At 44.9% G+C, this 72,089-nt stretch overlaps 1 protein-coding gene, 2 long non-coding RNA genes and 1 pseudogene across 10 annotated transcripts; 1 reads left to right on the forward strand and 3 right to left on the reverse strand.

Annotated features, from left to right (window-relative positions):
* Positions 1-18,914: 18,914 nt before the first annotated feature.
* On the reverse strand, positions 18,915-20,714 carry LOC147966306 (uncharacterized). The gene is made up of 2 exons (XR_015608834.1): positions 19,924-20,714; positions 18,915-19,146 (listed from the first exon to the last, which is right to left on the reverse strand). It is a non-coding gene; the product is annotated as an uncharacterized LOC147966306 (long non-coding RNA).
* Positions 20,715-49,503: 28,789 nt separating this feature from the next.
* LOC147966307 (uncharacterized) lies at positions 49,504-50,319 on the reverse strand (annotated as a pseudogene).
* A 2,426-nt stretch (positions 50,320-52,745) lies between these two features.
* On the reverse strand, positions 52,746-55,689 carry LOC125514988 (uncharacterized). Of its 5 annotated transcripts, none has more exons than XM_087528800.1 (4): positions 55,450-55,688; positions 53,955-55,378; positions 53,670-53,836; positions 52,746-53,291 (listed from the first exon to the last, which is right to left on the reverse strand). In XM_087528800.1, the coding sequence occupies exons 2-3, from the start codon at positions 55,232-55,234 to the stop codon at positions 53,713-53,715; spliced, it is 1,404 nt and encodes a 467-aa protein (XP_087384926.1). In that variant the 5' UTR covers positions 55,235-55,378; positions 55,450-55,688; the 3' UTR covers positions 52,746-53,291; positions 53,670-53,712. The 5 variants fall into 5 exon arrangements, with proteins under 5 accessions (XP_087384926.1, XP_048536346.2, XP_048536345.2 ...); XM_048680389.2 differs by having other exon boundaries at positions 55,445-55,688; XM_048680388.2 differs by having other exon boundaries at positions 53,955-55,382; positions 55,445-55,688.
* A 7,456-nt stretch (positions 55,690-63,145) lies between these two features.
* LOC125513153 (uncharacterized) lies at positions 63,146-66,044 on the forward strand. 4 transcript variants are annotated; one of them, XR_015608836.1, is made up of 4 exons: positions 63,146-63,420; positions 63,863-64,128; positions 64,380-65,642; positions 65,740-66,044. It is a non-coding gene; the product is annotated as an uncharacterized LOC125513153 (long non-coding RNA). The 4 variants fall into 4 exon arrangements; XR_015608835.1 differs by having other exon boundaries at positions 64,380-64,652; positions 64,926-66,044; XR_007285707.2 differs by having other exon boundaries at positions 64,380-66,044.
* Positions 66,045-72,089: the final 6,045 nt, after the last annotated feature.

The raw sequence follows: 72,089 nt of genomic DNA on the forward strand, positions 1-72,089 counted from the left end.
GAAACGCGACAGACGTTGAATGTCAATCCAACGGTCAAGGTTGGCACAGTCGTTTGTTGACTAAGCGGACACCAAGTAGCATATTTTTTTATATATATGAAGAAAACTGCGAGGAAAATGCGTTCATCTGCCGTCCTCCTCACAGGGAACGTTCGCCACATAAGTGACTAGCACCCTTGGTTTTCAACTGAGAGATCTTGGGTTCGAGTCCCAGGAACTCTCAATTTTGTCCTCCTTCCTTCCTCGCAAAAAAGGGAAAGAAAATCAAAGACTTGGGAAGGCGTACAGAACAAGCTAGTGTACCAGTAAAGAGACGTTGCCGAGTTTTAGAAGAAAGAAAGACGTGCTCCTGTAGCTGGTTCGAATCCAAACCTAGACTATGACTATATATGGTGCTATGCTACTCTGCAAGTAATGAAACTGACATATCCAACGTTCGCTTCTCCTCTTCTCTACTTACTCTGCCTAGCATTAGAAGCTCTGGCCACAGCAACCATGTCCGCTGGCTGCTCGTCCACCTGCTCTTCAGCAGGCAATAACCAGATATGCACCAAGTCGCCACCCGTACCATCGCCTGTGGGTCTCATCACACCCCCGCCGGCATGTGCACCGCAGCCGATTACTCATCGCAACCCGCTGCCGTTGGTGTGATGCCACTGCTGCAAATCACGGAGAGTCATCCGTCGCGTCTCAACCACAATCCGCAACCCTGGCCGAGTCTTCTACAAATGCCCGAATCATGGGGTAATAATATGTTCAAGTGTTATTCTGCTGCTTCCAGTTGCTGATTTTTTTAATAGTTTGGTTGATGATCTTCCAATTTGATTCGTGCAGAAAAGGGAAGATTCGTGTGATTTGTATTTCTGGGAAGTTGCTGATGTGGGGGAATGCTACTACACTGATTATTTGGTTAGCCGAGGAATCCCAATACCAGCAGGTTGGGGTGTTGGACAAGTAACTGAAGGAACGACAGAAGAGGAAGATGCAGAGCAGAAGGTTAAAGATGCAGTTCCTCTGATCATGGCCAAGCAACAGCTGCTAAACGGCCTTGACAGCAATGAGGATATGAAAGAGCTTGTGAAGATAATGGGCAAAATCGATGTGCTCTGCAGGATGATTGTCTCTTTATTTGCAGTGTATGTAGCACTCGTGATGTATCCAGTGGCTACGACATGAGCACTTTGCTGAAACTAGTAATGAATGAAACCTGTGTAGCAGGCTGGGCGTAGTGTTTTGAACACCTAATGATTTCTATTAACGGAAATCAGGGGGTATCCCCTTTTGCTCATATAAATAAATAAATAGCAGAGGCCCTGTCGGGTTAGCTTTGTTCTCATTCGAAGACGTCGAGCAAATTGCAGTCCAACAACAAACTATGTCATCAAATTCAAGTTTCACAGCCAAATATGAGTAGAACTAAACAACAATGTCATCATGTTTTAGTTGTCATACAATCACCAAACACAAATCAGCATACATAACAAGTGATGTTCTCACAGCAAAATACTAAACAACATGTTCATCAGGTTTCAGTTGTCATAGCAAACACAATTTCACATAGTAGATAAAAAAACGTCTTCTGACAGGCAAATACGACAAAAGCAATGTAATCATCATCCGCAGCAGCAACGTCAACATCTTCGCCATGTGTATCAGTCTGAATCGTAATTCCCCACGGTGTCATCTTCTTCTTCGTCCTCAACGTCCTCGAACATTGGCTTCTTCTTGATCAACTCTTGTATGTCCACAGCACGGCAGGCAATCTTTTCGCCGGCGTCATTGACGTGATGGTTCTCAAAGATATTAGGAACATCTGTGTTATCTTGTACATCAGGAGCAGTGTAAGCATCATCTTGTTGTGCAACTTCATTAAACGAATTCCTCTACTCAAACATTTGCAATACTCTCCAGTCATCGCTACGTGCGAATGTGTCTTCCAAGAAAAATATCTATGTTGCTTGATTTGCCAAAATAAAAGGCTCGTTGGTCTAGTATGCCGCCTTGACATTGATGGATTTGAAAGAATCATCAGCTCTAGGTTTTGCGATCCTGGAAAACAGGTTATACCAACGACAGCACAAAAGAACCACACACCAATGATCCTCGAAACTGGAGATATACTGCAACTGAACAATGTCTGTTATGTTAGCATACATTTAAGTTGTCTCTTTGTCATACGTATCCTGCTCATGATGGCACTGTTTTGTGTCTTCCTGCCTTCGTCTCATGCAAGGGTGTTGTAGCACACATCTCCAACAACGCAAGATTCATAATGTCTTACCCGAGTATCAGGACCCATTGCTAGTGAGTAAAGGGCATCATCAACTGTCTACCCATCCTCTCGCATCTTCTTAACCTATGGTTAGAAAATAGACAAGCTGATCATCTTATGTACTCAATATATTAAAAAAACTAATAGTGCACTTCAAAAGATTACATGGTTCTTGAACCATTTCGTAAATCCTACCATAACCAGTTTGTCAATATTTCTTGGATTTTGCGGCAGCAACTCCTCTTTGTAGATGCTGCACAACATAGTGATTGCGTCAAACATCTAAATATATAAGAATGTGCTGCAAGTTTAGTAGATTACGATGTATAAGCTGCAGTACTGCACTTACTTGATATAAGGTACTATCTCAGGACAGTTATTCAACACATACCAAACCATTTTGTCCAAATCTTTAGGTTTGTCCTCTTGTCGACTCTTCCTTGTAACTCGAACAGAATAATCGAAAACATTGAGCTCGGGATTGTCTTCACCCACCTCTTTGCTAAGCTGATCAGCTGTTTCAATGTATTTTGAGCAGAATGTCAACGCTTCTGTAGCAATGTAGGCCTCTGCAATGGAACCTCCGGGTCTAGCTCTGTTCCTAACATATCCCTTGAAAGTGCCTAGCCGCCTTTCAATAGGGTACATCCAGCCATACTGTACTGGACCTCTAAGTAGTGCCTCATCAGGTAGATGAACAGCCAAATGCACCATCACAGCAAATAAGGCTGGAGGATATATCTTCTCAAGGTCGCATAGGATAGTTGGTATCTTGTCTCTAAGACGCTCCAAAGCATCTATCCTGATATTCCTACTACAGAGTTCCCTGAAGAATTGTCGCAACTCTGCAACTACTCTATATAAGTCAGGGCGGCCCAATCCTCTAAGGATAACAGGTAAAACCCTTTGAAGTAGGACGTGGCAGTCATGAGTTTTCAACCCTTGTACCTTGTTTCCATCTGCACTGACTCTCCTTTCAGGGTTGGAAGCAAATCCATGTGGGGATCTCACACGTGACAGGACCTCGCAGATTTCTTTTCTTTTTACCTTGTCCAAGACGTACACAGCTGGTGCCATATCCCGTGGTTTACCTTCATCTTGCACCTGCAAATCCTTTCTGATACCCACGTGTGTCAAATCAATCCTAGATTTTAAGGTATCTTTCATCTTGCCTTCAATATTAAGAAGTGTGCCGATAATGCTGTCACATATATTTTTCTCGATGTGCATCACATCAAGATTATGCCACAGATCCAAATCTTTCCAATACTCCAAGTCCCACAAAGTGGACCTGCGGGTAAACAATAATCTCTCTTCTAACCTGCCACGCTTCCTTTTCCCGCTACCATTACCAGGATGGTTTCCTGGTGTAATATGCCTGACCTTCTCTAATTCCACTCGCAACTCATTGGCGGTGAGCCTCTTTGGCGCATCACGGTTTTCATGCTTTGCATTGAACACATGTCTTCGGTATTTTCTAGGATGCGGCTTGTCCTTGGCAAGGAAACGATGGTGTCCAATGTAACAGATCTTGCTAAGTATTGCATATGACAGCGGATTCCTGTCACAACGAACACATGCATTGTAACCATGTGTCGTTCGCCCTGACATAGTGCCCAAAGCAGGATAATCATGGATGCACCAAATTATAACAGCACGCAGAAGGAAATCAGCTGGTGGGCTGCTATATAGGTCTCGAGTGAGAATACCCTTCCATAGCTATTGAAGTTCCTCCATAAGAGGCTCCATGAACAAATCAAAATCCTTTCCAAGACTTTTTGGACCTGGGATGAGCAAGGCCATCATGTAGTTTGATTCTTTGGTGCAGACATTTGGAGGCATGTTGTAAGGGATAACAAGCACTGGCCACATGCTATATGTGGCGCTCTGGTGGCCAAATGGGTTAAATCCATCTGAAGCTAAGCCAAGTCTAATATTTCTCGGGTCAGCAGCAAACTCTTTGTGTTTATCATTGAAGCTTTTCCACTCAGTACCATGAGATGGATGGCTCATTACATTCTGATCTCTTACTCCTGGTTCCTAGAATGCCACAGTACATCCTCTCTTGTTTTAGCATCAAGAAACAACCTCTGCAATCTTGGTGTAATTGGAAAATGTGTCAGAACATTATGAGTAATCCTCTTCATAGCATCGCCATCTTTCCATCTTGATGATTTGCATTTCGGGCATTCACTTAAGTTGGTATAATCCTTCCGGAACAGAACACAATTATTCTTACAAACATGGATCATATCATATCCAATTCCAATTGCACGAAGGAAATTCTTCATTTTACTGTAGGTTGTGTCAGCTCAGACGCATCTGGGAAAGATATGTGGAAAGCAGCCAACATCGCATCGAATGATTTGTTGGTCATCCGCTCAGATGTCTTCACCTGAATAAAGGTGACCATAGCTGAGAATACTGACAGCTTATTTCCTGAGGTGACAGCAACGTTGCATTGTTCCAACATGCGGGCCCACCGTTTTTCTTCTCCAGGTGAAAGTTCACGGAATGCACGAGCATTTCGTAGCATTGTTTCAATGTTTGTCAAACTCACTGGCTCCGCCACCACCACCTCCTCCTCCTCTTCCACCTGAGCATCAGGCAGATCAAGATGGTGATCTGCTGCTTCCACGTAGTCAATAACATTAATGTTCACAGCTTCACCATGATGAACCCACCTAGTATATGTGATCGACATCCCATACAAGTGTAGATGATTTTGCACAGTTGACTGGGGTCTTGTAACTGAATTCATACAACTGCTACACGGGCAGAGCACATCTGATTTTAGACCACCGTACTCAGCTCTGATAAAGTTCATGAAGTTTTCAACCCCCTTGACATATGCAGCGGAGAATCTTCGAGCAGAAGTTATCCAAGTCCTGTCCATCTGTTAGACATACAAATTAGTTCTTCTACTAGATATTACAGGAAAAACATATACGCTTTTTTATGAAGTCCAGAAAAAAAATACCTAGGCCGATGTCTAAAGCTATGGCAAGATATTTGGACGAGCAGATCTAAGTAACGAAATGTATGTAAAGCTAATTTAGCAAACAGATTTGAGTGCCAAATTATGGCAGGCTGTTTCAGCAGTCAATGAGGCCGAGCAAATAGGATATTTAATGTAAAGCTAACTTTCGAAGGCCATCATAGCAACAAAGATCGAGTATAAAACGGTGTAGAGCTATTTCACCTAACAGATTGGCTACTAGACCATGGCAATCTACGTCACAATAAATATATGGCAGGATATTCTAGTAACTAATCGGCCTTGGCATGCCATCTCAGCTAAGCAGATTGAGTGCAGAACAGGGCAAGGAAGCTTCTTAAGCAGAGCATATTGACAGTAAACTACTTCGGCAAACAGTGAGATTAACAGCGTCTATCAGCTAACATTTAGCGCTACACCGACATGAACGGGGCCTCAGTCTAGAATGCGCGTACCATGGGAGAAGCTGACCGCCGTGCGTCTCCACACGAACGTCGCCAGCGGTGGCGGCGCTGACCGCCGTGCGCCTCCACAAGAACGTAGCCATAGGTGGCAGCGCGGCTAGAGGACGGCAATCTACGAGAGCGTACTGTGGGAGCGAGAGGATCGCCGAACCGCGGCGCCGATGTAGCGGCGCGGCGGGGAGGGTGGCTTTGGCGGAGCGAATGGAGTGGAGGGGGACAGGGGGGGGGGGGGGTTGGGGAATATTATTGGCTAGTTGGCCGAAGGGCGGTTGAATCGGATTTGGGGGAATTTTTGGTTGTGGGGGGGGGAGGATTTTCGCGCGGTGGGTGGGGGGAGTTTGGCGCATGGTCGGTTTCTCCAAGTGCAGTCCCATGTGTCAGTGAAGAGGCAAGCCGAAGCGCGTTCCGTTTGCGTGAGCCGTGTGCAGGACCGAGCGTGTGTGGGGTGCAATGCGACCGCGACAAGAGTGCTGTGAGTGTACCGCCTTTTTTCCTTTTAAACTAGGTGCTTCGCCCCCTCAAAAATTTGTTGCTTCACGCAATCCATCGATACTACTACTAGTAATCCGGTAATCCCGACTAAAACGGCGCGGCCGGGTCTTTTCCCGCGCGATATGCTGGGAGGTTGGCTTAGTTGGGTTTTTTAGGACGAGTAATGCTACACCTACGTAATCCCAATTACGTAATTAACGTAATGTGAAACGTGTGAGCTGTTGATTGTAGATTGGGGGGAGGGAGGGGCCCACCACCATGAAAATCAGGGGAGGAGAGAGAGAGATGCAATTTACGTTAACCCTTTCGTAGGTTCCCGTAGATGTAGATAGATGTGAAATGCGTGAATGTGTAGTGGACGTACTATTGGAGTGCCTAAGATAATTTGTGTATGTATAGACCCTATGTGTTTATTTTACTTCGCATGTTAGATTTGTCTCGGTTCAATAAAAAGCAGAGTTAGTGATGATGGTGTGCATGTCATCCTGCAATATAGGCCGTCCGATCTATATCTAACGGATAGGAAGGAAACTATGACAATTTACCCGCACTCCTCTCCACATTTGCAGATAAGGCTTTCCCTCGTTCATCCTTTTCTCCCACAAGATCTTGATCTTCCGTGCAACGCACGGGCATCTTGCTAGTACTCCTACAATATGTATATTATTGTGAAAGTTCATATACACCAGCCAAGACTAATGCAAACACGGCAGATTTTCATTACATTTCGAACTTCTATAGGACAAAAAAATAAAAGAAACTCGACCCTAAACCTATTCTACGGCGGCGACCGACGTCCTCCATCTGCGATCTCTATATATGGGGGCGGGGTTCAAGACCCGTGAAGTGAAGATGCGGTCTCCGGCGAGGAAGAGTAGAACACGGGATACAGACCGGCCAGTTGGCACACCATGCCCTGCCGCCTCCCATGCCCTACTCATCCTCGGAGGAGTCCCCGACCTCGGCGATGCCAGACGTTGGACGGCGGCAAGTAGGACGCGTGGCTGACGGTGCTCCCGTCGTCGGCCGCCAGCGTGGCCACCGCTTGTGCGGTCGCGTCCGCGTCCGGCTACGCCGCTATTGCATCGCGAGAGGTGACTTGAGCGAGGGCGGCGACCTCGAGCTTCATCCCCGAAGACAAGCTCTCCCGCAGAGTGTTCACACTTGCGGTCATGGCGGATGTGGTGCCAGGTAGGAGGACGATGCGCTATGGTGTGGAGGTTAGCTGGGCGTTGCCGCTTTAAGTAGCGCATTCCGGTGAGGCCAAGCGTCTGGGTGCGTCATTAAGTAACCGGAGTTGGTTCCTCGAGCACCGAGCCTCTTAACGACGACATACGAATGGACGGCATGAATGCGGGCAGCTGGCGCCGGCTGGGAACGCGCGAGGGACGAGGGTTTTGGTGTGCCAGGGTAGTCAGCTGCGGTCGTGGCAACGTTGGAGATGCCCTTTGCTCACATGCGATCCCCGCATGTCATTGAAAAAGCAAGACGACCCGGCATGGTCTCAGGTCCGGAGGATGCAGTTGGCCGCGCTACACCACTCCGCGGATGCGTCGCGGGGCCCCGTGCATCCTCGACGAGCCGGGTGTTGGGGTGTGTTTGGATTGTGGCCAAAGTGCACCTTACTAAAATTTTGGTCATGACCCAAAGATTGGTCTTTGTTTGGATGGTTGCCATTTTTTTGGCATGCCAATGAACTCTAGCCAACTCTAGTTCATTTTTCTTGTCAATGTAGGCCAAATCATGGGCAACCAATACCTCAACCAAAATTTGGGTCATGACCCAAAGATTGGTCTTTGTTTGGATGGTTGCCATTTCTTTGGCATGCCAATGAACTCTAGCCAACTCTAGTTCATTTTTCTTGCCAATGTCGGCCAAATCATGCGCAACCAATACCTCAACCAAAATTTTGGCTACCCAATGCTTTGATGGGGCAACCTTGGGCACAAACCAAACATACCGTTGGTCGTGCCACAGCACTAACGCCACCCTCAGCACACTGAAACCGACCGTGTCTAGCGACGATATGAGCGTGTCGCTCACCGCGGTCGCCGTGTCCAGAGGCGGTGCTGGAGCTGCGCCCCGTTGTTGGCCCCAACGACCCACATGAACGGTTGTCGGTGGCGAGGAGGTCGTGGGCCAGCTCCTCCATTGGACTAGTCTGCGCTACGTCGTCCCGACGGGTGTGCCCCACATGTCGGTTTCCCTGTTTTCCCGGCCATATTCGAGCGTCAGTGCTCCGCGTTGCACATTAGGCCTTTCACTATGTAGGCCAAGCGAGACAACTTATTGTTTATTTGAGTCGTTCAAGTATAATCATGTGGCGTTTGCTTATTTCTCATTCCTCTCCAACCCTCTTCTCCATCGATCATGTCGCCCTCCAGTTGAGTCCATCCTCCCGCATGCCTCATTTGAACATTCCGCCGAGTATCATTCGCATGTACCCACCCTAGTTCTCTTTCAATAGATCTCTGGACCCCGAGATGAAATCGAGAGGGAACGAGTGGGGGCATGCAATGGCGAAGCCACGTTGTGGCCATGTAGTCAAGCGACTACACAGGAAATCGGTAAGTTAACTACCCCCAGGTAATATATGACTACATAAAGGCCCAGTCGTATTAGCTTTGTGTGACATTTGACTGGGCTAAAAAAATCAATGGGAGCTTTGGACGGCCCGATTGCATTAGTGCCTGTGGTTGCGAACGTGTAAGCCTGGGCTAGATCCCGTGATCTTCTCTTTGACGGTTCGACTTTGATTCCATCTCCTCCTTCGGTCCTCCATAGCCTCCATGACCTTTGTCCGTGCACAGCCGCCGGCCGCTGCAACTTCGCCAATCGTCATGCTCTCCATCAGGCTTCAGCGATCTTAGCCGTGAGGAGCGAGTGACACACCGTTCCCGTCGAAGCCGGCGTTCGTCGGCATCCGGTATTGCTGTACACTATACCTGTACTGATTGTGATTGGCATCACATCCAACACCAGAACGAGAACCCCTCCAGTTTGTAAGTTTTTTCTCTTCTAATTATTATCTTTTATGAGCTGTGTAGGAACTATGATATTCTAGATTGCTCTTCAATCTTCATTAAGAAAAATCGATCTTGTTAAATCCAGAACAGATGAAAGCAAAACTTCCAGAAAAAAAATTGGATCTCATTTTTCATAGCACTATCATTTTTTTTCAGGCCGTCAGGTCAGTAAATGGATAAATTCGTAAAAAAGTGGCGGTCTGAATCAGATGTAGCAAATTCTTCAAGGCAACCACTGGAAAATGAAAAAGAACAAACACCTATTGATGCTAGAGCTGCTTTGGAACGGGTACTAATTAACAGCAATGCAAGACCACGCTCAACTAAATAAGAAGAAGAACATGTTGATATATCCAATCTTCCGCCGGATCCTGCAGACCGTAAGCCAATTTCCCAATACAAAACTACCAAAGTTCGTGATGATGTGCGAAGAGCTTACCTCCTAAGGGGCCCATGCCAACCTGATGGACATGTTTTCCGTCAAACTGGTTTCAGTGGAATTCAACATCGTTTTAACAAAGAATGGTTCAAGACATACAAGCCTTGGTTGGAGTATAGTATAAAGGAAGATGCTGCATTTTGTCTTGTTTGCTACTTGTTTCGAAATGAAAGTATAGGACGAGGTGGTGGAGATGTATTTTCATCTAAGGGCTGGAGAAATTGGAATAACCTAAAGAGATTGGATGTCCACGTTGGCGGTCCTTCGAGTACTCATAATCAGAATATGAAGCGGCGTGATGACCTTATGAACCAGAATCAATCAATTGCAGCTAATGTACGCAAGCAAACAAAAAATTCCAAGATAGAGTACAAAACTCGGTTAATTGCATCAATAGATATTGCAAGGTTGCTTCTTATTCTGGGCTTGCCGTTTCGAGGTCACGATGAAAGTGAGACTTCTTGAAGGAAGGGTAATTTCCTAACTTTTTATGAGTGGTATGTTGCACGTTGTCCAGATGTGGCTGCTGTTGCTTTGAAGAATGCTCCTCAGAATTTAAAGTTGGTTTCTTCTACAATCCAGAAAGATAGTGGAAGCTTGTGCTATAGAAACAGTAAAGGCAATCATAGATGATCTTGGAGATGAATACTTTGCTATACTAGTTGATGAATCTCGTGATGTATCGCACAAGGAACAAATGGCTCTTGCTATAAGATATGTTGATAAAAGGGGGTTTTCAGTGGAGCGTGTTATTGGACTTTCTCATGTTACTCAAACAACTTCTCTTGCTCTTCAGGAAGCTATTTATGCAGTGCTTAAACATCATAACCTTAGCCCTTCTCGGATTCATGGCCAAGGATATGATGGAGCTAGTAATATGCAAGGACACTTGAATGGTTTGAAAACATTAGTAATGGAAGATTCCAGGTCAGCTCACAGCATCCACTGTTTTGCTCATCAACTTCAGTTGACACTAGTTGCAGTTGCAAAAAACCAGATGTGGTATGGCTTTTTGAGTGGATGAGTGTTGTTCTGTCCACGGTGGGAAATTATTTTAAGAATAGGGATATGCTTAGAGAAAAGCAAGCAAAAAGAGTTCATAATGCACTACAAAATGGTGAACTTGAAACTTGGAGAGGTTTGAATCAAGAACTTGGACTTAAAAGAGCCGGTGATACTCGTTGGGGTTCTCATTTCAATTCTCTACTGAATATGATTGTTATGTTCCCCTCCTTAATTGAAGTTGTTGATGATAATGCACAAAATGCCAGCAAAGCTCTAGATAGGCTTAAAGCAAAAGGAGTTCTTGATGCTATTCAAACATTTGACTTTGTTTTCATGATGCACTTGATGAAGGTTATACTCGGGATTACTAATGATTTGAATCTGGCTTTACAAAGGAAGGATCAAGATATTGTGAATGCTGTGTCATATCTTTGTACAACAAAAAGAAGGCTACAAGAAATGAGAAACCAAGGTTGGGAAGGTATGTTTACAAAGATTACTCATTTTTGCCTCGAACATGATATTGAACTTCCAGATATGAATGATATGCATATTCCTCGAGGATCAAAATCAAAGCGTAAAGCTCAGATTGATGGCATATCGAATAAGGATTACTACCAAAGTGTAATGTATGCTGTTATCGATCTATTACGTGTAGAGCTTGATGACCGCTTTAGTGAGAGCAGCACAACATTGCTTCTTGGCATGGCTTGCTTGGATCCTTCTGATTCGTTCTCTAACTTTGATAAGGACAAAGTATTGGCAATGGCTCGTTTGTATCCTGATGATTTTGAAAGTGAAAGCAAGATTGAAGATCTTAGCGTCCAACTTGACAACTTCCTTGAAAATGTTCGTGATGATACAAGACTCTCCAATTTAAAAGGGGTTAGTGATCTTTGCAGAAAACTAGTTGAAACAAACAAGTATACTAGTTTTCCTCTAGTGTTTCTTTTGGTGAAGCTTGCATTGATTTTGCCAGTTGCAACGGCAACAGTTGAGAGAGCATTTTCTGCAATGAAATATATCAAGTCTGATTTGCGTAATAGAACAGGCGATGATTTCTTGTATCATTGTCTCATTACTTATGTTGAAACCGATGTATTCCAGTCTATTAGTACTGATGCTATTATGCATACATATCAAAGTATGCATGATCGCGGAGAGCTGCTGCCATAAATATGTTTTGTACTTTTGTAATAAAGTATGATCTTTTTGGTTCATTTTAAATTGTTTGTAAAAAATTATTAGTAAAGCTTGACATCACAAGGTTTGAATCCTGGCACCGCCACTGGGGGCACGTGATACCTAAGGCGGATTAAAAATTTTGAACCGGTGATCATAGCATCCGCAAATCATATATAAAGGGTATTCAATGTGTGTTTCGTTTTTGAACGTAGAATATACTGCCTCCTATCCTTTCTAGTTTACATATAAGTTTTATGTGTAGTCAAAGTATCCCTACTTTGATCAAAAAGGTATCAACATTCAACAACGCCTAATCATTATTGTTAGATTCGTACGTACTCCTAGATTTGTACTCGAGATGGTTTTCAATTTGACTATTGACAAGATTAATAGTACATGAGATGTATAATGTGAAAATTATATCATTGGAAACTCCTTTCACATACGAATTTGACCGTATGCTTTGTGTAAGTTGCATGTCATATATTATTACTCTAACATTTGGTCAAAGTTAGCCTCGAAAAACGCATTAGACCCTGTATACTTTGTGTAAGTTGCATGTCATATATTATTACTCTAACATTTGTGTAAGTTGCATGTCATATATTATTACTCTAACATTTGGTCAAAGTAGTATAGTGGAAGTGGATCCTCTGACGTAGGTATCCCTGCCTTACCCTCCCTTTCGGTCACTTACTGGCGGACCCCATGCTTGCTAGGCCCCGCATGTTAGTTACTCAATGGGTTCGGCCACGTCAGGAGATCCTCATCTGTAGTATACTCCCTCTGTTTTTATTTACTCCGCATAAAACGGAGGGAGTGGTGGTATAATAAATGACGCGGGCGGGGGAGGGGGAGGGACATCGGTTTGCTCTTAACTGCGGTTCCACAAGAGAGTGAAAACGCAAGACGAAGCGCGTTCCATTCGGTGAGCGACGTTGAGGGTCCAGCGTGCCGGGCTGCAACGCGAACGCGACAAGAGCGATGTACAGTCAAAACCGATTGACCAATCGTCACCGGAACCACTATTCACACCAGAACCTTCGCTGCTCGGCCTATGCCAGCCACTGCCCTAAAACCACACCAAATCTCCACCCCATTCCCCCACCTTTCGATCCCCTAGCCCACATCAAGCGTCCCCTAGTTCGCCAGAAAGCCATGGTGCGCCGCAAGATCACTTACTACAAGATGCTGATGCCGGAGCGCCGCGCAGAAATTGCAGCGGCGATCGGCGCCACAGACCTCCGTTCCCAAGCTCGCTTTGCAGCGGGCCAATCCCCGAGTTCTCTGGGGCCAAGCTACAAGGAGGAGGAAGCCGATCCAATGTTCATGGCGGAGGTCGCGGCGCAGAGGGCCCCCGATGGGTATGAGATGATGGACGTCGACTTCGTGCCGGCGTCCGAGTCCCCTATGGTGCAGGCGGACCAGCGGTTCAACATGGCAATACTAAAGGAGGACCGGGAGGCAGAGGCTCAACTCGACGCGGAGCGCGTGCATGCCGCTGCCATCGAGGCTCTCCTGCAGGGCGGAGCCGGATGTCGTGGATGTGAACTGGGCGGCAGAGGCTCAACTTGAGGCGGAGCGCGCGGATGCCGCTGCCATCGAGGCCCTCCTGCAGGCGGAATCGGACGTCCTAGACTTAAACCGGGCGGCAGAGGCTCGACTCGATGCAGAGCGCGCGGATGCCGCTCTCATCGACGCCCTCCTGCAGGCGGAACCGGACGTCCTGGACTTGAACCGGGCGGCGGAGGCTCGACTCGACGCGGAGCGCGCGGATGCCGCTACCATCAAGGCCCTCCTGCAGGCGGAACCGGACGTCCTCGACTTGAACCGGGCTATGCTCTTGTCCGTGCAGAGCGCCCGCATGCGCCGCTTGAACGAGTAGCTAGAGGCCGAGGACAACCACGGTGCAGATACACACATCGGCATCGACGGCTGGTTCGCGCCGGCAGCCACAGATGACGAGGCCGTCTCTTTCCGCGAGCAGTCATAGTTTTTCTTTATGTTGTTGTTTTTATGGATCTTTTGTTGTGTAAAAACATATATTTGTTATGCAAGTCGCCTGACTTGGGTCAGTCTACCATTTCAGGCGGTTGGATGAATATCCTACGTCTCCTAACCCTTCTTTCCTTCTTCCTCACCTCTTCTTCTTCCCCAACAGACCACCGCACGGACCGTACGGATACTCCCCAACATGCGGTTGGATAAACATACTCTATGAATGAAATTATGTGTCAGTGATAAGATGGCTGAGTTTGGTTTGTTCACATGCGACAACACGTGTCAGTGAGGGTGCGTTCCCTTGGTTGGGTTTGCGGTGTGCAGGAGCGACTGTGTGAGGGTGCGGTGCGACCGCGGCGTGCAGGAGCGACCGTGTGAGGGTGCGGTGCGACCGCGACAGCCGTGTGCAAGTGTACCTCCTTCTCATTTTGAAAATTTTAGGCAAGCTTGGCAAAAATGTGTGGCAAAGTTTGGCAATGCAAGGCCTAGACCCAAACAGGATAAGTACGTACGTACTAGGAGTACTAGTGTTAAAAAAGAAAGGCGGAGTTTTCCTTTGCGGGATTTAATCGATACAAATCCTCGTTTCACGTGTCAATTAATGCGTATTTTTTTCTCCAAATATCAAAGAGCTAACCATCTCACTCCTGATTGCTTGATTAATGCAGCGCCATGCAAACCAACCTTCTCACTTCCGCATGCATGCAGGGGATATTAATGTCCTTGGTTGCTAACCCCATCAATTTTGCCTCGAGGCCCTTTGCAAATTGTAATTTTGATATACTGGCCTTGTGTACAAAAAAATGGAAGTAGTAACTATATTTGACTTCCTTCCCCATTGCGGTGACGTCGACGATATATTTTTTTGGGTGGTTTGGCGAAGTGCGTTCGACGGAGAACACCATTGAGGGAGACCACGGTAAGTCGTTCGCAAGTGCCGCCTGCAAGCCAAGACAACCGCCTTATTTGCATCCAGGAAGTCCTTTAGTAGTACTACTAGGAGTACTAGTGCGGTGAGATGGTTTCTCGAAGAAGACGATAGAGAAGCAGAGTCAGCGAAGAGTGAAATGATGGTTGCTTCGTCCGTGCTTTTGTGATTTGATGCCTCACTGCTTTGTGATTTGTGATAGAAGGGACAGGGGAGTAGACTATGTGCTCTATACTGTACTACATGTGTCCAAGCATGGGAGAAAGAGGAGAGACGTTGCATTTTTCTATTCCTTCAATCAATTAATAAGGGAGCTTCGGTTCCATCTTTTTGGCTTTGGCAACACCGTCAACAATGGTTCCCACGATGCCAAAAGCTATTTTCACATTTGGCTACACATTGTGGATGCCCTTAACCGTACCACTTGGTTTTGCTCCTGTGTGCTATCTAGACAAATCTCAATTATATTGATCTAAAAAATTATAGAATCAAGATTAGTAAAAAGGAGGTGATTTTGCCGCGCGGATGGCGGGGGAGGTTTCTTATTTGAGCAATGCTGCATCCACGTAATGGTTTACGTAAAGTTACAAACTGATGTGATGTGGGACTATTTTATTGGATTAACAGAGAGGATTAGGCCCACCCCACCTGAAAATCAGGGGGGCATATATAGATTAGATGGAAAGTATACGTAGCAGCTACGTAGCCATTTGTAAGTCTAGAATTAGTCTTCTTATTTTCGGAGGACGTTGTCCTGGCGGTTTGCTAACATGCGGTCCCACGTGTCAGTGCTTTACCAAGCCGATCCGCGTCCCACATGAGGCAGAACAACGGCATAAGCAACATGTGGTTAAGTTGAAGAAGATGAGGGAGAAGCGGATTCAGCAACGAGTGAAATGATGGTTTCTTCGTCCCTCCAACTTAACTGCGGGAAAGGTGCAGCTTTGTGATTTGACGCCTCATTGCTCATTACTATGCCGGCGCCATGACTGGGGTGCTTCACCCCGGCTGCTCTGCACTGTATTCCGGTATGGCACGTGGACCCGATAGCTTGATGTCCCACATGTCGGCGAAAGGGACTAGAAGATTTATGAAAGCGAGCACTCCACTCTTACGACGGAGGAGTAGACGACACGACGGCCCAGTGAACTGTCACTTGTACTGTATAGTACTATAGTTTTGCTGTTTCACACGATCCATCGATACAAACCCGATTAAACAGGAAAGGGCGGGATTTTTCCCGCGCGGTAGATGATACTAGCCATACATTTCAAAGGCAATTTTAATGTATGCAAACTGAATAATTATAAGTAACAATATGATATCTAGTAAAACTAAAAACACATATGATTTATTGTGTTAGAGTGTAGTAGTAGTGCTGTATTGCATAGTTGTTAGATGTAACATGCGAGAACGTGTAGAGATGTAGTTTTGGAGGGCCTACAGAGAGAAAAGCGTAATACGGTCACCGAACTTCAGAATAAGCTGATTACGGTCACTATATACGTTTTGCGGTGATTATACGGTCACTTGCTCACAGTTCAACATCGGATTGCACTCTGTTGACCAGCCAAATAGTCTGCATGGCGCCATGTTGACTAGTTAAATTGACCACGTTCCTTGTGGGTCCCACCTGTCAGTTCGCATAGGCAAAAGGTCAGATAAACACAAATTTACACAGGCGCGACAAGGCTCCAACCCGTGCGCGGGAATCACCTGGTTGTGTATGTGTCTGTCAGGGCCTGATGTGTGCGCATGCACGTGTAGGTTGAGCACTTGAGCGTCAGAGTGTGTGTTGGTCGTGTGGTGTACTGGTGTGTGCATGCATGTGTGCGTGTGTGCGTGTGAGTGTTGCGTGTGTGCGTGTCAGTGTTGCATGCGTGCGTGGCTGCGTGTGTACGTGTGAGCTTTGCGTGCGTGCGTGGGTGCATGTGTTTGTGTGAGTGTTGCGTGGATGAATTTTGTGTGCATGCGTGTGTGTGTGTATAATCACCACACCAGCTCCTATGTGTTAAAACGGACGGCCTAGCATACCAATACAAGGCCACCTTGTCCGCTGTGCCCGCGGTCATGACTTCGAACCACCGTCCAAATATTTTTTTGTCGTTTGTTTTCATTCTTACTAGCAAGATGCCCGTGCGTTGCATGTAACATCAAGATGCATTTGTATGACTTGTTTATCTTGTGAGAGAAAAGGATGAACGAGGGAAGGCCTTATTTGCAAATGTGGAGAGGTGTGTGGGTACCTTTTTTGCAAAATTGCCATAGTTTCTTTCCTATCCGTCAGATATAAATCGGACGGCCTATATTGCAGGATGGCAGGCACACCATCATCACCAACTCTGTTTTTTATAAGTGTATTTTATGTATTTTATAAGAGTGTAGATGTAGAGTAGATACAAGTCGACAGGTGGGCATGATGGTAGCGCGATAGTGTGATGCAACACTAGGCGTGCCACGTAGAGCATTTAACTGGTCAACTAGTCATGTCATGAGCAAATACAGAGTTGTACGGTGAGCCCGTGACTATATAATAACCACTAAACGTAAATGGTGACCGTAATGAGTGGATTCTGAAGTCCAATGTACGTATCGTGCTTTCGCTTCAAATACAATGATCGTCAATGCATATATCGCGAGAGAAAGATGAAACATGCGTGAATTTTCTGGGGGCTTACTTTTAGAGAACCTGGAGATAGTTTTGTGTGCATACGTGAAAGGGGCGGACAAGGGGGTATGCGATGGAGAGAGAGATGCTCTTTGTTTCTCTTTATTATGATTAACTTTGTATATAGTATAAAAATATACAAATTCATAGTGCAGAATAAATATCATTGTGGGCACCATGCAATGCAAATTAGCGTTCGTACTCCTCCATATAACTTTGTAATGTTGTATATATGTAGAAACTCTAAAATAATTTTTGGCCACACTTTATTCAAAAGGAATGTTGTATGCGAAATAAACGTGAAGAGAGGGCTTTTTAGATCAATGGGGTACGTGATGTAACATGTGTGAATGTGTAGTTGATGCATTTGGCGGGGCCTAGAGAGGTATGTGTGTGTATTACGTATTCGAGAGAGGCATGGATAGAGGGGCCGACGGGGGGCGTGGGAGAGATAGCACGAGAAATGAGAGTGGTCTAGAGAGAGAGACGAATATGACATCACCATAAGAGATTCCATTCCCTTGAGTGTGTATATGCAAGGGGGGGAATAGAGGCACCAGGAGACATTTTTTGTGTGTGTGGTGTTTGTGTTGGTATGTGTGGGTGTGAAAAGATAATGAGACGTGGGGGCAGAGGGTGTGTCACCGCGTGAGGTCCGGTGGGTCGAGGTGAGGCCCTTCGTTTGGTTCCGTCCTGCACCACATTGGTCGGCCCGTGACGCATTTAGGAAGACCCATGGATGACTAGTCGTACAAGACAAAGATAGCAGAATTGTGAAGGACTCTGTGTCCACTGACAAAGCCGGCTAGGATTTGTAACCCTAGGTTCTCGGACTAAGGTAACCCCTTTATCTCTGATATTACTATTCATCCAACCACTACAAGAAGTATGTCAACTTGTGACCCTCACTATTGGTCTCTGAAAGGTCATAGTTTTTCATTTGCGACCTTTTTGTGACCAAAACCAGAAGGTCAAAAGCTGGCGGTCGTAAACTGAAATTATTGACCTTCTGTAAAAGGTCGTTGGTTCCACGACCAAATTTTTGGTCACTAGCAACCTCCCCAGGCCACGTAGGCATCCAGCATGGCAAGCTGATGTGGCATAAGATTCAGCCCGGTCCAATTCGGTTTTCTACATGGGCCTAGCCCAATAATGCAGTCGGTGCTTTACTTGGGCCGAGCCCAACAATTCAGTCGGTGCTTTACTTGGGCCAAGCCCAACAATTCGGTCTTCCTATAATTATTTTCATACAAATTTTGTTCGGCTATATGAGTCAAGCCCAATAATTCAGCCTTTTGAATTTTTGGACCATGGCCTTCTTGGCTCAATAGTTTCAGTTTTTTTCTCATAAGACGTGTCCTAATTGTCAGTTTCTAGTAATGGGTCCCAAGGTCAGTTCTTCATATTTCAATTTGACGGTAAATAAGTAACCAATATTTAAATCAACACCGACAAAAAACATTGTTTGAAATAATAACTAGAATGGCAATCACAGTATTACAACACGGATACATTTTTATATAGGTAAACACAGATACATCATACAACAGAAATACAATGGCAATCACAGTAATACAGTATTACAAGCTCTACTGCTCCTATCAATCTTCTTCAACATGGACCTCCTTTCAATCTGCTTTTGCATGGAGCTTCTTTTGCATAGAGCTCCTGTCAGAGGAAATCTACATTGTTAGTACTACAAATAATAAAAGCAATTAAGAACAAAATACAGAACAAGTATATAAGCAAGCAGTTAGGTACAGATCACTTTGGAAAGCACAAAATACCATTTGGATGGACATGAAAATCATAATGCTAACCACATTAACAGTCTTTTATTGCAGGGTCAACAATGAAATAGAAGCATAATTAACAGCTCTAAATCTATAAGAATCATAATTAATAACTAATAAAAGGTACATGTAATTGACAGGAAGAGCATAACTCGACACTCGTTATTAACATGTAAATTGTTTAGAGCATTTAAGTTGGCACATGACAAAATAGACATTCGGTGAACATGGAATATCCAGGAGTGAATGATTTAGCATGTAGTGAACATGGCAGCCTTCACAAACACAAACACTCAAGCTGCTAGTGTACACGGGGTGCCTGAGCTCCTGCTGCTAGTGTACACGGGCAAACAAATGGAGCTGATTCAGTGCACTATCGTTTCATTGCAAAACACAATATCAAACAATGTTGACATCGCATAACAAAGTGCTGGAAGAAACAAGCATCTTTAGTGAATAGATAAAAGCAAAGAACAGGACCTCTTAAACAAAGAGATTTAATCTACAGGATAAAAAGAACAGTTTAGTGAAGTAATGTAATATTATCTGCTTTGTTATTATTGATTCCAAATAAGTGGGATACAACCGCTTGACCTGACGAAACTACGCCCGCTAGGTAGGAGGGATGTTGGCAAAAGAGAAGCCCTGGTACCCTTTGTAAGCATAATACGCTATTCTTGTGTAGTAGAACCCAGGGATGAATATCACTACGCCCAGCACTCTAAAGAAAATCCCTGTATCCAGAAAAAATCCCTGTATCCAGAAAAACAGAGACATACATCAGGAACGGCTAGAAATATAGAGTGATCGGTACTCTGGAACAAGTTAACAACCTAATACGCATGCACCCTGAAAGTATCTTCAAATTGCAACAACCGGCCGTAAGTACGTATATGCTATTAGCCCCTCCTTACAGATTGAAGTTGTATGCATCAGGCGCTTACCAACATTGTGCAAAAGGACTTGACATGTCTACGGATTGAAGCAAACAAAAATGCGTCTTCAGAACTTCGTAACACTTTGCTACATATGGGCTTGGCACACTGATGGGATTGAGTGCCAGTAAGCATGACATAAGTTTGTAATAACAATTCCTATTCACACATGATTCTGCATCTATCTTTTAGTCCATTTGGCCAGTTTCTCAAAATTCATTAGCACAAACATGTCTGAATTATCTTTTCTACGATCTGCAGTTCTGCATAACCAGATACCTTATCTGCAGAATGGCTCAAACTAACAGACAGACACAATTAGTTCAGCCACACATGAAAAACTCTAGGATCTTCGATTTTTATTCAGACCAGCATTACAAATGAATACTCTCTGAAATGCAAGTACAAATAACGGGGTGCAGGGGTAGGAGCCCCTCCCTCTCTGAGTTCCCCATTTCATCACCAAACAAAGCAACTGCAAATCCTAATCGAGGGTAGACAGAGAGACGGATATCAGTCTCACCATGGGAGTGGTCGCCGCAGACGCGGTGGGCGGCCATGACGAGGCCGGCGACGACGCCAAGCGCGAGGAGCGCGGCGGCGAAGGCGATCTCCTTGACCGGCGCCGCCCACTAGGTCATCCTCGTCGGTGATGAAGAAGGCGTGGGCCACGTACGCCATCCCACTGCTGGCCGGTCGGGCGCTGCCACCACCACCACAGTCCACGGGGTTCCGGGGCGGAGCGGGTTGCGCTGCCTCACCTGAGCCGCCTCAAGATCTGGACGTGTGGGGGTGGGATTGGGGAGATATGGAGAGGTGGTGGCGTGGGGTGAGAGGGGAGGAGGAGGAAGCTTGCGGGGTGGACAAAGGCGGCGGGGAAGGGGAAGCGGTGGCACGGTCACTTCTGCCGCCATTGCGGGGTCCACGTCATGGGCGCTTCATGGACTTGCCGGAATCCACCGGCGTGGGTGGTGAAGTGACTGGTGGATCTGCGGGATGAAGGCGAGGGGAGAGGGTGCGTGGCGGAGACGAGGTCGACAGTGGTGGGTTGGGGTGGGGTGGCGGCAGTGGGAATCGCGGGAGGGGCAGGTCGAGGTCAGAGAGACAGACCTCACAGCTCTGGATCTGCGAGGAGGGGATGGGGAGGCCCGGCGGCGAGCTATGGTGGGAGGATGTGGTCTGAATCGGGGAGAAGGGGTCGGGGGCGACGGCGGCGGCGGGAATGGATCTCCTCGCCGCGGCGGGATGGGGAAGGAGGGGGCAGCGACGGGGTGGTGGCGGATCTGGAGCGAAAGAATGGAGGCAGGGGAGGGAGGAATGAGAGAAAGAATGGAGGCGGGGGGTGGGGGCGACAGGGATCAGGTGACATGCACCTTTGCATGTCACCGTGTGACTTGCGGACCAAATTTATATTTAAACATTGTAAAAAAATCTGAAAAAAATCATGCATGTTCATAGCACATATTAAGATAATCCCTAAAAAATTCAGATCAAAATTCGATACATACACCAAGAAGCAAAAAAGAGAAACTCATATGTGAATAGTATACAGAGAACCATTCGCAACTATTCATAACAGATTTCTCTTTTTTGCTTCTTGATGTATGTTTCGAATTTTGATCTGAATTTTTTAGGGATTATCTTAATATGTGCTATGAACATGCATGATTTTTTTCAGATTTTTTACAATGTTTAAATATGAATTTGTGCCGCAAGTCACACGGTGACATGCAAAGGTGCATGTCACCTGATCCCTGTCCGGGGGGGTGGGTGGAAAATGTCCATGAGGACAGACTAGGGTTTCGGCTCGGGTGGGTTTGGGCCGTTGGATCCGGAAGCATCCGACGGTCGTTGATGCGTGATCCGCGTGATATGCCCATGATCCAATCAGAACGCAGCAAACCATTTGATGACCTTATGACCATATAAATTGGTCATGATCGATTCAAGATAAAAAATTTCATTCCATTTTTCAGTGCTCAAAATGAGTTTTTTTGTGAAAGTCCTATCAAATATTTGTTCAAATGATCTCATATTGTACACAATGGTGCATCTTGTAATTTCAAACAATGTTGCCTAAGGGAGTTTTCATTTTCTTTGCACGGAAAATTCATTTTCCATTTTTTGAGTGCCCGAAAAGAGGTTTTTTGTGAAGGACCTACCATATATTTGTTGCAAAATTGTACCAAATCAATTTTCTAAAATACTAGGACATATTTAATACACAATTGACCAAATGGTTGGGTGTAAAAAAATTTGATTCACCTCTCGTGAAAAAGATAAATTTCCGCCGATTTAGTTGGAAGCGGGTCAAATTTGAACTGTAGCTACATCATAATTTGCTCTTTATTTTTTCCAAAAATCATTTCTAGGTACATAAATATCTATTTAATCAGAGAAACACCAAAAAAAATCCAAGATTCAACCACTAGCTAGGAACGGTTATTCCTGCCATTTCGACCGCATTTTGAAACGGGCATAAAAAATTAAAAAAAACAAAAAAATTGGAAAACCTTCGCATTGTTTCATTATATGTGGCCAAGTTCCCAGGAAAAATAACAAACTTATAATACGGCAATCATTTTAAAAAAGTGTTCTCAGAAACGAGCTATCATGCGTGAAGATTCATGGCTTTCAAGACAAATGATCAATCTTATGGCCACATTCATGGCATAGTTTGTTTAAATGATCTCATATTGTGCACAAGGGTACATCTTGGAATTCCAAACAATGTTGCCTATGGAAGTTTTCATTTTCTTTGGACGAAAAGACAATTTTCCATTTTTCGAGTGCCCAAAAGGAGGTTTTTTTGTGAAGGACCTCCCAAATAATTGTTGCAAAATTGGACCAAATCAGTTTTATAAAACACTAGGACATATTTAATGCACAATTGACCAAATGGTTGGGTGTAAAAAGTTTTAATCCACCTCTCGTGAAAAAGACAAATTTCCGCCGATTCAGCTGGAAGCGGGTCAAATTTGAACTGTAGCTGCCTTGTAGTTTGCTCTTTATTTTTTCCAAAAATCATTTCTAGGTACATAAGTATCTATTTAATCAGATAAACACCAAAAAATTCCAAGATTCAACCACTAGCTAGGAATGGTCATTCCCGCCATTTTGATCGCATTTTGAAACGGGCATAAAAAATTCAAAAAAATCAAAAAATTGGGAAACCTTCGCGTTGTTTCATTATATGTGGCCAAGTTCCCAGGAAAAATAATAAACTTGTAATAAGGCAATTATTTTAAAAAACTGTTCTCAGAAACGAGCTATCACGTGTGGAGATCAATGGCTTTCAAGCCAAATGATCAATCTTATGGCCACATTCATGGCATAGTTTGTTCAAATGATCTCATATTGTGCACAAGGGTGCATCTTGGAATGGCAAACAATATTGCCTAAGGAAGTTTTCATTTTCTTTGGACGAAAAAATCATTTTCCATTTTTCGAGTGCCCAAAAGGAGGTTTTTTGTGAAGCACCTCCCAAATAATTGTTGCAAAATTGGACCAAATCATTTTTATAAAATACTAGGCCATATTTAATGCACAATTGACCAAATGGTTGGGTGTACAGAGTTTTGATCCACCTCTCGTGAAAAAGACAAATTTCCGCCGATTCAGTTGGAAGCGGGTCAAATTTGAACTGTAGTTGCCTTGTAGTTTTCTCTTTATCTTTTCCAAAAATCATTTCTAGGTACATAAGTATCTATTTAATCATATATACATGGTTTGGTGGCGATACGTCGAGGTTTGGGCGGTGGCCGAGGGCCCCAACTCTAGAGCGCGTAAACTCGCATGCCTGCCGCGTGGTCACCGCGTGACCGTGGCGTTGCCATGTGTTCTGGGAGGCCTAGGCATGTCTAGTGGGTTGGGCACTCCCTAGGTAGGTGCTAGGAAGAAAATTACAACATAAGATTCTCACGAGGAGACCGATCGATGCTCAAACATGAATTAGCAGCCAAGTGTTTGATTAGCGGTACGGGAAATGGACATGGCTAATGGGCGTGAGTTTTGGCTGAGGATGATCAGTTACTAAGAAGACCGTCTTCACAAATTTTCAGCTCAAAAGGAGGAGCCTAGGTGGTACTTGCTTTGCAAAGTACTACACTGGACATAAATACGAATGCTAAAGCTGGGCTCAAAATAATGAATGGATTGAGCTGGCATTTGGTGTAGGTTGGTTATTTGGGCATAGGAAAGCACTGTAGAAAATGGATACTATTTGGACATGCCAAAGTGGTACTTCCTTCACAAAGTGCTACTCTGAACAGAATAGGAAAATGAATATTGTTGAATTATTTTTGAACTAGGCAAGGAAGGTTTTTGACATAATTGATGAAGATATGATCCAAACAATTTATGAGAATTTTTTGGGAATTTTTGGAATAACAGAAATATAGGTTGCTTCACAACCTAGGGCAAAAATTGATACATGGACATGACACATAGGCAAAACTGATGAGATGGCGCCTAGTCATCGCAACCCACCACAATTTACAAGGCTATGACCATCTATATTGGTCGTTAACAACTAGAATTAAGGCAGCGGACTAGCGCTGTTTGCTTTATGACCATTTCGTGTAAGGAAATTACGACCTTTCTGACCAAAATGGTCGCAATGGTTTAGGGTTTGGAGCCCCCCGAACAGCTTTTGACCAATTGGTCTCAAATGGTCATAGATCTATGACCAATTCTTCCAGGTTCACTGACAGAAGATCACTAGTTGACATATTTCTTGTAGTGAACCTAACTTTAACGGTCATCCTACAGAATGCTCTGCTAGAATCATACTCGTCGATTAGGAAGAGAGGTGTGAGACAATGCGTGAGAGACAGGCCTAAAGATAATGTGCGTACATGAGACACGTAGGCAGGTCCATGTATATAGAAAGAGTCGATGAGGATTGTGCGTGTGTATGTTTGCGAGAGGAAGAGTGCTTGTGATAAAGGTTAGTGAAAACAGTTGTAAATGGTTACGAGAGGGAGGGAGGGTTATATCTAGAGCATGTGTGCGAGAAAGACACCCCGGGAGAGAGTGTGTGAGCATGTGTGAGAGACCACCGATGGAGAGTGAAACTACACGTAAAAGACTGCTCTACACATTGATTAAAGATATAAATTGTATCCAAATATTAGGATGGGATCATGATATTTGCAATTCGCGTAAGGAGCGGTCATTGATCCATCAGACATCTAGATTCTATAGAATTTGAGCATGTCTATGTTATTATTCGACACAATTGATCCACATAGTTAGTACTTTGAACTCCAGACAATGCATCACTTTAGCAATCGAATATAAACGTGAGTATAGTTCATGTTGTGTGTGTAAAGCACATTCTACATACGAAAGTTACACAATGGACATTATAAATAGGTACCTATGAACTAGCATACATTTGAATTCAACTTAAGGTGGTTTAAGAAAATCGAATTCAACAAGAAGTCCATTCAATTATTTGAATTTGATATCATGGCATTTGTAAACCATACCTAAATTATGGGGGCACCAATCTTTGCTCTGATTTTGTACATAATAGTATATGTAGTCGTGTACAAAATAGATTCAAATTTAGCTCCTCCATTCCAAAATAATCGTAGTTATAGGATTTTCAAGTGTCAAAATTTCAAAAAGAAGCGGATAATTTAATGAGGTTTTCAAACATACAAGGTCAAATATAACGTTGTCTATTTAGGTCAATCCTCATAGTTCAAGAGTACTCTAAATGTGAATGCTTGTGTTTCAAAATTTCGAATGAAGCGCCAAAAGAGCCTCTACTCACCCGAAACCGCATGAGACCAATGTTTGGTAGTACAAGGAAATTACTTTTCTAATAACTCCGACCCGTGAAACCTACCGGCCCGACGTCCAAAGGTCTAAACCGGGGTAGGTTTGTAGCTTCATCTAGACGCCATGCAACCGCATCCGAAAAACATTCATACACAATGGCCGCCTAAGCACACATGCGCGCGGCCGAAATCGCTCCCGCCCACTATTTGGGACACCTGGGATTACCATCCTACCCCCGACCCACAGTAGGTCCGAAATTTAAGAGGGGGGCAAAGTTTGTACTTTCCCCAAATTTCAAACAAGCGCGTCCCATCTTCTGTTCAAAAAAGCCAAAAACAAGCGCGTCCCACACCGAAACATGGTTCCCCCAACCCGTCTGATTCCCCATTCGTACTCCGTGGGCGCCAAAACTACCTCTCCACCAGCCGCGAAACCTCGGCGTCCTCCGTCCGCCACCCCATTGATGTCTACTACACAACCTTCTTCTTGTAGACGTTGTTGCGCCTCCAAGTGCAGAGGTTTGTAGGACAGTAGCAAATTTTCCTCAAGTGGATGACCTAAGGTTTATCAATCCGTGGGAGGCGTAGGATGAAGATGGTCTCTCTCAAACAACCCTGCAACCAAATAACAAAGAGCCTCTTGTGTCCCCAACACACCCAATACAATGGTAAATTGTATAGGTGCACTAGTTCGGCAAGAGATGGTGATACAAGTGCAATATGGATGGTAGATATATGTTTTTGTAATCTGAAAATATAAAGACAGCAAGGTAACAAGTGGTAAAAGTGAGCGTAAACGGTATTGCAATGCTAGGAAACAAGGCCTAGGGTTCATACTTTCACTAGTGCAAGTTCTCTCAACAATAATAACATAATTGGATCATATAACTATCCCTCAACATGCAACAAAGAGTCACTCCAAAGTCACTAATAGCGGAGAACAAACGAAGAGATTATGGTAGGGTACGAAACCACCTCAAAGTTATTCTTTCCAATCAATCCATTGGGCTATTCCTATAAGTGTCACAAACAGCCCTAGAGTTCGTACTAGAATAACACCTTAAGACACAAATCAACCAAAACCCTAATGTCACCTAGATACTCCAATGTCACCTCAAGTATCCGTGGGCATGATTATACGATATGCATCACACAATCTCAATTCATCTATTCAACCAACAGATAGAACCTCAAAGAGTGCCCCAAAGTTTCTACCGGAGAATCACGACGAAAACGTGTGCCAACCCCTATGCATAGGTTCATGGGCGGAACCCGCAAGTTGATCACCAAAACATACATCAAGTGAATCACGTGATATCCCATTGTCACTAGAGATACGCACGGCAAGACATACATCAAGTGTTCTCAAATCTTTAAAGACTCAATCCGATAAGATAACTTCAAAGGGGAAACTCAATCCATTACAAGAGAGTAGAGGGGGAAGAACACGAGAGAGAGAGAGAGAGAGAGAGAGATCAAACACATAACTACTGGTACATACCCTCAGCCCCGAGGGTGAACTACTCCCTCCTCGTCATGGAGAGCGCCGGGATGATGAAGATGGCCACCGGTGAGGGATCCCCCCTCCGGCAGGGTGCCGTAACAGGGTCCCGATTGGTTTTTCATGGCTCTGGAGGTTTGCGGCGGCGGAACTCCCGATCTATTCTGCTCCGAAGTTTTTAGGGTATATGGAGATATATAGGCGGAAGAAGTACGTCAGGGGAGCCACAAGGGGCCCGCGAGGGTGGAGGGCGCGCCCCCCTGCCTCGTGCCTTCCTCGTTGCTTCCTTGACATGGACTCCAAGTCTCCCGGGTTGCTTTCCTTCCAAAAATAACTTCTCAAGAAGATTTCATTCCGTTTCGACTCCGTTTGATATTCCTTTTCTTCGAAACACTGAAACAAGGGAAAAACAGGAACTGGCACTGGGCTCTGGGTCAATAGGTTAGTCCCAAAAATAATATAAAAGTGCATAGTAAAGCCCAATAAACATCCAAGATGGATAATATAATAGCATGAATACTTCATAAATTATAGATACATTGGAGACGTATCAGCATCCCCAAGCTTAATTCCTGCTCGTCCTTGAGTAGGTAAATGATAAAAGAAAGAATTTATGAAGTGTGAATGCTAGCAGGTGTACAAGTTTGATCAATGATAATTTCAATCACCTTTTATAGCATCATTATATGTCATAACAGTAGCTCATCTCATAAAGCTTCTCATGATCAAGTAACAAGCTATTCACATTTTAAAGTATAGATCATAAACTTTCTTGAAAACTAACAAACCGTGTTACTAGTCATCAAACAATTACAATTCATCTTATTTTCAGGAAGAGTCTATGTCAGAGCTTTGATTTAGTAAACTCCACATGCTCAACTATCTTTTAGTCTTTCACAATTGCTAACACTCACGCGATATTTATGGGTTCAAAGTTTTAATCAGACACAGAGAAAGATAGGGGCTTATATTCACCTCCCAACCTTTTACCTCAAGGGTAATGTCAACAATAATAGCTCATGATGCCTTACATCCAATTGGATATATATATATATATCAGAATCTTTCCAACACAATGTGCTTGCCAAAGGATAAAATGTAAAAGGGAAAGGTGAAGATCACCATGACTCTTGCATAAAAGTAAAAGATAGGCCCTTCGCAGAGGGAAGCAGAGGTTGCCATGCGCTTTTATAGTTGGATGCACAAAATCTTAATGCGAGGGAACGTCCCTTTATATTGCCACTTGTGATAGGGACCTTTATTATGCAGTCCATCGCTTTTATTTCTTCCATATCACAAGATCATATAAAGCTTATTTTCTCCACACTAAAAGATCATACATATTTAGAGAGCAATTTTTATTGCATGCACCGATGACAACTTACTTGAAGGATCTTACTCAATCCATAGGTAGGTATGGTGTACTCTCATGGCAATACTGGTTTAAGGGATGTTTGGAAGCACAAGTAGTATCTCTACTTGGTGCAAAGAATTTGGCTAGCATGAGGGGGAAAGCAAGCTCAACGTGTTGGGCGATCCATGACTATATACTTTATTTCGGATATAAGAAAACATAACCCATTACGTTGTCTTCCTTGTCCAACATCAATCTTTTAGCATGTCATATTTTAATGAGTGCTCACAATTACAAAAGATGTCCAAGATAGTATATTATATGTGAAATCTCTCTTCCTTCGATATTCTTTCATGAATTGTTCAAGTGACCAATACAATGTTTGCTAACCTTCAATAAATTTACCACCTCTACTTCTTATATGTGAAGTCATTACTCCCCATGGGATAAGCATATGAAACAAATATAATTTAAGATTTATGATATTCAATTCATTCAACCATTTACTCATAGCATATAAGTGAAGCACACGAGTAAATGACAAACTACTCCAAAAAGATATATATGAAGATCAATGAGTAGTTAAATAATTATGTAGCTATGTGAAGACTCTATCTCATTTAAGAATTTCAGATCTAATGTATTTTATTCAAGAAGCAAGCAAAACAAAATAAAATGACATTTCAAGGATAGCACACATCAAGTGAAGAAGCAAAAACTTAGGTTCAAACGATACTAACCGATAATTGTTGAAGAAGAAAGGTGGGATGCCTACCGGGGCATCCCCAAGCTTAGATGCTTGAGAGTTCCTGAAATATTATCTTGGGATGCCTTGGGCATCCCCAAGCTTGAGCTTTTATGTCTCCTTAATTCCTTTTATATCTCGGTTTCCTAAATCTCGAAAGCTTCGTCCACACCAAACTCAACAAGAACTTGTGAGATAAGTTAGTATCAACCAATGCAAAAACCTTATCATTCTCTACTGTAGAAAATCACTAAAATTATTATTCAACATTACATACTAAATGTCTCTGCATATTTAATACTCCTATCCTCAAATAGAATCATTAAACAAGCAAACATATGCAAACAATGCAAACATAACAGCAATCTGCCAAAACAGTACAATCTGTAAAGAATGCAAGATTCATCATACTTTACTAGCTCCAAAAATTATGAAAGAAAATTCCCACTGTAGTAAATTTATCATATCTCAATATTCAAAAAGTTTGAACATTTTATGATATTCTGACTTCTCTAGGGAATTTTTGCAACAGCGGTAAACTTTCTGTTTTGAAACAGCAACATGTATACTTGCAAAATAAGCATGGTAAAGGCTATCCTTGAAATTTTTATTGAAAATAGAGATGAAAAACACTAATCTAAATAACAGCAAGCAAAACTAACAAAACAAAACGACGCTTCAAGCAAAACACATATCATGTGGTGAATAAAAATATAGCTCCAAGTAAAGTTACCGATGAACGAAGACGAAAGAGGGGATGCCTTCCGGGGCATCCCCAAGCTTAGGCTCTTGGTTGTCCTTGAATATTACCTTGGGGTGCCTTGGTAATCCCCAAGCTTAGGCTCTTGCCACTCCTTATTCCATAGTCCATCGAAACTTCAACAAAAACTTGAAAACTTCACAACACAAAACTCAATAGAAAACTCGTGAGCTCCGTTAGTATAAGAAAATAAATCACCACTTAGGTACTGTTGTGAACTCATTCTAAATTCATATTGGTGTAATATATACTGTATTCCAACTTCTCTATGGTTCATACCCTCCGATACTACTCATAGATTCATCAAAATAAGCAAACAACACATAGAAAACAGAATCTGTCAAAAACAGAACAGTCTGTAGTAATCTGTAACTTGCGAATACTTATGGAACCTAAAAAATTCTACCAAATTAGGAAGTCCTAGCTAATTTGTTTATTAATCTGCTTCAAAAAGAATCAACTGAAAAAGCACGTTCCTGTGATTTATGAAAACTAATCTCGTGCGCACAAAGTTTCTGTTTTTCACAGCAAGATCAAATAACTATCACCGTAGGTTATCCCAAAGGTCTTACTTGGCACTTTAGTGAAAAAAAAGCTATAAAAAATGATTACTACAGTAGCATAATCATGTGAACACACAAAAATGGTAAAGGTAAATATTGGGTTGTCTCCCAACAAGCGCTTTTCTTTATTGCCTTTTTAGCTAGGCATGATGATGGCAATGATGCTCACATAAAAGATAAGAATTGAAACATAACGGGAGCATCGTGAAGAATATGACTAGCACATTTAAGCCTAACCCACTTCCTATGCATAGGGATTTTGTGACCAAACAACTTACGGGAACAATAATCAACTAGCATAGGAAGGCAAAACAAGCATAACTTCAAAACTTTAAGCACATAGAGGGGAAACTTGATATTATTGCAATTCCTACAAGCATATATTCCTACCTCATAATAATTTTCAGTAGCATCATGAATGAATTCAACAATATAGCCAGCACCTAAAGCATTCTTTTCATGATCTACTTGCATATAAATTTTACTACTCTCCAAATAAGCAAAATTCTTCTCAATCGGAATAGTGGGAGCAAACTCAACAAAATAACTATCATGTGATTGAAAATTAAGATCAAGATGACAAGTTTCATGGTTATCATTATTCTTTATAGCATACATGTCATCACAATAATCATCATAGATAGGAGGCATGGTTTCATCATAATAAATTTGCACATCAAAACTTGGGGGACAAAAAAATATCATCTTCATCAAACATAGCTTCCCCAAGCTTGTGGCTTTACATATCATTAGCATCATAGGTATTCAAAGAATTCATACTAACAACATTGCAATCGTGCTCATCATTCAAAGATTTAGTGCCAAACATTTTAATGCATTCTTCCTCTAGCAATTGAGCACAATTATCGGAATCCTTATTTTCACGGAAGACATTAAAAAGATGAAGCATATGAGGCACCCTCAATTCCATTTTTTGTAATTTTCTTTTATAAACTAAACTAGTGATAAAACAAGAAACTAGAAGATTCGATTGCAAGATCTAAAGATATACCTTCAAGCACTCACCTCCCCGGCAACAGCGCCAGAAAAGAGCTTAGTTGACGGGGTGTGAGTGCCGCTTACCTAGCCTCCCCGGCAATGGCGCCAGAAAAGAGCTTGATTTCTACTACACAACCTTCTTCTTGTAGACGTTGTTGGGCCTCCAAGTGCAGAGGTTTGTAGGACAGTAGCAAATTTCTCTCAAGTGGATGACCTAAGGTTTATCAATCCGTGGGAGGCGTAGGATGAAGATGGTCTCTCTCAAACAACCCTGCAACCAAATAACAAAGAGTCTCTTGTGTCCCCAACACACCCAATACAATGGTAAATTGTATAGGTGCACTAGTTCGGCAAGAGATGGTGATACAAGTGCAATATGGATGGTAGATATATGTTTTTGTAATCTGAAAATATAAAAACAGCAAGGTAACAAGTGGTAAAAGTGAGCGTAAACGGTATTGCAATGCTAGAAAACAAGGCCTAGGGTTCATACTTTCACTAGTGCAAGTTCTCTCAACAATAATAACATAATTGGATCATATAACTATCCCTCAACGTGCAACAAAGAGTCACTCCAAAGTCACTAATAGCGAAGAACAAACGAAGAGATTATGGTAGGTACGAAACCACCTCAAAGTTATTCTTTCCAATCAATTCATTGGGCTATTCCTGTAAGTGTCACAAACAGCCCTAGAGTTCGTACTAGAATAACACCTTAAGACACAAATCAACCAAAACCCTAATGTCACCTAGATACTCCAATGTCATCTCAAGTATCCGTGGGCATGATTATACGATATGCATCACACAATCTCAATTCATCTATTCAACCAACAGATAGAACCTCAAAGAGTGCCCCAAAGTTTCTACCGGAGAATCACGACGAAAACGTGTGCCAACCCCTATGCATAGGTTCATGGGCGGAACCCGCAAGTTGATCACCAAAACATACATCAAGTGAATCACGTAATATCCCAATGTCACCACAGATACGCACGGCAAGACATACATCAAGTGTTCTCAAATCTTTAAAGACTCAATCCGATAAGATAACTTCAAAGGGGAAACTCAATCCATTACAAGAGAGTAGAGGGGGAGAAGAAACATAAGATCCAACTATAATAGAAAAGCTCGCGATACATCAAGATCGTGCCAAATCAAGAACACGAGAGAGAGAGAGATCAAACACATAGCTACTGGTACATACCCTCAGCCCCGAGGGTGAACTACTCCCTCCTCGTCATGGAGAGCGCCGGGATGATGAAGATGGCCACCGGTGAGGGATCCCCCCCCCTCCGGCAGGGTGCCGGAACAGGGTCCCGATTGGTTTTTCGTGGCTCTGGAGGTTTGCAGCGGTGAAACTCCCGATCTATTCTGCTCCGAAGTTTTTAGGGTATATGGAGATATATAGGAAGAAGAAGTACGTCAGGGGAGCCACGAGGGGCCCATGAGGGTGGAGGGCGCGCCCTGGGGGGAGGGCGCGCCCCCCTGCCTCGTGCCTTCCTCGTTGCTTCCTTGACATGGACTCCAAGTCTCCCGGGTTGCTTTCCTTCCAAAAATAACTTCTCCAGAAGATTTCATTCCGTTTCGACTCCGTTTGATATTCCTTTTCTTCGAAACACTGAAACAAGGGGAAAAAACAGGAACTGGCACTGGGCTCTGGGTCAATAGGTTAGTCCCAAAAATAATATAAAAGTGCATAGTAAAGCCCAATAAACATCCAAGATGGATAATATAATAGCATGAATACTTCATAAATTATAGATACATTGGAGACGTAATACCCATACCACCCATTAACCGCCGCCCTCCTCCATCACGCCGGAGCCGATACCCCGACGTCGTCGTCCACCGCAACCTCAACCGCAACACCCTACACGGCTAGTAGTTGAAGCCGAGGCCGAGCCGTTCGTACCCGAGCCAGTTCAACCACGCCGTCCTGCGCCTCACCGCTGTCGCTCCAACTTCGCCACCCTCCACCACACCGGAGCTGTTCCTGCTACGCCATCGTTCGCCGCCTCGGATCTGCTTCCCCTCCGCCGACATACGGCCACGGCAACACAGTCAACAATTTGGCCATGGGTTTGTCCAAGCCTGCACCCTCCAGAACATCGGTTTCCCTAGTAAAAAGAAGAAGATCGGCTCGACATGTGGAGGTGACCACACCGGCAACCGAAAAAGGTACTCCTCTTCCCTTATTCGTGCGAATCTTACGTCTCTGCTTGCATGGTATTCATCCCACAGAAGACACTAGTTGACCGCTTCTTCTTGATACTAGATGTTCCTAATAACTCGCGATGCACAAGGTTTCTCCTCATATACTATTTCACCTTAGCTAGAGGTCTGTCACCCCCCTAAATTTCAATTTCTGGCCAGTTGATTCCCAACTAACGGAAGCATTCCCCGGCGTAACAGGCGCTAGTACGCCTATTACGCCGAGGAAGCAGCGCCTTGGTGTTTATCTTAGGGGCGTGTGCGGCCTAGAGCTACTAGCGCCCGATCTAGAGGTCGGCCGGGATTAAAGGGATGGCCTAGGGGCGCTGCCAAGCACAGCGGTGGTGTGAGGTCGATGGGAGGGCGGGGCGGCGGAGGCAGGGGTCTGGGCCGGTGGTCGCTGGCGGTTCGAGAAAGATCATCAACAGTGACTGGCGGGAGGTAGATGAAGGCCATCTGCCCGTTCCTTATAGATCGGACGGTTCATTAAAAAAATCGACTGACCTATTTATTTTCAGTCGACTGTTATCTTAGATATGACCACATGTGGTGGTGTGGTGGAGGAGTACCTGCATTTCCTATGCTCATATATTACAAAATCATACGGAGTAGAATCTAATTTTGTTTGCCATGCAATGTTGTAGAGCTATCATATGTCTCCTGTCATTTATTTTTCAGCCACCTGCTATCTGCTACTTTTACAGTGCACTAGTTCTGCACACACTTCACCCTTACTCTCACTATTGTGTTTTTATGCAAGGGTATTTCAGACTCTGCTGCCATGAGAGAAGCCAAAAAGAAAAGAGAGAAGTCGCTCCAGCTTCGTATGCGGGTAGGCAAGACACGTTACAGCGCTATAAAGGGTGCAGTGTCAGCAGATGGAGACGGTAAACATAGCTCTGGAGTTGATGACCTCGCTCGCAATGAACCACCATCCCAGGTGCTTGCTTTAACTTCACGGTGTCATATGTGATTGCATGCTCCATATGGTGTCTAGCTTGTATTCGAAAGGCCGAAGTCAGTAAGATAAGGAAAGATATTTTTTTTACATGAACCACCATCCCGTGAGCACCAGAAGACAAATAGCTAGTCAGGGCACTGGCCGAGCCAGTGACAAGCCCAGCAAAGATAGGCATCACCTGGAAGCCAACTAAAAAGCTGCGATGGTGGCGAAGCAGCCCACCTCCCACCAGGCTCTCAGGTCCTAGATGATCATGCTCACCACTCCAGCCGGATGTCTAGCTTGTATTGCTTCCAATTTGGTTAAATTGCATCTGCTTAGCTTACACATTATACCTTTGAATATGACATGCCTTTCTGTTTTTGGTACATACTAGTACATCTGTGTATTAACCATGTTCTTACATCAAACTAATGTTCTTGTGTATCCCTCATCAATCACTTATGACGAGGCAGGCGGGCAAGGGGACTACTACTCATTTAAAGAATGCAGCGTCAGCCTCCCGACATGATTCTCAAGAAACAGAAATGCTAGATGAAGATAGTGAACGTAGCTCTGTAGTTGATCACAGCATTTCCCCTACACTAGCATCCAGGTGCTTGCTCTAACTTGGCAGCGTGATATGTGGTTGCATGTTGCATATGGTGTCTAGATTGTAATTCTTCCAATCTGGTTAAACTGCATGTGCTAGTCTGCTTAGCTTATACATTATACATGTTAATGTGACATGCCTTCCTATATTTAATACATAGTACATCTGTCTATTAAGCATGTCCTTACATAAAACTATTGTTTTTTTGTATCCTGCATCAATCAACATGACGAGACACCTTTAGTATATGCAGTGCGATATTAGTTGCATCTTTCATATGATTTATAGCATGCGATGCTTCTAATTTGTTGAAATTCCATTTATGATGGGACGCTTTTAACTTGGCAGAGTCATATTGGTTGCATCTTTCATGTGGTGTCTAGCTTGCATTGCTTCTTATTTGCTGGAATGGTTTCTGCTTAGTTTACACAAACAGTTGTGAACATGCCATGCCGTCCTGTTTTTCGTGCATATTCCATCCTGGTATCATGTGTTTGCCTTACATCAAAGTAGTGATTATCAGTATCATGCATGAATGAGTTCTGAAGAGAGAATTTTATTGCTTTTTCTTGTCGGTTTTACTTGACAATTCAAAATCAATAAAGTGGAAGGAAGTTAGCAAGGCAACGGATAAAGGTGCTCCTTCCGAACGGAGGGCCTCTACAGTTTCTACTCCTCCACACCCCCAAGATGATTTCCAAGACAACACATGCATAGACACTCAACAAAGCTGTGTTTATGATGAGCATGTCTCCCCTAGTGCAGCATCACCGGTGCTCCCTCTAACTTGGCACTGTTATATGTGGTTCCATGTTATGTGTGATGTCTAGCTTATATTGGTTCTAATTTTGTTGAATTCCATCTGCTCACTTTACACATAATACTTGAATAAGACACGTGTTCCTGTTTCTAGAACATACAATATCTGTCTATCAGACCATGTTCTTACATCAAATTACTATTGTTGTGTAACCTGCAACAATCACTTATCATAAGACACGTTTGACTTCGGAGTGTGATATAGGTTACATCTCACATTCTTTTCTAGCTTGTACTACTAATTTGTTGAAATGGCACTTATGACGAGACAGTTTTAACTTGGTAGAGTGATATTCGTTGCATCTTTCATATGGTGTCTAGCTTTCATTGCTTCTAATTTGTTGAAATGCCTTCTCCTTAGTTTACACATCATAAGTTGTGAATATGCAATGCTGTGAATATGCAATGGCACTAATGACGAGAGATCTCTAACATGGTAGTATGATGTTGTTTGCATCTTGCATATGATTTATTTCTTGTACTGCTTCACATTTGTTTAAACGCCATTTATGATGAGACACTGTTAACCTGGCAGAGCGATATTTGTAGCATCTTTCATATGGTGTCTACCTTCCATTGCATTGCTTCTAATTTGCTGAAATGTCTTCTTCTTAGTTTACACATCATAGTTCTGGTTATCTCTTCCGTCCTGTTTTTCATACATATTACATCCTCCTATCATGTGGTTGTCTAACATCAAAGTTCAGTTCGTCTGCATCACGCATCAATTTGTTCTGAAGAACTAAATTGTTATTCGTTTTTCTTGTCGGCTTGACTTAACATGGCACAGAGAAAGAGGAAGAAACACAGAATGGCAGGGAATGAGAAGCGGATGAATCCTACAGATTCTGCTGGTACTGATGGTGCAATAGAAGGTCAAAGTCCAGCGGAAAATTCTACAAACAAGGCATCCCATGCTACACGAGTTGCAAAAAAAGCCAAACAGAAACAAATAGCTGCCACCAAACAAGCAGAGACAACCCTAGTTCTTGCAACACCTACCATAGTACTACCAGCTGCACGACTTACTCGTGCGTCAACTGAGCTAGCAGCACGTTCCCAAGCTCCCTTGCCACCTGACACTACTTCCCAAGCACTCTTGACACAAGACGAGTTGGCAATATCAGATGAACCTTGTGAGCTTCAACAGTAAGAAGGTAGTTGCTAGAGTCAAGTTACAGTTGCATGCTTCTTTATATATAGTCTCACAGTTTGATGTACACTAACACTTCCTATGTTCGTTGTTGGACTAGCACCTAGGCACAAGAGGAAACAAACATCAGGGATAATGCTCGATAGGTTAACTAAATCTAGAGGAGTAAGAATGGAGATCCGTTTTGAGGCAGGTTTAAAAAGGCCACGTGATGCTACAGAGTCAACCAAGTTAGTATCAGAGGCAGCGGTTGCCGTTAGGTGTCATGTACGTATCCTCCCAACATGGATTCAGTATAGGAATGAAAAAGACAAAACCCAGTTCAACACCTTCCTCGACCATTTATCTGTAAGTATGGTTATGTATGGAAACTAGTAATATCGTCTTGCTCTGTCCCATACTTTCTAGGTTGCTGATAATGAGACTCCCATAATTTTCAACAGATGAGGTTCAAGTTGGATAGCCAAGATGATGCAACAAGACAAGCTTGCACTCATGTTTTCAAGTCTGCTCTGCGACAGTATCGGTATAACTTGAGGAAAACTCACTTTGAAGGCAAGGCTAACAGTGAACTTTCCCAAACATCTCCAGTGGAAAATATATCGGATGAAGACTGGAGGGGCCTTGTTAAACATTGGTCTGATCCAAAGTATTAGGTACATTATATATATGTGATCAGATCACATGTTGAAGTCCTATTTACGCATGTGCCACACAAATCTATCTTCTTGTAGGTGAACTGTTCAAAGAACAAGGCCAACCGTACGAAAGTGAAATTCCAACAGACGACAGGATCTCGTAGCTATATTGCACACTGCGAGGCTCTTGTAATTAGCTGCTGTTTCACTCTTTTCGTTGTACCATATTATCAGATCTATATTGACTTGTTCGAAATGCAGAGGAAAGCCCGCAAGGACCAAAAAGTACCTGAACCAAATGATGTGGAAATCTTCAAGGACTGTCACACCAGCAAGAAGAAGGGCATGACTACACCAGTCAAAGCCGCTGTTGTAAGTCCTTAATCCTCATGCCTTTCAACTACTACTTACTCTGACTTGTGCCTTGAACTGCATGGTTTGAAGCCAATGTCTATTACTCTTTTCAATTTTATACACAATTGTCTTAGCGTATCATTGCACCTTACAAGGTCTAAGAGAGAGGAGTGATGTTCCTTTGATCTTGACCCGCAATCTAGTTCCGTGCTGGACTTGCCCACACAACGTTACAATTGCCTGTTTTTCTATTCTCAGTTGTTTTGTAATATGAATGATGTCATACTATGCTTACCGTATTATAAACTTCGTCTCTTTATCCTTAGCCCTCAATACAATGTGAAGAAATAGACAATAGATTAGCGATGGTACATGGTCATATGTTTGGAACCTGGTTTTATTATGTACTTTGCAATAAAATACAACTAATATTTTACATGGGTTCACCAGAATAAGTTCTGTATATAGACCAAAGCTATTTTGTTTGGTTTTGCTGCCTCCTTAATATCTTCTGTTCTGGTACTACTAATGTAAAACCTCAACTTTTCAGCGAGCTATGGAAAAAATGGTGGAACCGCCACCTTCTGAAGGTGGCGAGGCAACTATAATCACAATGTCAGCTCTTGCTACAGTGGGTCAGTACCTGTCCACTAACAGTGCCAAAAGCACATTCCTGCATAATACTGGGTTGGTTGTTAAGGCAATATCGTCCAAACTGCCTCATGATCAAGATATGCAAGCTCAAAGCAATGTTGTATCTGCACTCCAGACACAAGTCCATTCCCTAACAGAGACCCTTTGTGAAACAAGGAGAAACATTGCTCAATGTCGTCAAGATATGCATGGTTTTGAAACCAGACTATCAGGCATTTGCTATGTTATTCAGGAGCTTAGGGGAAATGAAGGCGAGGGTTATGGTGCTCCATCGGACAATACAGCATGAAAATGTAACAGTCAGGTCAAATGAACTGAGCTACTGAACTTCTGGTGGTGCATTTATCTGCTAGACTGTTAAGTTTTATGCCAACCTTCCTTTTATTATATAGTTGTAATTTGTTTTGGTGCGATACAAAATTTATTCTTAACGTGCAGCCACCGGCTGAAGAAAACAGCAAGCCATTTTTGTATAGTGTAGGGTGTTCCCTATATTTGCACTGGTGACGATCTTTGATGCCGAGTGGATGTAATCTGTGCAATCGCCTTAATAGCCTAGCATTAGTTTCGGCCTTATTTATTTCCTAGTCTTCTTTTTCCCTGGTTTGCTAGTGGCCGCAACTACCATGGGCCATATACGGGTCGTAGGATCCATGGGTCTCCTATGGGCCGTCGATAAACGGGCCTGTAATCGATGGGCCTCGGGCCGTCAGATAAATGGGTCTACGTGGGTCGTAATCAGGCGTAATTGGTATCGGCCCAGCACGGTAACAGGCCGTTAACAGGCCGTAGGACAGCAAAGGCTTAATTCTGTCACAGGCATAACGGGCCGTTAATGGGCCAGAATATAGGACGGGCTGGAAACGGCGCAACGGGTTAACAGGCCAGAAATGGGCCGACTCTTGCCATGGGCCGAATTTGGCCCATTAGGGTAACAGGCTAGTAACGGGCCGACTCTTGCCATGGGCCGAATTTGGCCCATTAGGGGAACATGCCAGTAACGGGCCAACTCTTGCCATGGGCCGAATTTGGCCATTAGGGGAACAGGCCAGTAACGGGCCGGAAGTAATCGAGGGCCGAAAAGGAGCCCAAGAACGTATGGGCCGTCAATAGGCCGAAAGCTAACACGGGCTGGAAACGGCCCATGTAAATCACGGGCCGTTAACGGGTATAAATAAAATTACTGTTCATTATGGGCTAGAGTCACCATAGGCCTGTAAAGGGCCGAAAGATACGAAGGCCTCATATGGGCCGAAAGACGTCGTGGGCCATACATGGGCCGAAAATGAAATGGGCTGGTGTTATATTCGACGGCCCACATGACGTTGTTGGGCCGATTTCCTTTAGGGCCTAAAGGGCCGTGAAACGGACCGTAAAATGGGCTATTTGCGAAGAGACCGTTAACAGGCTTTTCATGGGCTAGCCCGTTAACTTTTGACCAAGTCAAATGGGCCGGCTTTCTAAGCTAAATGCGCCAGTGGTGAGCCGTGGCACGTGTCGACATATCATAGGCGCCTATCTGACCCACTGACGAGCTGACACGTGTTTCGCCCGGCCAATAAGAATTTTACACGTGGAAATTTCCCATTGGTCAGGGCTGTTAACGGGTTATCGGATCCAAAACCCGACCCGATAGCTTAACGGCGTTCTGTTACGGTGGATGCCACGTGTCGGTCACCCTTGACGAAAGCACTTCTGTGACGCGCGATTTATCGTCATGAAAGTGGACACTTCCGTGATGATAATTTTGGTAATGTCATGGAACACTTCTACGACAGCACAGGTATGACTATCTTGATTCTGTCATAAAATCGTCATGGATGTACATGTATGACAAAAACGCGACCTACTGTGACAAACACGTATCATCACGGAAGTGAATTTTTTGTAGTGGGTGATGCCGTCGTCGTTGTCGCAGAGGTTGTTGCCCCGCCAAGGGGATACGCAAGTGCCGGCCGCAGAGACACCCGGTTTTTGTGCAGCCCGTAGCCGATCGACAACGTCTTCGACATAGTCACCGTCGGCCGCGGACGACCGGTTCGACGGGCTCAGGGCGATGCCGGAGCTGAAGCTGTGGCCGATCCTCACCAGGCCCGCTAGCACCGCAAAGAAGGTCAACGGAGATGAGGAGGCCTGGGGCAGCGGCAGCGAGTTGCCGACGGCCAGGGCGCGGCGGCGGGGGCGACAACTCGTGAAGCTGAGCGCCAAGCTGAAGAGGAGGAGGCTAGTGGACGCACAGCCTCCATTGGAGACCACTGTGGCCATGCTACAGAGGCGAGGCGCGAGGCGGCGGCGCTGGCTGCAGGAGAGCCTCGTGATAATGAAGGAGTGGGTGGACCCGGAAGCGGACTTCCTGGAGAAGTGGAGAGTATGGCGAAGATAATCACGGCGAAGGAAGACGTACGATCGGGCGTCATCGTAGGGCCTCAAGGAGCTGCTCGCCTGCTACCTGGCCCTCAACGCCGCCAAGCACTGCGACATCGTTGCCGCTTTTTGCTGCACCCGGCTCGACGACACAACCGGCACGACGGCACCACCTGCACCAAGCACAGTCTGCCACCGTGACGGCGGGCCGACGCCAGCCAGGGACGCCATATCCCTCGACGGGAGGCGCTCATGGATGATCCTATCGGACTACGTCGATACCATTAGCCAAGACCCCATCAGCAGATCTTGCGCCCCCCAGGCCTCCGTGTGCGCCTGGATCGGCTCTTCCTCGCACGCGCAAGGTTTGGCTGGAGCAAGACACGCCACTCCTCTTCCGTGGTGGTGGCGGAGACCAGCGGTGTGGCCTTCTCGAAGCAGGCGGTGGCGAGGTCGACGTTGTGGAAGAAGAAGGCGGTATTCACGGCGGGCAGGGGCGAGTAGGAGGAGTTCCGGTTCCGGTGCCGCAGCGTGAGGTTCAAAGGCGAAGGAGGGATCCTTTTATAGGCGCATGCGGCGGTGGTGCATTACATCCTGTAGACGCTCGAACAATCCTGATTCAATGATGGTTGGACACGCGGAGATAAGAGAGGAAGCCAGACGATGTTTGGGCCAACAGCGGCAGGAGCAGACAGCGACGTATCGATTAACCCAAGAGCGGCTGGAACACAGCCCGATAACCAATATAAGGGCAGAGAAGCAACGAAGCAGGAGGAATGTTTACAGAAGATGATGTTCAGGATATACTTCAGATTTGTGTGGATGGCCTGGGTACAGATGACTTCTTAGCTTGGAACTTTACGAAGGATGGGAAATTCTCAATAAAGTCAGCGTATTACTTATGCATGGAGAAGAAGAGGGCGAGAACTGGACAGCCGGGCTCGTCATCTACGGCGGTGAACCACTGGAGCTGGCTAGCGCTGTGGGGTACTAACGCGCCGGGGAAGGTGCTGATACACGTCTGGCGGCTGATCAAGAATGTCTTGGCGGTGGGATCTGAACTTCTTCGCAGAAGGATCAAGCCCGGCGTGTTTTGCCCAGCGTGTGGACGTGAAGAAACTATGTATCACAGATTTTGGGGCTGCTATCATTCCATGCTTTTCTGGAAGGAGCTGAACTCGGTATTGGGTGCGAGGGTGGCGAACCCACCTAGTTCGATGTGCACTCAGAGTTCGATTGCATCATGGATGCTTCAGTGGATGTCCGATGCTTCGGAGGATGACAAGTCAATGATGGTCCAAGGGTTATATGCTATATGGCTGGGAAGAAATGACACCCGAGATGGAAAACGAATAGAAGAGGCCAAGATGGTGGCGAGAAGAGTAGCAGCGCTCATGGATGAATGGAATAAAGTGCGAGGGCGACCAGAAAGCTTGAATGCACCAACCCGACGAGCAAGATGGGAACCACCGGCATCGGGCTGGCTCAAGGCCAATGTTGATGGAGCTATGTCACGGACGGGGCAGGGAGGAGGCACTGGAGTAGTGTTCAGAGATGAAGCGGGAGCTTTTAGAGGTGCGAACGTTGTTTTCTTTCCGGACATCACAACGGCAGAAATGGCCGAGTTGCGGGCATGCAGGAGGGCGGTGGCACTAGCTCTACAAAGAGGTGTGCCCAAACTCCACCTGGAGACCGACTGTCTGAATGTGGCCCGGATGCTGAACGAGAAAGATCAAAATCTGTCGGCAGTGGGCATCATAGTGGAAGAGATCAAGGGGATGGCTACACATTTGGGGGAATTCAAAGCTACATGGATGCGGAGGGAGGCGAATAAAGCGGCTCATGAGATCGGCCGGTTCGGTTTTTATAATAGCGTTTCGGTTTCGTGGGAGATTTCTCCTCCAGATTGTATTCTGAGTATTGTGTCTGATGAACTTCCTAGTTTTATTTAATAAAGTGGGGAAGTGATTATCAAAAAAAAAAGCAGGAGGAATGTGTCAGTGCACAAGTTCCATCGGATGTACTGGTCAACGCGGTAAGAAAAAATGATAAATGAACCAATGCATCCCGCACGCACGTTCAAAAAATTTCAAAACAAAACCAGGGCACACCACGCATTCATACACATTCATCTACCAAAATAATACACGCCATGTACCAAGTTACCTAGGCGTCATTTTCATACAAGTGGTGAAACATGAGAACGAAAACGTCCCCGGAAATAGGAGTTTGGGTATTAAACACATGAATATAAATGGTCCGAAAAGCAATTCACGATACAACAATCATTTTTATTACAACAAATATTCAAATTCGAATAATTATTGCAACACCAAATTGTCCAAATCACACACAAATACATATTAATAAAAACGGGAATCTATCTTCCCCGTAGAGTTGCCAACGATGCTCAATAAGATCATGCTTGAATTGGTTGTGTGAATCACGGTTCTCGATCTTCCGGCAGGCTCAAGAAATGCGGTGATCTCATCTGCGTCCCTGGCAGGCTTCACACGGCTACCAACATTGTCATAATTGTACTCCAAGTCCAAATCTCTCTCATCCTCGACGATCATGTTGTGTATAATTACACAAGCAGTCATGATGTTTCTGAGGGATTTTTTATCCCGGAAATGATCAGGACTTTGAAAAATGGCAAACTGGGCTTGCAAGACATCAAATGCCTTCTCAATATCCTGGCAAGCTTCTTGTGCTTCGAAAAAAATGTTTCTTGATTTTGGGTTCACTGATGGTTTTCACAAATGTTGACCAGGAAGGATAAATACTACCGGCAAGATAATACCCCATGTTATACTCATAGCTATTGACAGTATAGTTGCAAGCCAGAGCTTTGCCACTAGCTAGCTGAGCAATAGATGAGACCATTGCAGGACATTAATATCATTGGGAGACCCCGTCAAACAAAAGAAACAATGCCAAATCCATAAATCATATGAAGCCACGGCTTGAAGCACAATGGTGGGTTTTTGTTTGTGACCAATATATTGCCCTGCCCAAGCCAATGGGCAGTTCTTCCACCTCTAATGCATGCAATCAATACTACCTAGCATTGCCTGGCCATCCCTTTCTTCGTTCATTGCCATGAGCTTCTTTGTGTCTTCTTCGTTTGGAGCACGAGCGTACTCCGGGCCAAAAACCCGGATCATTGTCTTGGCAAAGACACGGACGCATTTGATGATGGTACCTTCTTCAATGCGAAGATATTCATCCGCGTAGTCGGCAGGAACACCATATACAATCACTCCAATCAAACCGACGACATTCCTACCGCGTGAAGAAACAAAAATTTTGCTCTCAAGCTTCAACGATGCGCACGAATAGAGACCTACGCATTCGATATCGCCTATGAAAGAGGTGAGCCGGATATGTCGGTACCTCGGTGAAGTAGTTCTCCATGAGCATTTTGTCGCCGACGGCTCGATTGCAGGGAATGCATAGCTGGACGACCATGGATCCGCACCGCTTTTTCTTTGGGACCGCCTCAAATTCCTCCACAAGATGCAACAACACTAGGTTGTCCACATCGTCACTGAGGATCATCTCTTCTATGTCTAAATCGTCAGATGAAAAGGACGAGGACGAACCCAAATCCATCTACAGAATGCACACGAATCGCCCATGAATTTCACCCGAACCTCAAGAGAGCCAAATCAAAAACAAGTCCACGGGTGTTGGACATACCTCGCCCGAAGCCGACCCCCGAAGCAAAGCCGCGCCGCCCCTTTCTTCTCCACGCCGGCGGAAGCAAAGCCGCGCCGCCGCCTTCCTCCGTCGCGCGCGGGTGAGCCCTATCGTTTCCTAGGCTCACCGGCGCCAGAGACAACAGGATACGCCTGCTACAAGGTCGCGCACCAAGCTCCGGGGCGGATCCATGTCGTTGGCGGCGGCCGCGAGCCCCTAGACACAAATGGGCACCTCATGCGCTGAAACTTGGTGGAATGGATGTGGCTCGGGGCGGCGAAGCTTTTGGATGGCGTGGGGCAGCAAGAACGGGCAGGGATTTGTGCCGCAATGGCGGCGGGGGGTGGACACGCGAACGGAAGCGAGCGGAAATGAGTTCACGACAAAGGAAACGGAAGCCGGCAAAAACTAGCGAAATCCCGCAGATATGAAGGAAATGAGCTCGTGGGCTCGGGATCCCACAAAAAAATTTGGGAACGGGCGAATTCACGGGATCTATCTATTTGGGTGGACAAAATGACCTCGGTCCCGCAAACCGGCGGTTATTTTGCCGGATGACCCGGTTTGCTGGATCTGCTAGAGATGCTCTAAGGGCATCACCAATGGCAACCCACAAATTTCCTCCTACATCCGTCCACAGACAGGGGGAACCAGTTCGCAAACATGGATGCAGGAGGCCGTTCTTCAATGTTGCCCGCATACATTTGGACAACAATGCGAACTAAGTGGACGAAATTCGTTCAAACATGGCCAAATTTCATATAAACATGACAGATTTCATATAAACATAATAGATTTCATTACATTTACATAAGCGGTGCTCGTCCGGCTCTGGAGGTATAATTAATGCACCTAATCTATGATCGCCGACGCCTGATCCCCTTATCCGGTCATGAGCCCCGAGAACTGAAGCTTCGCCTTCTCTAGTTTCGCCTCGGCGCTCTCCAGCCCCGTCTGTTTGCTTGCCCTAGAGCCTTGAGGACCACTTCCCTTCAATACGAAGAACGAGAGAGACAGAACAAGGGGAATGTAAAACTAGGGTAAAAAGTAGATGGGTTTTGCGATTGTGTGATGTTGTTCAATCGGCCGTCACCTGCTGCCTATATAAGAGGCGGACGGTATTCCCATACAAGAAAAGGACTTGGCTTGCCGTCCGAAACGTCAAACACTAATCAAACACGGAATGTTCACGACCTCCGGCTCGGATGTCTGACTGGAGGTCCGGATGATCCGGCCAAGCCCAAATTTCTGACAGCAACACATTGACCTGGTTGTAACTTTTACATACTACCTTGAATTAAGACGATTTTTATACGAAAATCAACCGTTTCGACGAGACACATAACTTTGTTGAACACTTTTTGATCTGGGGCCATCTTGAGGGATTTTCAGGCTGTTTTCTAAAGTCTGCAGCAAGAAAAGTTTTCCGGACGTCCGGACTATTGCTCGGATCATCCGGCTTCTGCTTGGATCATTCGGGACTCCTCCCAGATCACCCGGCTTCGTGGTAAACCTGCTGTTGCCTGGGTCGCTAAAGTCAAAAAATGCATGGTAACGCTAGGTACCGGCACATCCGCAACGGCTCATTGCTATTCTGAGATTAGTGCGACACTCTGTTTCGTACTCCCTCCATTCCACAATGTTGTGTGCCCGCGCTTTCCGAGATTTAAGTTTGACCGTAAATTTAACCAATGAGACCGACTGCAGCAGGAGCAAAAGTTATACTATTGAATTCATATTTTCGATATGAATTCAATGATATAAATTTTGTTCCCACCGTTGTCGGTCTCGTTAGTTGAATTTATGGTCAAACTTGAATCTCGGAAAGCATGGACGTACTACATTGTGAAATGGGGGAGTATTTTCTTTCGAGGGTACGCAAATTGCGTACCTTAGCTTTATAGAAGAGGAGAAAATAATATACAAGAGAGTTTAGGTGTTGCCATCAACCACAAGTCGGCTGAGGCCACACATACTCCAACTCCACACACTAAGCTAACTCCTCACAAAAGATCACTAACTCCTCTCCCTCCGGCTATCGCCCACATGCGAAGCTCATCAAGAATCTTGTTGACTAGTTCCACAACCAAAGACGGGGTGCCTGCCGGGCGGAATACTTGATCGTTTCTTTGTTTCCAAAGGTGCCAACAGACTAATATCACAAATGAGTCAAAAGCTTTCCGGTTCTCCTTGGCAATCCTCTGTCGGGCATTTCCCCACCATTGCTCCAATTTTTCATCAGCTGTAGCCCGTAGGAGTTAAGCTAGGTCCAAGTCTCGTCCTGGACAACGCCATGTGCCATACTTGTCGCGAGATGACACACTGGACAAGGAGGTGGTCGACTGTATCTTCATCCTGATCACAAAAGTAGCAGGGGGAGGTGGCGTTTTGGATCCCATGTCTGAGACGTCGATCGGAGGTCCATATCCTGAATTGGATTGCCAGCCACAGGAAGATCTTGCTATTAAGTATACCTGGCCATGGGCAACCCGGCCCGGTCAGCCCGACCCGACCCGGCCCGAAAAAGCCCAACCCGGCCCGGCCCGACCTTGTCCATGGGCTGGGCTCGGGCCTAGGTTTTGAGCCCGAAGCCCAGGCCAGGCCAGGCCCGGGCCCGTCAATTTCGCTATTTAAGGAAGAGGCCCGGCCCGTAGCCCGAGGCCCGACGGGCTTTTAGTGTGATGGGCCGGGCTCGAGCCCGATTTTTAGGCCCGACGGCCGGGCCGGGCCGGGCTCGGGCCTGGGTTTTTTGCGTCGGGCTTTGGTTGGCCCGACCCGAAGCCCTGCCCGGCCCGAGGAATGGCCAGGTATACTTATAAGCGGCGCCCAACATTTCCAGGCTCACTTTGCAAAGGTAACACTGATTGCACCCTTGAAAAACATTCGATAGGCTGAGGCCAAGGTGTAAACTTGTTTTGCATTCCATGGCCAGAATGTCTCGTCCTGCAAGCTGGGGTCCAATCGAGCAGCCAGCAATGCTCCCAGAGCCTAATAAATTGCACCAATCTTTCGGTGGAGAGGTCTCCCTAGATATCATACGTCCATCGGTGGTTGAGCAACCCCTCCTTCATTGTTCTTCTGTTGGCAGTCTGCGTACGAACTGCACACCATACTTCCGGCGCGATCTCCTTGGCCGACACTCCTCCCATCCATCTATCTTTGTAGAAGAGCGCCTTGGTCCCATATCCAACTCTCTAGTGAACTAAACTGTCGAAGGCAGCTTGAAGTCCATGCCATGGGCGACTCCTGTCAGTGCGCCGCAACCACTCCCACCGCAATCTTAAGGCCAAGCCCTGACGTTTTAGGTCCAGCAGCCCGAGTCCACCAAGCTCCTTGGGTCGGCACACTCTCTGTCAAGCAACCAAGCACTTCCCTCCATGTATCTCCTGAGATCCTTCCCAAAAGAATGCACGACATCGCTTGTTGACTTGCTCAATTGCTCATTTTGGGGCGTCCGCGATGATTAAGTGGTGGGTCGGCCGCGCCATGACCACATCGTGAACAAGAACCAGCCGCCCAGCTCTAGTAATGAGTCCCTCTGCCAACCCAGCATGAAGTTAAGAGCATCTCCAGCCGTTGGCCCCTCAGGCGGCGATTTTATGCGCCCCCTGGGGGCGAGCCGGCGCTAAAATTGCGCGGGGGCGAGCGGGTTCCCAGCCGCTCGCCCCAGGGTCGCCCCCAGACGCGGGTTTTTAATTAAAAAACAAATTCATCAAAGTTCGGCTAAATTCGGAAAACTTGATATAAATATTGGACATGTTACGCGTTACATAAGTTATTAAAAAAACTAACTACGGGGCGAAGAAGTCGCTCAGCACGGTGAAGTCGCCTACATCGCCGTCGTCTTCCTCCTCCTCGTCGTCGGCCTCCTTCTTGATGGCGCGGCCGCCCCTGCTGGACCCCTGCCCGGCGTCTCCATGGCGGACCAGTGGCGGCGGCACGTCGTCGTCGTCGCTGTCGTCGACGACGACCACGCCCCCCTCGTCCCGGCCACGGCGCTGAGCTTCGAAGCGCTCGAGGGCGAGGCGCTGGCGCTGCAGCTCTGTGCACGCCCAGTCATCACGCGCCCATTTGAGGGCCGCCACGTCGTCGAGCACCTCCTCCTTGACGCCACCAGCGAGCCCGGGCTCCGTCTTCATGACGGGGAACCCCAGCTCCGGCTTGACGGCGGCGAGCCCCGGCTCCGTCTTTGGCTTGACGTAGCGCGGAGGAGCCGAGGAGGGGGCGCGCCTGCCACCCTCGTTGATGACGATGTCGGTGCTGCGGGTGCGCCGGTCAAGCGGCGTCTTCGCGGCGGGCTCGGCCTTGTCGTCGAACAGCACCGGCGAGCCGGAAGAGTGGGAGGAGAAGCGGGAGGACGACTGAAAGGAGGAGGAGGACGACGAGCCGAACCTCCTGGGCGCCCATGCCCTGGCGCCTCGGCGTGGGGGCGGGGCGGCCGCCGCGGCAGGGTATGCCAGCGGCGTGTCATTGCCACCCTCGAGGTGCGTCAACACCTCGTGGAGTGTGCGTCCGGGGACGCCCCACCAAACGCGGCGGCCGTCGTTGTTCTTGATGCCGCCCGCCACCAGCACCCTGTTCGTGGTCGCCAGCCGCTGCGCTTGCCGGGGCTGGAAGTAGTCCGCCCACGCCGCATGGTTGTCGGCGGCGTACTGGTGGAGGGCGCGCTGCTCGTCAGTCAGGGACGAACGCACGCGGTCAACCTCAATGGCGAAGATGCCGGGGCGAGCGTTGACGTCGGGCACCGGGGGGATGGGGACGCCCCCGTTGCTGAGCCTCCACCCCGTCAGCCCAGCGCGCATGTCCGGCGACGCCGGGATGTTGGCCTGAAACAGGAGCCATGCCTCCCATTCCTAGAGCGAACGGCGGCCGAAGCCATTGGCCGCCGCGGCGTCGCCGGGGAAGCATTCGGCCATCGCCGGAGAGGGAAGGGAAGGCGCGGACGGGAGATAGGTAGAGATCGTCGGCGCGGACGGGAGAGAGCAGAGCTCGGCGGCGGCTGGTTTGGGCTCGGGTTGGTGTGGCCATCGGCGAGGGGGCCCGCGGGTTTTATAGCCCGTGCCGTGTGTACGCGTGGCGGGAGGGAAGGCGTCGCCGCGCCGCCCGTGACGCGCCGCCCGTGAGGAATCAATGGCAAGGCCGACCGGCGGCAGCCTTGCCATTGATTCCCCGCGGGAAACCGAGGCGTTCTAGGGGAAGACGGGGCGTCGTGTCGCTGACGCGGCTGGCCCGCGGCTTTTTCGCGCCAAAACCGCTCGCCCCTGCGCCCTCGGGCGCTCCCCAGCGCGCCGGGTTCGGCCTGGGTCCGCCGGCGCCAGTTTCGGCCCAAACTGGCGAAAAACGGGTTTCTGAGGACTCGACTGGGTCGATTTTTAAGCGCCGGCGCGGAAAAATCAGCTGGGAAAGGCCTGTTGGGGGCGCGGCTGGAGATGCTCTAAATACACTGTGCACCACCGGCTGCCATTCCAAGCGCATAAAAAGCAAGCTATTTTGTTTAGGGAATACACTGCAATAAGAAAGAAGAGGGTCCACAACAACAGCTTTTGTCAGGTGAGAGTGAGAGAGGATAGAAGCGTACTGCATGCACAGACCATTGCATGTCCAACTAAATATATCCAATTAATTGTTTCCATATCATTTTGAATTGCTCATATGTTTTGAACCAATATTCCGATTTCAAAACTTTTTATATATTTGAAGTTGTGTCGCAAAGACCATCAGAACAAGACCGATTTCTGATACTTTTCAAACGAGTTTAAAATTCATGAAACATATTTTACTCTCTTGAAATCTTTTGAATAAAATGATTTTAATCAGTTTCACTCCTTTGAATAACATATTTCACAAAAATCACATCTATTTGAATTGCACATTTCTGAATAACATATTTCACAAAAATCACATCTATTTGAATTGCACATTTCTGAATAACATATTTAACTCTGAAATAACTATTACCCATTTCCAAATAATCAGTTTCACATGTTGACATTACATTTCACTTTTCACTAGTTTGTTTCACAAAAATCACATCTATTTCAATTGCACTTTTTTGTAAAAAAAACATATTTCACTCTTTTGAAATAAACCGTTACACATTTGAAAAAAAATTAGTTTCACGTGCTGACATTACATTTCACTTTGCGCTGACTCGTTTCACAACAATCACATTTATTTCAATTACAAATTTTTGGAATAACATATTTCACTCTTTTGAAATAAACTATTACACTCTACCAAATAATTAGTTTCACATGTTGAAATTACATTTCACTTTTCACTAGCTAGTTTCACAAAAATAACGGATATTCAATTGCACATTTTTGCAAGAACAAATTTCACTCTTTTGAAATGAACTGTTACACATTTCTAAAAAATTAATTTCACATGTTGATATTACATTTCACTTTCCACTGACTTGTTCGAAAATTTCACAAATTGACATTTCAGAATAACATATTTCACTTTTTTCAAACTAGTCAAAATGTATCCAAAATTGATCTTGTTCTAAAGGTCTTTGTGCCAGAAATCCAAATATATAAACAATTTCAAAAACGAGTTTATGGTTTATAAGATATGAGTGATTTAAATTATCTAAGATAAATGAAAGTCTATGGATTTGTTTGGGAGAGAGAGAAGTGATGTCGCATGCACACTACACTGACAAAAGTAGTGTAGTGTGCATGCGACATCAAACTGACAGGATAAAAAAGAATACCAGAAACTAGGCCGAACTATAGCGAGGTGGGCCAGGAAAAACACGAGAGCGTGCGGCCCAGGATATACCGGTACTTACCGTTAACGCTCAAACTGACTTTATATATTCTTGCTCGGATCCGGCTTCGTGGTACACCTGCTGTTGCCTGGGTCGCTCGTTCAGCCTCCTGCTGGATGATCCGGCCATCCACTACAGCACAGCAGCACGCAGTTTTTGCATGCGATCTTGGATTAAAGGCTTTTATATCAAAATTATCCGTTTCGACGAGACGAAGAACTTTGTTGTTGAAACGTTTTTCATCCAATGCCATCTTAATTGAGTTTTTGTCCATACAAAAATCTAGTGTCAACAGAACCATCTCCTACTCCACTGCCCACCATGATTGCTCCCCTTCGTCCACCGCCACGCCACCGTGAGCACTGCACGGACGTTTGAGCATGTCCTTGCCACCCAAATCGCACAGCGACACTCCTCTTCTTCACCTCAGGCCAATGGCTCCGCCACGACCTCCATGATGAACTAGCAGCCGTCGGTGTTCGTTGATGTCTAGCCCTAGCTCTCCCTCTTGTCGGAGCTCTCTCTGTCTCTCTGTACTCTCGCTCGAATGATCAGAGGAAGGAGAAGGATAGGAAACAGTGGACAGGTGGTTTTCCGGCGCACAAACGCCCGTCGCAACAACGACAATTTTTCGTTGAGCACAAACTCAACCCACAACAATTACAACGATCATCTCAGGGGTTTTATACCTGGGTCGGTGCTGGGACACGATCCCCATGCCTCCTACCCAGCTGAGCGCCCGATCGGTCCGCTCTGGCCGCGGCCACCACATGCACATACACGCACGGCTCGCAGCGAGCCCACAACGATCTCCACGCTCACCCCGGCATCCACTAACTGCCTAGACCTAGTCCTACGCACACACACGCACGCACACTGCCCATACACTAGTCGGACTATGCCCACGCACTAGTCAAACTATGCGCAGACACACACGCACGGCCCGTACCAGCGCCCGACACGCTCGGCGCCGCACACACACGCACTGGACATTCCCGCCGTCGCTTATTCCCCAACAGTGTTCCCAGGCACGTCGACCCCGCAGGCCAGACAAATTGATAAGTTTAACAAGTTCAGCATGTCGCAACCATCCCTCGTAAATAAATATCTTCATGTTCCCACTCTTCTTCTCCATATGTTTCCCGAACCTATAGACAAGTGACGTTCACAAAAAGGATAATGAGATTGGTTCACTTATACACTTATACAGTGACTAAGATCATTGCTGGTAATAACTACTGCTATAAACAATTGATGCACACGTGACAGATAATGGTTCACTCATATGTAGATGTACCATGTTAAAATAAGATCACATTGCTGGTAATATAACTACTGCTCTTAAGCTTGGTCGGAATCTACTAACTGCAAATTGCATCAGTCATGTCAAATATACAACAACACAATAAAATGATTAAAAACAGATCAACAAACAGAGTGCCAGGTTAGAAGTTGTGCGACTCAAAAACTCCCAACTGAGACAGTTGTAAGAAGCTGTGCCTAGTGTCTACTGGCATTATTTGCACCTTTGTAATTCAGTGAGTAATGTGAAACATGGCGTTTGTTCCTTCAGCGCGAATGCACAGCGATGCGTGGAATCCGCAGTTCCCTCTCTTGTGCCCTTATTTTCTTGATCAATTCCTCGAAAGATTGAGGTATATAGTGGTACTCGTGGAACATGAGCCCTTTACTCCTACATATGTTCAGGAAGAGAATGACACTAGAATTAGCAATTACACATATATATTCAATGCAGTAGATATTGATCAGGTGCAACTGTGCGGGGGAGGCAACTAAGAAGGAAAACATACCACACGCGAGGATTGCAGTACGTGATAAGATGATCAACAATGGTGAAGGGACGCACAGAGGGGCGGATCCTATCCTTCTTGTCGTGTATCTGGCAGGAATCTGCCAATCGCTCAGACAAACCAGTCCCCAGCGAATACACCAGAATGGGGTACTGTGGTAGAGTGGAGTAAATGGAGTTGCTGCTCAACGAAGGGAGATCGCTGGCTGAAACAGACAGGCATCGGTCGCCGCTGAGAAACAGCGCGCGGTCACCTATGCTCTTAACCGGGATAAGCTTATATCGTTGGCTGTTCAGATCCACTGCATAGAGCCTGCAGACTATTCGCCGCGACCAGTCCAATGCATTCCATTCTGACCCATTTGCATAAGGAGCTGGCTGCCGGACAGCGAGCAGCATCCTTCCTCCAGACTCCACGAGGTAAAAATTACAGACTTTGCGGTCAGCAGAATGTGGAGCGTGAGCAATCACCACAGAGTTCTCTTGCGGACCGTTTCGTCTCGAAGGGTATAGCTGCACAATCTCACTCGAACAAGACAGGGTGGCATAGAGCCTTCCTTGGAAGGGCAAGGCGCAGCAAACATAGAATCCTCTGTGGAGGACCTCCCAATCTGAGCCCGGGTCGGCAGCAAGCACCACGTCCGTGTAGGGGAACCAGACCACCACGGTAATGGAGTCTGCGGAGGACGCGCTGCTGCACACCGCGGCGTTCATGTCAAGCAGGGACGCCTTCTGCCTGACCACCTGGTGGTACAGAGTAGCGAGGGGCTGAAAGTCGACCACGTCGCGCGTGAACGGATGCAGCACGCGGACCGCGGTGGTGGTCTTGTGCATCAGGATGACGAGACCGTCGGTGAAGCCGATGATTATGTGCCGCCGGAGCTCCGGCAAGGGGACGCGGAGGCGCCTGGCGGTGCGCGTGTGGAACAAGACGATCTCGCAGGCGTCGTCCGGGCGGACGGCGTCCCCGTCACAGAGCGCGACCCAGCCGCGCGGGCGGAGGCGCGGATCCCGCAGATTGGGGTCGCGGGGAGCGGGCGTGCAGGCGCGCCAGCTGAAGCAGACGGCGCGGAAGCAGATGTAATCGACCACATCGCCGCCGGCGGCCAGGAGCCGGCAGGTGATGAGGCCCACTATGTCGGTGGGCAGGGACGCCCAGCCACCGATTTGCCGCGCCGGCGCACTGTGCTTGCACGCGGCGAGCGGGGCCAAGGCGGAACCTTTTCGCTTCCTTGCCGCCGCCGGCGCGGCCGGAGCAAAAGGGGGCAATTTCCTCCCCATCCCGCAAGGACTCCTCGGTCAAATCACGGCCTGGACTTACTTGGATCTTCTCCTTCGCATCCCCAATCTACTTAATCTCACGCTGGCGGCTGCACCGACCCCCAGATCGAATTGAAAAATGAGTCCGCCTCTGCCGTCCCAGGTCTGTCTGGGTGGAAGAAAAATCACATTTAGACGGTGTGCCTCCGGGGGGGAAAATGAGATGGGTACCTGACCAGGCCGCCGGCGTCGGGCGAGGAGATGGGAGCACGCCGCCGCGGAGCACCCGCGCGTCTCTCCCGTGAATTTGGCTCGATTCGGCGACTCTTGCGTTTCGCCTTCAAGACCTTTCCCGTGTACAATACAAAGATCCAGAGACGCGCTCGGAATCGGAAGGGGGGAAATATCCCGAGTATAACCAACTTTAAAAGGTGTTTGTGTGCAATTCAAAAACATTTAAAAGGCAACAAGCGTGGCCGCACCCGCTGCGGGAGTGGAGCCGGATCCTCTAACTTAAAAAGGGAAGCCACGGTGATACAGTGCTTGTCTAGTGCAAAATGAAGAAGGAATGTTAGGGACTATTAGGAGATTATTTACTTTTGGTAATTACTGTAGATATAAAAAATCCAAAATTAATTTTATCTCACCATGAACTTGTTTTGTATGTAATTACTATGAATGTACATACTAGATTTGTAATTTAAAAATTATTTGAAGTTATTTTAGCCTTAATTGTATAGATTAACAGAAGGAAAGTCAGGGTACTGTAGCTTCTCTAACATCCCTTGTGTATGTTAGAGGATCCAGTTTCTACGGGAGTGGGAGCGCTCCTCCGCTGGGTCGGGCCTTTCTAGGTGTCCTTGTTTCTTTTCTACTCCCTCTGTTTCATAATCTCTACTTCTAATCAATTAGTTAGTGAATAGTCTCCACAATTTATTTTTGTTGGACTTTTTCGTCTCTCCTCCCACCACCCCCTCCCACCCTGATTCATCGGTTTATTTTTCTGTTCACTTTTTATTACAATCAGAACTTTCCTAACGTATAACAAATCATGGATCTAACTTCCTTAAATTATGCAAATCAATCGATTTTTTATTGCTTCAATTTGTCTTAGGAAACAAATAACAGATTTTCAGAAAACAAATAATATATTTTAATCTAACTTTTATAATTTATTTAAATCAATCGATTTCTCTCATTGGTGAAATTTATTTTAGGAAACAAATAACAGACACGTCATAAACTTTCCTCCCAATAAATAGTTTCTTAACATTTGCAAACTTTTCTAATCAGACACGTCACAAACGGGCAGGTACTGATATCACGTTACCAAACAATAAAACCCCATTTGCATAGAAATCAGTTCAAAATCTTAACTTTCCTAATTTTTTTTACCTTTCCTTGATAATAACCAATATTTCCTATGTTTTCCACCTATAGAAGGAAATCACCCCTCCATCGATATTAGCATTTTTTTGGAATGAGATCTCTAGGTTATAATATTTTTTGCGATTCTTTCCAATTATGACCTCTCCTTCCGCTCTGGCTCCTTCTCGCATAAACACCTCCACCACAGCCAGCTGACGCCACCCCAGACCTCATGCCTCTCCACACCTTCTTCGCCACCTCCTCCTCGTACTCCATTGACAATCCCTCCGCCATGTTTGTCCACGACGGTGTCAAGGACATGGCGCAGCAGCGTACCAGCGGTAGAGCAGCGCATAGCACCAGAAAGCAGCACACAGCAGGCGAGGCAAGCAGCCGGCGTGGCTAAGGGGGCGGCCGACAGAAGATGGCCGTGACAGGAGGGGGCGCGAGGCAGGGGCGCGACTGCGGGGCGAGCGAAGGGATATGCGGCAGCAGACGGGGCGAGCGCAGCTAGCGAGAGTGTGGCGCGTGGCTAGGGTGTGCGTCGCGCGGGTCACAGTGGTGCGGTGGCTACGACGAGCGCGACGGCAGTGGCTTTGGTAGTTCATGTGCACGTATTTTAGTGTATGACCCAATCTCATATTTTCTTCAAATTTATAGTGAAATGATGTTTCAATCAAGGTTGTTCTATATTGAGCAACCTTGCGAAAAAATATGCATAATGATTGTCTGTGTTTCTGATGAACCGGAGCAGATGCACGATTGTACATGTACCGAATAAATCATGATGCAGGACCGCTCGTGGTTGTTTTTAGGGCACATAGTGTTGGCGTGGGGACCTTTTTGTATGTTCTATACTAAGAATTTTTCATCTTATGCTTTGTACTAAGTTGGTTTTATAACTTGTGTGCTTATTTCACTAATGCATGCAGGAGTATCAAACAGTGATGGTGTGTTCTGTATACGATTTTGTTTGCTCCAATTCTATATATTCTCACGAATAGATGAGGTGTAAGCATGTGCAATGTAGTCTTTTTCTACATATGGTGATTGATTTCTTCTTTGGTAACCCAACTAACGAATGGTAATCAATCTTCAAATACCAAAACCAATGTCACTTGATATGTATGAGAATATTAAATGTAATATTAACATAACTGATATTGAACTCTTAAAATTAATGTGGCCCCATTGCAACGCACGGGCGTTCTTCTAGTATAAAAGCGTTTTTGACACTACGCTAGTGTAAAAAAGTTAGTTCTTATATTATAGGACGAATGGAGTATTTTTTGAGGGAAATATCTACGTCTCCTTGCTTGGTCGGACACTAGTTTTTCTTTCCTAGAATTTTATTATGGCGGTTCTTTTTGGGTCAACACACATACGTTTTTTTCTAGGAATGATATCGGGCTTTATTGATCAAGTATAATCGGAAGAGAGTTCCTTCCGGATACAATCCGGGGTTACATGAAAAATAGAGTAACTAGAGGACTCACAAGAACCAACTAGAATATGTGAAGAACGACGCCAACTCCTTGATATCAGCAGTGATGAGCCCCACTGGCGAGCGATCAGTCGTCGAAGCAATTGGTACTCTGAATAATTGACAAACAGTCTAACTGGGAAACGGCCTTGAAAATCCTTTCTCACGGGTGAAAGCCACTGCACGCCATAGCGCCGGTGCTTCAGCTAATTCTGGGGTGGTAACCTCGACAACGTGCTCGCGGCAAGTAAGAAAACACGCACATTTTGTTGGCTAAAATAGTCATGTTTGATAATTCAGATACTTTTAAATTGAACTCCACTACAAATCAGACGTCAATTTTTTAACCATTGCAAAATGTACGATTCTTATAGCAAATGTTCTTCGGGATGGCAGGTTTTGTTGGCCAGCATGGCAAATCCGTCTTAGATTTTTTTTGTCAGAAAATTGTTGTTTTTTCAAACTAAATTTTCCATCATTGTGCAAACATAAATTGCCATGAAAAACATCATATTTGTCATGCCATAAAATCTGATGTCACATTTTTAGTATTTCCGTTTAAATTTTATCTATTTTTTTGTTTTAGCTATGACACAGTAGTCAGGTTTTACTTTTCGGGGAAACTTTGACCTATTCATCAAACATAATCATAGTGTAGACAACACAAAAATGCGAGTAATAGAAATTACATTTTTTAAACCTTATATTTTTTATTTCTACCTTTTTCCATAAACATAATACATATTTTTATAAACCTTTAACATTTTTAAAATACAATTTTTTATGTCTAGTTTTTTGCATACACATTATACATTAGGAACATGTTTAAATACACATTTAATATTTTCCAAATACATATTATTTTTATGTCTACCTTTTTACATAGACATTGTATGTTTTTCTATACATCGAGAACATATTTTATATGCACACTTAACAATTTTGAAATACGTGATTAACCTTTTTTAAAACAAATATTTTTATGTCTATTTTTTGATGCTCATAGTTATTTCTTCTGTATACATTGTACATATTTTATACATTAGAAACATTTTAAATACATTTTCTACATTTTTTTAATACATGATTTTTAATACACTTTATGCAATTTTCTTATATATTAGAAATATTCCCTATATCCGGTTTACATTTTTCTAATGCGCAATCCACATATTTTAAACTTTTTGTATATAAAGCTAATTTTGTAATTGATACATTCTGAAGAGTTCGAAATACATGAAAAAGTAAAAATTAGAATGCAAAAATGTAAAAAAGATTGAAATTGAAAAACGTGTTGAGGACTTGTCCGGGTTGGGCTGTCCCAGTTGGACGGCTGCCTGTAGCGAGACATCCTTCTATTTCACATCAGCCGGGACATACGATGTCGCTAGTGTTTGGGGCACATGTTTCTTCCTTTTTGATTTAAATTTAAAAACGCATTTTCAATTCGTGAACATATTCTGAAATCGTGAACATTTTTTCAAATCATTAACAATCTGCAAACACATTAACATTTTTCCGAAATCTTGAACATTTGTTAAAAAGGTGAACATATTTTAACAATTTCTAACATTTTTTATTCACGGACATTTTCTGACATTTTAATATTTTTCGAACACGTGAACAATTTTTTGAACCGGCGAACATTTAAAAAAAATTGGGAACAATTTTAGGAATTGGGAAATATTTTTTGTTTTCGAATAACATTTTTTTAGTTCATGAATACCTTTTGAGTCAATGACCATTGTTTGAAATTTGGGAACAGTTGTCTAATTCCTGAAATAAAATTGAATATTGTGAAAAATAAAAAAATGATAACAATATACGGAAATTCATGCTCATTTTTGAAATCCATGTAATGTTTTTAAAATTTGTGAACATCTTTTGAAATTCCAAAAAAATCAAATAAAGAATATTAGCAAATACGTTATCATTTTTTAAAATCATGAATTTTTTTCAAATTCATGGATATTTTTTGAAATTGTGTACATTTTTTGGAACAGGTGAACAGTTTTTGTGAACCGGCGGACATTTTCTAAATTGGGAACACTTTTTAAAATTTAGGAACATTTTTGGTTTTTGAAGAATATTTTTTTAGTTCATGAATACTTTTTGATTACGTGAACATTGTTTTAATTTTGTGAACAGTTTTTTTAAATTTGTGAACTATTTTCAAATTTTGTGAACATCTTTATTATTGTGAAAAATAATAAAAATTGACGGTCATTTTTTTGGAAATTCATGTACATTGCTTGATATTGTGAATATTTTTTTAGTAGATGAACATTTTTTTTTAACCGTGAGTATTTATCAGTTCACAAACTATTTTTTCAAACCATGCACATTTGTTGAATTCACGGACATTATTTTCACAAATCCACAACTATTTTAAAATCCGGAATTATCTTAGAAATGGAAAAAACTTAAAACGGAAAAAAATATTCTTCAAAACGACCAGAAAAAATGTTCAAGATCCACATTAAGGAACGGGTCTTTGCCATATTCTTCAACTATCGAGTCAATGTGATATTTAGATACATTACAACTGAGCACCCTCCCAGCCCTCTCAGGCCATCAGCATTTCTATTCGTTGGATCGCCACTTTTAGTCGTTTTTTGGCCGTCAGATTCGTTGTTAGTCCCACCTAAATCTCGTGTGCAGGCTAACTCGCGCATCAGGCTGGGCTGGCCTTTTCGGGCCATTGCTTCGGTGGCTTTTTTAGGCTTCTTATGTTCAATTGGGCCTACTGGGCAAGCACTATTGAGAAACAGTATAACGAGGCTAGCTACAGGCATCCACAGCGATTTGACTGTCTCGGCCGTCAGATCCTCGAACGTACGTTCCAGATCAAATTCGGGCGTCATTCGTCGCCCGCTCGCGTCGCGCGCCGTCTCGCGGGCTGCTGCTCGGCGGAGCGACCTCCTCTTTCTGTCCTAATTGGGCCGGCCCACTTATTCCTTATTCCCACTCCAACTCTAACAGCCCAGGTTACCCAGGCCCCCGAACGAACAGTTTTCCATCTGTTCCTCCGCCTCGCCGTCGTTCCTCCTTCTCGATGCGGCGGCGTTACTCCCTCCCAGCGTCGGCCCCCACCCACGCCGCCGCCCAGTGCTGCCCCCCCCCCCTTAAATTTGTGAACTATTTTCAAATTTTGTGAACATCTTTATTATTGTGAAAAATAATAAAAATTGACGGTCATTTTTTTGGAAATTCATGTACATTGCTTGATATTGTGAATATTTTTTTAGTAGATGAACATTTTTTTTAACCGTGAGTATTTATCAGTTCACAAACTATTTTTTCAAACCATGCACATTTGTTGAATTCACGGACATTATTTTCACAAATCCACAACTATTTTAAAATCCGGAATTATCTTAGAAATGGAAAAAACTTAAAACGGAAAAAAATATTCTTCAAAACGACCAGAAAAAATGTTCAAGATCCACATTAAGGAACGGGTCTTTGCCATATTCTTCAACTATCGAGTCAATGTGATATTTAGATACATTACAACTGAGCACCCTCCCAGCCCTCTCAGGCCATCAGCATTTCTATTCGTTGGATCGCCACTTTTAGTCGTTTTTTGGCCGTCAGATTCGTTGTTAGTCCCACCTAAATCTCGTGTGCAGGCTAACTCGCGCATCAGGCTGGGCTGGCCTTTTCGGGCCATTGCTTCGGTGGCTTTTTTAGGCTTCTTATGTTCAATTGGGCCTACTGGGCAAGCACTATTGAGAAACAGTATAACGAGGCTAGCTACAGGCATCCACAGCGATTTGACTGTCTCGGCCGTCAGATCCTCGAACGTACGTTCCAGATCAAATTCGGGCGTCATTCGTCGCCCGCTCGTGTCGCGCGCCGTCTCGCGGGCTGCTGCTCGGCGGAGCGACCTCCTCTTTCTGTCCTAATTGGGCCGGCCCACTTATTCCTTATTCCCACTCCAACTCTAACAGCCCAGGTTACCCAGGCCCCCGAACGAACAGTTTTCCATCTGTTCCTCCGCCTCGCCGTCGTTCCTCCTTCTCGATGCGGCGGCGTTACTCCCTCCCAGCGTCGGCCCCCACCCACGCCGCCGCCCAGTGCTGCCCCCCCCCCCCTTAAATTTGTGAACTATTTTCAAATTTTGTGAACATCTTTATTATTGTGAAAAATAATAAAAATTGACGGTCATTTTTTTGGAAATTCATGTACATTGCTTGATATTGTGAATATTTTTTTAGTAGATGAACATTTTTTTTTAACCGTGAGTATTTATCAGTTCACAAACTATTTTTTCAAACCATGCACATTTGTTGAATTCACGGACATTATTTTCACAAATCCACAACTATTTTAAAATCCGGAATTATCTTAGAAATGGAAAAAACTTAAAACGGAAAAAAATATTCTTCAAAACGACCAGAAAAAATGTTCAAGATCCACATTAAGGAACGGGTCTTTGCCATATTCTTCAACTATCGAGTCAATGTGATATTTAGATACATTACAACTGAGCACCCTCCCAGCCCTCTCAGGCCATCAGCATTTCTATTCGTTGGATCGCCACTTTTAGTCGTTTTTTGGCCGTCAGATTCGTTGTTAGTCCCACCTAAATCTCGTGTGCAGGCTAACTCGCGCATCAGGCTGGGCTGGCCTTTTCGGGCCATTGCTTCGGTGGCTTTTTTAGGCTTCTTATGTTCAATTGGGCCTACTGGGCAAGCACTATTGAGAAACAGTATAACGAGGCTAGCTACAGGCATCCACAGCGATTTGACTGTCTCGGCCGTCAGATCCTCGAACGTACGTTCCAGATCAAATTCGGGCGTCATTCGTCGCCCGCTCGCGTCGCGCGCCGTCTCGCGGGCTGCTGCTCGGCGGAGCGACCTCCTCTTTCTGTCCTAATTGGGCCGGCCCACTTATTCCTTATTCCCACTCCAACTCTAACAGCCCAGGTTACCCAGGCCCCCGAACGAACAGTTTTCCATCTGTTCCTCCGCCTCGCCGTCGTTCCTCCTTCTCGATGCGGCGGCGTTACTCCCTCCCAGCGTCGGCCCCCACCCACGCCGCCGCCCAGTGCTGCCCCCCCCCCCCCCCCCCCCCCCCCCCGCATCCCCCACCCATGCCGACGTCTTCGCATCCCCCATCCACGCCGCCGAACCTGGAGGTCCGGACCAACAAAGGCAAAGTGAGCCGGGACGACGGCAAACCACCCCCTCCCATCGATGCGGATCAGGTCAGGAAAGAGATGCGGTGGCCAGACCTTCACATCCTTTCTTTCCTCCCTCATGGAGGATGAACTAAAGCGGCGACATCCCTGGTGGGAGCGAACAAGGGTGCGAACCCAACTCAATACTGCAGCTGGCGAGTGACGCGAGAGGTACAGGCGGAACCCTAGCCGGTGGAGGCGGCCATGGTTATATCCCTTCTGATTGATTCTATTTTTTCCTTCCAATCCGCCGCAGGGCGTTAGTTCTGGTGTATTTGTTTGGGAAATCCTAAGGACTAAGGCCGATTTGCAAAAAAAAATTAAAAAAATCCATACCATCGGGTTCGGGCTCTGTAAATTTTCTGCAGTTGCACTTAGATCTCAGTTGAGGTATTGGAATCCTAAAGCTCGATTTCCAATGTCTGCTGGCCACGTTAGCTTCCATGTTCTCACACATGTCATCTTATTATCCAAGCATCTGCGTCCATGATTTATACGGTTGATGCTACTGGCTATGTATATACAGTTTTGACTATTGCCGTCGAATTAAATCTTATTACCCAAATGGTATGTAAAACTAAGCCTGACAATGTTCTCACCACGCAACGTGCAGACCTCACTCCCTTCGCCAGATCATCGCCGAAATCGACGCACAGATGACCGGCACCAGGGAGGAGTTCGACAGCGAGGAGAGGATCTGCGTTGCCGTGGTCAACGAACGAGCCCAACGAGGTGGGAGACCATGCTACTCATCATCGCTGAGAAAGGGTTCATCAATATCGTCGTCGAGTTGCTCAAGCTCTGACAAGGAGAGCCTTGCGAGGAAGAACAAATCAGGATTCGATGCTCTGCATGTCACTTCAAAGGAAGGCCACGGAGGTGAGCACTGACAAACACTTCAATACTAAACTACTTCTGATTGGTCATATTTTTACATGGGAACAGGGGAGCTTTGGACCTTGTGTCTAGACTGGAATCTCATAGTTCGCATGAAGAAAGGGGTTTATGGATTTCTAAATTAAATAATTAATTGATTGCCATGGTTTTTTGGGTCTTTGATCAATCTCCATGGATCCAATTATATTAGTTTTGCAGTGCTGAAATTTACCTGATCTGTATGATAACTGCAGTGTGCCATTGCCTACACAAGCTAATGAGCAAGAAAGATGGACATCTGACACTGCTTGTAGATATTGTGAAGGTACTCCTGGACCATGATCGATCCCTTGGGAAAACGTTTGGCCAATCAAAATGTGACTCCTCTGATAACTGTGGCGATTAGAGGCCGCCATGATGTAGCGAACCTTCTGCTGGAGCGAGATTCTGGATTGCTTAAACTATCAAAGGCAAACAGAACAACAATTTTTATTTTCCTGGTACAGGGAATCTCCAGGCACGACAAAGTATGTATTTACATCAGAAAAATTCCTTAGCTTTTGCAGAAACATGATTTTGGTTTATTTATTAGCACTACCCCAATTACATTGGATTTGTATTCACACTTCTCAAAGTAAGGTAGCATGGTCCATCTTTGTAGGGTCGTATTTGGTAACCGTAACTTACCACAATACCAATTCTAAGTTTATTGTTTAATTCAACATTTTATTAGCAATTAGTTTTGCTTATTTCACCTCACTGCATTAAACTCCACCAGTTTGAATTTCTTAATTCTACAGACACTACTTATGCCATTGTGTGTTCCTCCACTTCTGGCCTCCTCCATTACCAGTGACTAACACTACGATACATATGCAAATAATGTAAGTTCGCAAGCTGCAATCCAAATTATAGTCATGGTGAGAACTGAGAACTGCATTCCTTCTAATTTGGGGAAAAGGTAGTTCGTCAATTTGCTTAAAATTTGCAAGAACTGAGTAGTTGTCACCCGCTTGCATAAAATAGACAGTCTAATTTACGATATGCTTCTATTTTTTGTCATGCATTTTAATTTGGTAGGAAAATTCGCATGTAGTTCTAAATTAACTCATTCTGGGAGCTAGCCAATGGATATTTCCTTTGGCGATTGTCAGTTTTAATTTGAGTAATATATATATAGAGAGAGTGGGAGCTAAGATGCCTAAAAGTTTATTATCGTTTGGTCCCCCATTTCATTCAGACTTGATCTGCGACAAACAATAGTATAATGGTTTTTTCTTCCTCTATATGCCCTATATAGCATTTTGCTATTTTGTGCTACTATTTAACTTTGTGCTTTGCATGTCAGTAGTTTTGCTACACTATAGTAGCAACAATCCTTGTGTGACAATATTGTACCGATTATATCATAGCAAAGGGACAATATGTGGGGCTTTCAAACTGCAGTTTGTGAGACAATCTGTTTGTCCTATGGAGGTGCTCAATGGTATGTTTTTGGTCCCTGCAGCTACCATTAGGTATTACTATTCTTCAATAACTGTGTACCACATTTTCTTCCAAGCGACTTTATCCTTTTTCTTATAACTGTGTACCAAAGATCTCACTTTTTCATAGGTAAGGACAAAGCCCAGATTTCTTAGGGGAACTTAACATCAGAATAGCCTGGCTTTCAGGAGAAAAGACGACAGAGTTATTTTATTGTTGCAGTGTGCCTGCTCGGAAACAAGAAGTGAGTGCTTTGTTTTTTTAAAATAATATAACTAGAATGAATGAAATATGTGAGGGTTGAGCTCCTGAGTTGTGTAATTGGTCTAAACCTTTTTGGTTCCTTTTGTTGTTCTTGTGAAAAGTGTGATAACGGAGGCAAAGTTCTGAGAACACCCAGATCATTTATGCTTATGTATCAAGGACTTTGCTCATAGCCATCCCAAGTTGATCATTTCTACATACATACAATATTATCAAGAAGCATTCTTGTGGCTAGAAGCTCAACAAAATTGAAATTCTCAAGTCAATCTTGCATGATCATGTAGGTGGTATCTCAGGCTTTGTTCATATATATCCTCATGAACATGCTCTTAAGTTGAATGTTGGTCCTAAATAAGAAGCTTAGGAGAATAGCAATGTGCTACAAATTTACAATATATGGCTTTCATGATTTATGCCTAACAAGTGATAAGATTCTATAAGTCATGCCACTTAGTTTTTTCCATCACATATATCATTATTATTTCGAGCTGCTTTTGGTAACATTCTACATTACTCTACAAATAGACGGGCGCAGCAACGCGCGCCATCAATGATCTAGTACCATCCTAAAACAAAATGTAGAAACTGCTCGGTTGGTGCGCCTACGAGAGAAAGGAGAAGGGGATCTGGCGTTGCGCCTGCGAGAGAACGAAGGGGATCCGATGCTGCGCAAGAGGTGAGAGGCCGATGCGGACGGTTGTTGCGAGAGAAATAGGAGCAAATGGATCGATTGGTCATGGCTCTCATGGCGAGGTGCACCCTATCTGTCCGGCGGCGGGTGATGTCGCCACTGCCACATGTACGACGCCCCATCTCTCTTTCTCCCATGATAGCTCGCTCGCCTCAACCCTTTCCCCTCTCTCTCTCGCGGGTCCTTGGTAGCCCTAACCACGTTGGCGGCAGAATCGGCGACTTTGGGTCATGTCGCCACTGCCACATGTAAGCCCCATCTCTGCACCCCCAACTCTCTTTTGTTCGCTGTAGAAGAACCCTACCCCCCCCCCCCCCCCCCCCAATCCACCCCCTACTCGATTCTACGTTTTTGTGGGAGCTATAACAGCGCGAAAGGCAGTGTTAGGTCCGCAAGGCAAGAACTCAGCCGCACCAAGACTATACCTCAGCCAGACTTTTCTAGGGACGCAAAGGGTGGAGATTAGTTTTTCTTTTCTTTCTTAATTCTTAATTTCTGATTTGATGTTGCTATTTTGATTCCTTGGAGTGAGTCATGTTCAAAGACATCCTCACATTCATTGGAACTGGTGATCAGAGATCGAAAACACCCGTACGTGCCAATCGTGACCATCGGTCAATGTCACATCACATTCATCATGTAGCCAAAAGGAGAGTCACATAATTGAGCATGAGGTATGTTGCTTTGCTTCTGCTAGCCTACTGGTGCAACAACTCTTCTTGCCTGCTTCATCTTGTCATTTTTCTGTTTACTGTTGGATCTTTGTCCGGATTGCGTTCGTTGGATTCCACCCGGTTTCGCTCATGTGATTTAGCTTGTGGATTTGGGGCTAGGGTCTAGGTAACAACAATGAAAAAGCTTACGAATCAATGAAAAAGATGACATGACAATGTATTTAATTGGAGATGAGGATTCCTGAATACAAAGGATTGAAATTAATTTTGACTTAAGTACTACCAATGCATGGCCTTCTTCTTTCATAATTCACCTTCGTATGTTGTACATATGGTGGAATCTACAATATGATATGTTAATCACTGATAGCAGGAAAAAATTTCTTCTGGTGAAACACATTTGTGTTGGCTTTGATACGATGTAAGGTAATCATTATTTTTGATTGAAATGGTTAGTTCTGAGAGGCTATGGCTGGAAAATATGTCCACTAACTCCATATCGCGTAATTGATTATGTTATATTGTTGGAAAATAAAACCGTGCTAGCATTTGCAATCTGAAGATTAGATCTGTATAACTATGTACAAATAGGAAAATCTCTAACTTTGTCGTACGATAATGATTTGCCAAACTATTAGCATTGTAATTTGGAATAAAAACATTTTAGGAATCTTTTTTTCTTCTTACATTTGTATTTGCAATAAACATTCTCTTTGTTCTTAAGGTATTTGGATGAATAGTTGTTCAATTTGTATTATCCTTTCATTTCTAGAATTATCTTTTCCTTACATTACATTTTTAGAATAAAGATGTCTTACATTTTCTTGGGATTCTTGCCAAATGAATCATCCTACTTCATATGCTTTTCTTCTTCGGAACATATTACAGCGACCTTTCATGAGCATAGGGCATTGTTGCATCTTATCTGGATGTGTACAAAATTATCTTAATATTAGCCTTTGTGTTGCATCTTTAGTTTAGTCCCGTTTAGTCCTCACATATGTTCATCTTCCCGTTCATCAGATTCGATGGCAGATTGGTGCTGCTGCGACCAAGTGCAGCCACATAGCTCATTAAATACTCCCTCGGTTCACAAATATAAGATGGTCTACCCTTTTTTTAAATAGGATATATATAGACATGTTTAGAGTCTTTGTTCACTCATTTGAGTCTGTATGTAGTCTATATTGAAATATCAAAAACATCTTATATTTGTGAATGGAGGAAGTAATATTTTTGCAGTGTCTTTGACTATTGTTATTTATACTAAAATTTCATTTTTTGTATTGATCAGAACAGAAAGGTCATTGTTGCATTTTGGTTTAATATATGTATTATTACTGTTTTTATTTTCTATACAAATATACATGATTTAAGCACTAATATCGCTGGGAAGCTTTCGACAGGCCCATTGACTAATGCATCCGCTACTTAGTAGCATCAGATACTCCATCCTCTAATGGTATTGCTTATGTCCTTTACATGTATGCAACTGTGGGAAAACATGACTTTTAAGGATGTCATTTTACCATATCTTGCCGAGAAGTTTTGTCAAGATTAGTACAGTAGTCAGTATAGTAGAATGCCATTTGGCTTCGTTTTCCTTCTATGATTACCTTTTGGCACATTGGTAGTTATAAATGTTGAGTTATAGATTTATGATCCATTTTATGAGATGCTACAAAAATCTTGGTAGACATGAAACCAAGAGAATCGCCAATATCATCTAAAAGAAAGAGAATGGCCAATGTGACATGGAAATTGTAGAAGATGACAGTTATCGAAAGGGATAAATATTTGGTTCGCCTACATGATGGTTCAGAAGTTCTTTCACTAAAAATAGGAATTTATTTCTTCCATTTCTATATATTTGTAAAAATTACTATCAATATATTTGGAAAATAGACAGATGTAGCAACACGCGGCAATCATGATCTAGTTGGCAATAAGTTCTATTTCAAGATCCACATTATTCTTCCAAAACAAGCACAAGCCTCCACTCCTATCACTACTATCTACTCCAAATAGCCAGAAAAACCTAGACTACCAGCCAAAACTTCCACCCGATACTTCGTGAGCTGTGTCTCCACAATGCAAAGCACCATCGATGCACAAGCCTCCACTAGATCGTGAAGCTCTTGAACCACCACAGGATCGCCAATCCCGCGACAGTTCCAACATAGGGTCCTCCTTGGGCTCGGCGGTCCTCCTCAGAGGAGGCCGCCTAACTGGTTGCATCCATATCTTCTGGCTCCGTTACACCATCCTGACTTCTCCTCGTCACTATTGGAACTTTCCCAGGGGTACTAGACGCCTCCTGGGTTGAATCTCCCTCTCCATTCTCCAATAAGAGCACTGTCCCAGCCACCTTACCAGACACATTTGGTAAGGTTTTTCATCGTATATTAACCGATTCATCTGCTAGAATGAGCCTCTTGCGTGCATTTGGATTTTCGGTTGGGGTTGGGTCCTGAGGAGTATGGTCCATATTGGAAAACTCGTGCTCAGCAGCACCCTCCCTTGTACTTCCTTCATGACCTCCTCTCCCTTGTCTTCCACATCTTGCACCCCTCCCTCCGGTTCTACCTCCTCTTGCACGACCCTCCATACTCCCTCTTCCTCCTGTAGCAAACACCGGTTGTTCGGAATTCCATAAGAGACACTCTCCCCACTCACAGGTACGTGGGTCATGAATTCCATCCCCGCATTCCACTTTGTGTCTCATTAAGCCACACAAGTAGCATAAATTCGGCAACTTGTCATGGAAGACATGGTATTTCTTCCTCTCTCTGAGTGTTATCGACACAAACCTGACAAGCGATGTATTGACATCCACATAAGTCCGCACTCTCAGGGTACTCGCCGGATTAATCTTGCTCTCATTAACAATTACAATGAAAGGTGGTTCTCCTACCTTGGTAGCCACCTTCTCATCAGGCTCTTTCTTTGCTATCAGTTCGTCTGGTAATCCCTAAACTCGAGCCCACAGCGGAACCTTATTCAGTTTGTACTCCGCCAGTCAGTAAATCCGTCGTACTCCTGAATAACTACAGGAGCATAGTGAAAGATCCATGGTCCTCCATCCATGACCCGTTTCCAGTCTCCAAGACAGTGGCACTGGAACAAGAAAAGATTGGGCCCCTTGACGTTGAACATCACACCCTCGGCTGCCGCCCATGCATTCCTCATCTGCTTCAACAGTGTTGCATGGCTGAATGGCTTTGTTGTGTGCACGCGGACAACTTGAAGGAAATATTCCCTAGAGGCAATAATAAAGTTATTATTTATTTCCTTGTATCATGATAAATGTTTATTATTCATGCTAGAATTGTATTAACCGGAAACATAATACTTGTGTGAATACATAGACAAACAGAGTGTCACTAGTATGCCTCTACTTGACTAGCTCGTTGATCAAAGATGGTTATGTTTCCTAGCCATAGACATGAGTTGTCATTTGATTAATGGGATCACATCATTAGGAGAATGATGTGATTGACTTGACCCATTCCGTTAGCTTAGCACTTGATCGTTTAGTATGTTGCTATTGCTTTCTTCATGACTTATACATGTTCCTATGACTATGAGATTATGCAACTCCCGTTTACCGGAGGAACACTTTGTGTGCTACCAAACGTCACAACGTAACTGGGTGATTATAAAGGTGCTCTACAGGTGTCTCCAAAGGTACATGTTGGGTTGGCGTATTTCGAGATTAGGATTTGTCACTCCGATTATCGGAGAGGTATCTCTGGGCCCTCTCGGTAATGCACATCACTTAAGCCTTGCAAGCATTGCAGCTAATGAGTTAGTTGCGGGATGATGTATTACAGAACGAGTAAAGAGACTTGCCGGTAACGAGATTGAACTAGGTATTAAGATACCGACGATCGAATCTCGGGCAAGTAACATACCGATGACAAAGGGAACAACGTATGTTGTTATGCGGTCTGACCGATAAAGATCTTCGTAGAATATGTAGGAGCCAATATGAGCATCCAGGTTCCGCTATTGGTTATTGACCGGAGACGTGTCTCGGTCATGTCTACATTGTTCTCGAACCCGTAGGGTCCGCACGCTTAACGTTATGATGACAGTTTCATTATGAGTTTATATGTTTTGATGTACCGAAGGTTGTTCGGAGTCCCGGATGTGATCACGGACATGACGAGGAGTCTCGAAATGGTCAAAACATGAAGATTGATATATTGAAAGCCTATGTTTGGACATCGGAAGTGTTCCGGGTGAAATCGACATTTTACCGGAGTACCAGGAGGTTACCGGAACCCCCCGGTAACCTAATGGGCCTTAATGGGCCTAGTGGAGGAAGTGGAGATGTCGGAGTAATGGGCCAGGGGTAGGCCAACCCGAGCCCCATAACCTTTCAAGACATCGGGGCAGGCTGCGCCCCTCAAGACCACAGGGCGAAGAGCCGCCTCCTGGGGAGTCTACGACAAGGCGGCCGATTGCCCGCTCACGGCCGAGTCCCAGGGGCGACTTCCAAAGAAGCCGGCTTTGGGGAGTCGGCTGGCGACTCCAACAAACCGTGACCTCATCGAAGGGGACGGGGCAGGGGCGTGGCTACAATGAAGCCCACTCCCCGCCCCTTACCAAGGGCAGGCATGGCTACAACACGCCATACTTGGGAAGATCTCCCTGCGGCGTGGCACTGTTGCCCGGCCGGCCCTGACATCAGCACCACTGTACCGGGTCCTGCACCCACGACGGCTTGTCTGTATGGCCTGGAGGCAGCGGGGCCCACTAGTCAGCGAGACCTCGGGAGACGGCGGGAGAACCGCCAGTCGGACCCGTCGGGAGTCGGCCCGGGGGAGTCGGCCGAGCCCTTCCCC

The sequence above is a fragment of the Triticum urartu genome, chromosome 6A (assembly GCF_056163025.1).
Source record: "Triticum urartu cultivar PI428250 chromosome 6A, HENAU_Tu73, whole genome shotgun sequence".
NCBI lineage: Eukaryota > Viridiplantae > Streptophyta > Magnoliopsida > Poales > Poaceae > Triticum > Triticum urartu.

Bases quoted from the DNA above. Each gene is read 5' to 3' on its own strand.
- LOC125514988 (XM_087528800.1), bottom strand. From the start codon at position 55,234: ATGGGGAGGAAATTGCCCCCTTTTGCTCCGGCCGCGCCGGCGGCGGCA. The intron at 53,837-53,954 runs GTATGTTTTCCT...GAACATATGTAG, and splicing joins TACTGCAATCCTCGCGTGTG to GAGTAAAGGGCTCATGTTCC.